General features: G+C 52.2%; 1 protein-coding gene across 2 annotated transcripts; it reads right to left on the bottom strand.

The window, feature by feature from the left end:
* Nucleotides 1-2,006: 2,006 nt before the first annotated feature.
* SYNDIG1 (synapse differentiation inducing 1) lies at nt 2,007-46,144 on the bottom strand (the record flags this gene model as incomplete). 2 transcript variants are annotated; one of them, XM_080716237.1, is made up of 3 exons in its annotated part: nt 2,007-2,165; nt 28,190-28,327; nt 45,665-46,144. In XM_080716237.1, the coding sequence occupies 3 exons, from the start codon at nt 46,142-46,144 to the stop codon at nt 2,007-2,009; spliced, it is 777 nt and encodes a 258-aa protein (XP_080572363.1). The 2 variants fall into 2 exon arrangements, with proteins under 2 accessions (XP_080572363.1, XP_080572364.1); XM_080716238.1 differs by lacking the exon at nt 28,190-28,327.
* Between the last annotated feature and the right edge of the window lie 14,804 nt (nt 46,145-60,948).

Here is a 60,948-nt window from a genome sequence, read left to right as displayed (position 1 = left end):
ATCCCCAGTACCACAAACACACAAAGGATGCACTGGATTCAAATCCAGGTTGGTTGGAGCCAAACTCACGTCCTCCGTGGCCAGGCCACTCAGGCTCCCACTGGGACGTTTGGTCTTGGAGTATAGTTTTGGATTATTAGGTGAATCGCAAATTTTCCCGGGAGGACAGCACTAACAGTTTTGGAGTATGAACTGCTCAGGGTCTAGGGGAGTGTCAGGCAACACAGAGCAAACTCGCAGGCCCGCTCCAGGATGGTGGCTCCCACTCCTGCGGCATGTCAGGCCACAGGCTGTGCCCTCAGGAACCAGGGAGGACTTCTGGGTTGGGAGAAGATTCCAGGAATCAGGGGTATTGTTTCTACAGTGCTGCAGGTAGAACCATTATCCTAGAGAGGAGGCTTCTGTGTCTTGTTAGGGGAAGAAGGAAGAAAACACACGAACAGTGTCATGGTGGAAATTAAATTTTTTTTTTTTTTTTTTTGCTGTTGTTGTACTGGGGATGGAGCCAGGGGCATTCTACCTCTTAGCTATACCCCAGACCTACTTTACTTATTTTATTTTAAAACAGGATCTCACTAAATTGCTGAAGGCTTCATTAAATTGCTGATGCTCGCATCGAATCTATGATCCTTCTGTCTCAGCTTCCCAAGTACCAGGATTACAAGTGTGCACCACCACACCTGGCTGCCATAGTGGAAATTTAAGCACTCAGGAATATAATGATTTTTGTCCTGGGAAAAGACCCTAATCTGTTTCAGTAGCCGAGTCCTGGGTAGCCCTGCACTTATTTATTTTTAATTAAAAATAGTTTTTTGTAGTACTGAGGATCGAGCCTATTTTAACTCCAAGCTACATACCTAGCCCTTTATTTTTAGGTGGCAGAGATTCTCACTGAGTTGCTGAGGCTGGCCTCAAACCTGCCATCCTCCTGTCTCAGTCTCTCATACGAGAATTGTAGACATGCATCGTGACACTTATTTGAACTTATTTGAAGAATAAATATGAACCCCAATCCATCTCCCATCACCAGAAAGAAAAGTTATAGGCCAAGAAGCTAAGAGATAAATTTGTTAGGCAATGAACACTCGTAAACAGTGGTGGGTGTTATGAAAAGGCCTGTGTTACTTATTTCCCAGCATTTGTCTGATAACCCAAGCAGCAGGAAGCAAGAGTTGCACTTTAAAAAATGACAAGAAAATAGCTCTTCACTGTGGGCAGAGCGCGGCCCACCCCTCCAGCGGCCAGGGCGAGCTTCCGCGCAGTGGTGTCTTAGCAGCAAGCTCTGCGTCCTATCTTGGTGGGGCTCTGGGAGCCTCCCGTCCACACCAGCGAGGCCAAGATTGTGTATGGCTGCAGGGAGCTGCTGCGTGGACACGCTCCAAGGGAGGTCTGGCGTGCCCAGGCCGGGCAGAGCGAAGGGAACGAGCAGGGCTTGGGGACAGATGTCTTGTCATTCTGGCTTGGCGTTCTCCTGGCGGGACATCCATAGAAGTGATGACTGGACACTCCCGGCCATTGTCTGTCTCGACTTCTCCTGAGCCCCAGTTTCTTCTGGCCGGGAAGTCCCGTCGACTGTGACTCAGAGCAACCAAGCAGGCCACCGACAGTGGAGGGGCTGGTCCCCTGCCCTCTGCCTAGTGCCCCGGATTCTGTAAAAATAAACACTTTTTCTCTTGTGTGTGTATTGCTAGTACAGTGCACCTGGGCTCCGGCAGCCTGCAGAGAGCCACATGGTTGTTAATCCCCCAGAATCCGTCCGCGATGGCCTCCTGGCTCGGGATCTTTGGAGCTTCCGTCTGGAAGAATTAGCAGTGCCCATCTGTCTGAAGCTCTACACAGTGCTGTGAAATTGAAACCAAGGAGTACAAACAAAAGGAATCCATGGGTAGAAAGTCCCAGTGCCATGGAGCCATCTGGCGATCACGTATACTGCACAGTGCCCACGGCGCGTCTGGCGCGCTTGGCGCCTCTCTGCGCCCGTCCCGCCCTGCGCGCCTGCGGGATGCTCATAGGTGGTTGTTTTTGGAGAGGTAGGCGATGAGGGCGACAGCCACACCCACGTAGATGCCCGTTCCTATGGTGATGGAGAGGACCGCCAGGAACAGGGCCCGCCGGGAGCTGGTGCTGGCCTGGTGGAAGTCCCCCTTGGCCACGGCCTTGTTGGTCTGCAGAGGAAGAGGAGAAAGGGTGTTACTGCGGGGAAGTCGGAATGAACAGGGTAGGGCTGGTCCTGCACCCGCCTCCCCCTCCTGGAGCTGGCCCCAGGAGGGCCCAAGATGCGGGAAGGGCCTGTGGGAGATGCACCGCCCGCCGCTGTTCTCTAGCCCGCAAGGAAGGAGTGTGGCTGTGTTTGCCGCAGAGGAGGCAGTCTGTTCTGTCTGGAGGAAATCAACAAGGCTTGGGGAGTTCAGTGAGCCCCACCAACGCGGTGCCTGGGCCTGGGGTCCTGCCGGGCGGGGACGGCGAGGCCCCGCTCCTCAGCCTCCTTCCTACCCAAGCGCCGCCTTTGCTCTCATCTGAATACACTATATCAGATGTAAAATTGTTAAAAATTTTTTAAATTAAAATAAGAACTATAATTTCCTTCCTCACTTTCATGGGGTTCCTTTTCTTATTTTCCTCTCTAGCTTCCACATCTGGGAGAAAACCCCCAGTCCTTGGTTTTTCTGAGCCTGGCTGACCTTGCTTAGCACGGCGTCTCCAGTTCCATCCATTTTTCTGCAAATGACATAATTTTGCTGTTCTTTATGGCTGAGTACAACTACATTGTGTGTATAGACCACATTATTCATTATAGACAATTATTTATTCATCTGTTGATAGGCATCTAGAATGGTTCCATAACTTGTCTGCTATGAATTGTGCCACAATAAACACAGTGTGCATGTATTGCTATATATTCTGACTTTAATGCTTTTGGAAAGATTCTGAGAAGTATAGCTGGGTCGTGTGCTGGTTCCAATCCTAGTCTTTCGAGAAACCGCTACTGAGCTCCGAGGGGATTGTACTAACAACCCCACCAACAGTTTGTATACACTTCCCTTTTTGATCTCTACAACCCAGTGGAGGCATGGGGAAGGGATCTAGAGTTCTTATTTCCAGGGAGGAAACAGGTGCTTGTGAGTCCGTCTCGGGCGCTTGGGACCTCAGTCTTCAAGTGGTTGGCTGTTACCTGGCCACGGCAGCATTCCTCTCTGGACCGTCCCGTCCCCCTGGATAGCTGGAGTCGCTAAGGCTCATCCATCGGGAACACAGTGCCATGTAATACCAACACCTGTACTTCTGAGCACTGAGTTACATGACAAGGTGCTGAGCACTGAGTTACATGACAAGGTGCTGAGCACTGAGTTACATGACAAGGTGCTGAACACTGAGTTACATGACAAGGTACTGGTTTAACTGGTGCAGGGTTTGTGGGTGTTATCTCTGGTTTGGTGTTTGGTGGCAGACCCCACAGATACATACCACCCCCTTCCTCCTTTGTCTCTGCCCACGGTTGAGACTAAACATGTCCCACCCGTAGCCTCCCCCTGCCCTGGGGGTGGGGCCTGGCTCGGGAGGTCTCATTGGCTGTCTCTGGAAAATTCCAGGAAGGTTCTGTTCTGATAGCACATGGGACTCGGTGGATGGCACAGCCCTCCTCCCTACCTGGACGTTTGGTGTGATGCCTGAACTGCTTTGGTCACGCACACTAAAACGCACCAGTGACGCGCCAGGGCCACGGAAGTCAGCCCGGAGGACTCACTCGGGAAGGGGTTTCCTCGACCACTATTCTTGACCCCGACTACGGAGGCCTGGGGTCTGCAGTGCGCTGAGAAGCCCCCGTCCACCACGTGGCCTCTTGGCCATGATGTCTGGAACTCAAGGGCTAGGCCTAACGTCTTCTCCTGGTTATTTTTTCTCCTGGTCGTGAAGCTGAGCTTGGGAGCTCACTGTGGACACACTTCTGATGGAGCAGGGTTCAGGGAGCGCCAACCGAGGGCCTCCCAGGACAAAACATTAATTAATCAAGTCGCAATTAGCCGGGATGCGTTTTATCTAGCAGCAGCCTGTAACATAATCGGCTGTAATTGCCCGTCTCCGTGCTCACTCCAGAGCTGCTCCTCAGAGGCAGGCGTGGCTTGGGGCCGTCATCCGCAGCAGGATCTGCTGTGAGCTTCCTGGAGGGAGGCGGGAGGGAAGCCAGGTGCAGGCTGGCCGGCCCCACGCCCCCACGGAGCTGCAGCGCCCGCTTCCAGCCGCAGCAGAGCCAGCAGCCTCCTGACGCCCGCGATGGCTGCTCGCTCTGCTCCAGGAGGCAGGGCCCTGTCTCCTAGTCCACCATGGTCTCCCTGGGGCCTGGGGGAGCGCCTGGGAGGGGACAGCCAGTGGATATTCTTTTCTTTTCTCTCCCTTTCTCTTCTCTCTCCCTCCCTCTCTTGCTCCCTCTTTCTCTTCTTTTCTTCCTTGGTCTCACTAGGTTACCGAGAGTCCCCTACTTTGCTAAGGCTGTCCTCAAAGCTTTGGTCCTCCCATCTCAGCCTCCCAAGTACTGGGTTGACAGCTGTGTACCACCATGCCTGGCTGGTCAGTAGCTATTTTTTCCCCCTTTGATATTGAGGATGGAACCCAGGGGCATTCTACCTCCAAGCTATACTCCCAGCCCTATTTTTTAATTCCTTATTTTGAAACAGGGTCTTACTGAATTGCAAAGGGCCTCTCTAAGTAGCTGAGGCTGTCCAAGAACTGCAATCCTCCTGTCTCAGCCTCCTGAATGCTGGGATTAAAAGTGTGCAGAATGTGGGGGCTCTTCAAGATCTCTTCCTCAATGCCCCCGTGTGGTGTGGCCCTCAGTGGCTGCTCCTGACTTTTCTGGGGGTACTTACGAGGGAGGTGGGGCGCCACCCATGCCTTGAGCTGAGCTCTGGCCCAATACTGTAGGTTCTGTACACACTCAGCTCCAGAGATCTCAGGGAAAGCTGCCCCTGTGTCTGAGAGTCATGCTTGTTTACTTTTATAGACCGCACTGGGGAACTCCCTCTGCATTTTTACTTCCATTTCTAGGGCGTCCGTTCCAGTGAGAGTCCCAGGGACTGTGCTGTCTGGGTGTCATGGAGGAACATCCCACACAGCAAACAGGCAAGGCCTAATTCAGGCCCGGCAGCGAGGCTGCCCAGTGTCAGTGTCTGTGAGACACACAGCGGAACGCTCCTGGGCTCCAAGCTCCCAGGGAGAGGCGTCCTTGACAGCACAGAGGAGATGCAATGGCCAAGGAGGTGATCGGACACCAGCTGTTCACGTCAGGGACCGGGCAACTGGCTACACACAGCTCAGCGCCCTTTGAGAGGGTGCGGCCGGGAGGAAAGGCTCCCTCGACTTCTGGACAGATGCGTCGGCTCTTCACACGTCTCACTGTGCAGAGGGTGAGGTCCTTGAGGTGGGTCCCGGGTCTGTAAACTCCTAAAACGGAAGCTGTGTAGGACTGTGAGCTATACCCCCCCCCCCCACGCAGGGAAACTGTTCATTAATTAACTAATTGGCTAATGGTTCTGGGGATTGAACGCAGTAGTGTTCTACCACCACCGAGCTACACTCCTAGCCCTTTTTACTCTTACTTCTTATTTTTAAATTTTAAAACAGGATCTAACTAAGTTACTGAGGCTGGCCTAAAACCTGCAATCCTCCTGTCTCAGCCTCCCAAGTATTGGGATTACAGGTGTGCACCAACACAGCCAGCTACATCTGGGCTTCTTGCTCCCCGCCGAAGTCCTTGGCTTATCTACAGGGTTCCCGTGTGTCTCTGTGCTGTCCTCTCTCCCTCTCCTCTCTCGGATTTACCTGCTCTGGAGGGAGTTCCAGCCTTAACATGTGCTCCAGGCTCCGCGTTCCGGGAGACAGGGCTCCACGTGGGCCTGCCTTTGGGTCCCTGCAAGTGGGGATAGGAAGTACTGCAAGGTAAGGGAACCGGCGTGCTGCTGAGAGCCGAGGTACGCTTTGGGGATCCACAGGGGACTGGGGGAGCCCCGGCACAGCTGGGCATGCCCTGTGCGCACCCCTCTGGCTCACAGTTGAAATGTCACCATTGTGATGGTGCAGAGAGGAAGGTCCTTGGGCCCTTCATCAGAAAAGTCAGCAAGAGGCACAGCTGAGGCCGCCCTGACCAGAGAGGCCCCGGATGGAGGAGAGAGCCAGCGTTTAGCAGGGCTGTTAGCACCGGGACTAGAAGGGATGTTAATTGGCTTTGGACACATTTCAAAGGACTTTTTTCCAGTGGGGTAGCCTCCCTTCCATCCTGTATGAACAGCTCTGCTTTGCGAGGAGGGTGGGTTCTGGCTGGCGAGAGAGCGTGGCTGCCAACAAGTCGGGACGCAGTCCTTCCTCCGCCAGCCAGGCCGTGGTCCCAGGAGAGCCCCGCGCGCCCACACGAGCCTCCGCAGCAGGTAGGAGGGAGCATAGTGAGCCCTGGGCAGCTGCCAAGCGAAGGTGAAGGCCCTGGTGGCCCCGTCTCATCCCCACCCCAGACCTCGCTGCTTATTCTTAAGGGGAAGGGGCGACGATCTCTGACTTTTGTAACTGCTCCCTGCCGTCCCTGGGTTCTCTAACAAGCTGAGCAAGAATCTCTGCATCTCTTCCCCCAGGGCTGGTCGGATCCTCTGACCACCCTCCCCTGCCTTCCCCGCCCACCTCTAATCAGGACAGGACACGCTCCGACTGTCCACCTGGGTGGCGAAGTCCCCAAGGCAAATGTTCCTTAGCGAGCTCAGCCCCTGCGGCAAGAGGGCCGGCTATCCCAGGCCAGCACCTCCCTCAGCTTTAGACTCAGTTTCTGGAAGAATTTTTTAGAATATATTTTTATTGGTGCATTCTAGTCTCACATTATAATGTAAATCAGTGTTGGCAACGTGCATGTACACGGCGCTTGGTGGGCATTCCCCGGGCCCCTCCTCTCGTCCCTTCCCCAGACAGGGTATTGAGATTGGTGTTGGCATGCTCACGTAGGCACATAATGGAAGTGCTTCCTCATTGGTCCTCCCTCCCCTCCCCTCCCCTAGTCCACCTCCCTGGCGCCACTGGTTTCTCCTCCACTATCTGAGGTCCCTCTGGTATCCTGATTACTACTCCCTAGCTCGAGCATATTAGAGAAAACACAGGACCCCTCACTTTCTGTGGCTGGCTAATCTCACTTAATGTAATCTTCTCTGAGGCCTTCCATTTTCCTGCAGATGATATTATTTTGTTCTCCTTGATTACTGGGTAGAACTCCATTGTGCGTGCGTCTCCTAATTTCCTAACCCATTCATCTGCTGATGGACGCCTAGGTTGGATCCATAATTTGGCTATTGTGAGTTGCGCTGTTCTGAACACAATATGCACGGATTACTATGGTGTTCTGATTTCGGTGCCTCTGGAAGGACACCCAGGAGCGGTATAGCTGGACTGGAAGGCTTTTGACAATGTGTTCATTTCCTCTGGCTGGAAAACAGTGTTGTCTGAGATGTTGGAAAAATTGCACCCTCCTCGGGGAAGGCTTCCTGCCTAGTTTTGCCTGCCGTCTCATTCCTAGGGATCAGACCAGCAGGGCTGATGTTCCCACACTCTGTGTCACTCACAGACACCTCGGTGCGGGAGCCTTGGCAGTAAATGTCACCGTCATTGCCACTGCCAGACGGACACTAGCTTTCTGGAATTTGTGACGGGTTTCCAGAAGAGGCTCACCGCCTTTTGACCAGCAGCTTCTCGAGATGGATGGCGCTGCGGGGACTTTACAGCTTGTTTCCCTCTATTACCAATCTCCTCTGGCTGGGTCACATTTCTTCGCATTATTGCAAAGGCTGTTTCGGTTATTTATATCATCTAACGATCACCGCGCGCTGACAAGGTACTGAGAGGTATGCCGGAGGAAGAGACAGACTCCATCTAATATTCCAAACGAGAACAGCATGGCCGCCCAGACCTTGCCTTGGAGCAGGAAGCCCCCCGCTCAAGCTGCAAGCCACAGCTGCTTCTCATGTTCCAGCTGTGCTTTTATGGCACCCCCTGCGCCCTGTTCGCAACTCCTCTATTTTAAGCAACTAAAAACCCATTTCTGCTGGGCATGGTGGCACATGCCCGTAATCTCAGTGCTTGGGAGGCTGAGCTAGGAGTTTCGCAGTTTGGAGGCAGCCTCAGCAGCATAGCAGGTCGCTTCAGAGACGAAGCCTCCGCTGGGCCATCTGGGCGGCGGGAGGCTCCTGTGAGGGTTTGCTGGGTGTATGCACACAGATAAATGGTGGCCCTGTGTCCTGGTGATGTGGGGTTCTCTCTACTCGGCTCCTGCTTGCCTCAGCCTGGCGAGGCAAGCAGGCCTGGGGTGATCGCATGCTGGTCCAGGAGTCGAGCTGAGCACTCACCTCATGGCCGGGTCTTTCCTCCTGTTGCCTGCTCCTCCACCCCTCTGTTCTCTGGAGCCCTGGGCTGCTTTTCCTTGCTAAGTGGCTTCAGCGGGAGCTGCAGCCACAGGAACAGACGGGCCGGCCCGTCAGCGGCCTGACGGGAAGCGCTGGCCGACTGCTGGAGACCCAGCATGTGCTCTCACGCATCCTGCTGCTGGGCCGCTGTTCCCGTTCACAGGTCTATAGCCAGGAGGTGCAGATGCTTTCAATGGAAATAACCACCACGAAAGTGCTGCACAAGCGTGTTTTGCCTGGAAACATGGCAAGGCCCTTGAAGACGGGTTGGCTGGACCCTGTCCTCACAGGAGGCTCCGCTCGTGGGCCAGGAGAGAGCACCCAGGGCGCCAACCCTCCCCTGCTGCCCTTTGGCCCCAGGAGGCACGGCTTGTCATTTTAATCTCAGTAACATTTCCTTTCCAAGTGCTTCCAAGGCAATTTGTTTTTGGGGCACTGGGGATTGAACCCAAGGCCATTCTACCCCCAAACCCTTTTTAAAAAGATTTTCATTTTGAAGTAGGGTCCCACTAAGCTGCAGATGCTGGCCTTAAACTTGTGATCCTCCTGTCTCAGCCTCCCAGACACTGGGATTACAGGTGTGTGCCACCACTCCTGGCTCATGACACTTTTTCTTTGGCATTTCAAAATATACAAAGCAGAGAAAGCTCACACCCACTGGGACTCTATCCCCCCGCCCCCCAGCACTGGGAATCAAAGCCAGGGCTTTGTCTTTGATGACAGGTCTATTTTTTTACTGTAAAATCTGGAGAGGAATCATGGGGCAAGAAACAGAAGTCTGTCTCACTTGACTAGCTGGAAGCTACATTTTCTAGGACTTACACGAAGCCGAATCGCTGCCGATAAAGTCAGCATGTGTCTGTCATGGTGGATACACCAGAGTGTGCATTTATCAAAGCCCATGGACTCACAGCACGGAGTGAACGGCGTACACAAACAGAACCGGTAGGAGGTCAGGGATGCCAGGTTGGGGTGCAGACTGTGGCTACGGAATGCCACTGCAGGATGGGAGCAGGGGTGGGTGCACACCTGTAACCCCAGGACTTGGGTTGCAGGGTTGATGCCAGCCTCAGCAACTTAGCAAGATCCTGTTTCAAGAGAAAAAGGGCTGAGGGTGTGGCTTGGAGATAGAACACCCCTGGTTTCAATTCCCAGACCCCCCCCCCGAAAAAAGAATGGGAGTAGGTTGGCTCTCATGAGGGTTCTGAACACGAGTGGGCCAATCCATGGATGTCATAAAGGCAGGCTCTCTCCCTTGGCTGAGCAACTGCCCTCCTCCGTGTGGCTTTGTCTTCCTGCAGCCCTAAAAGCAACGAGGTCAAGAGATCTCTGGAACCGGGAGCCAAGAGAAATCTTTTTTCCTTTGAGTTCATTCCCTCAGGTATTTTGTCACAGTGATACGAAGCTGACCAACACTCCATGTTACATGTTGCTGAAACAACCTCCTGTGCGGGGCGGAAGGTGTGGACCCGGGACGGGGGGTGAGTGCAGACGGTGGGCCCGAGGCAAAGGAGCCGCACACAGCCCTGCACTCCAGCGGGCGAGTGGCTTCCACGGAGACATGGGCCGGGGACTCCACGGCCACCGTGCCGCAACACGGAGCCAGCCTCGTCTCTGTGGGGGGGCCATGGGGACGCAAGGGAGGAAGCCCATGAGGATGTGTGGGTTGGAGCTGGAGGCGTCCGTTTGAACTCCCGTTTAGCTTAGCATACACTCAGCTAGATATAAATGTATGAATATTTAAAATAATTGTATACGAAGAAATATTTCTATATATTTAGCTGGGTGTGGTGGTGTAAGCTTGTACTTGGGAGGTCAAGATAGGTGGATGCAGGTTCAAGGGTAGCCTCAGCAGCTTTGTGAGCCCGTTTCAAATGAAAAAGTAGAGAATAGGGCTGGGGGTGTCGCTCAGAGATAAACTGCCCAGCGTGAGAGCGGGGGCAGGGGAGGGAGTGAGGCTAGGTTTTACCTTTCAGACCTTCCAGGGTACGGCTGTCCCCTCCCCTTAACACCCACTCGCTTACTCTTTGTGGATATGGTTGCAAAAGAAAATCAGAACAACTAACTATTAATTTTTAGGGAAAAGCAGATTAGATGATTACACATTCATATATCAGAATGCTACAAAATCATTATAAACATATGTACTGACATCTATGTACAGACAGCGAAATTATATCATGCAAAAAGCAAGTTGTGCTGGGTTTTGATGGTCTCTTGTTTGTAAATCAAAGCTGCCTGTGCTCTGGCGGGGGGGGACGTGGGGAGGGGTCCACTGTAATCCTTCTCCGTCTCCTCCTGTGGACTATGGGCACACACTACTCAGTATCATCTGAGGTGGCGGCGATGAGTCTGCAGAGTGGCCTGTGTCTCGGCTCAACTGGCGGGCGAAGGGACAGGAGGAGAGTGTGGTGGTGCCGGTGAACCGCAGGCGAGGGCCCGAGAGGAGCCCGTGGTGATGGAGTCCCAGACACGACACAGAGGGGCCTCTGGAGCTGGGATCCCTGAGCCCGTCCTCCCCTGGCACTGAAGAGTCCAGAACAGAAGTGACCCCATTTTGTGAGGACAAGATGCAGGCCTCTTTGCTGACCAGAAAATTCCCAAGTCTTGCTTAAATATCCCCTTCCCCCCCTGGCCAAAATGCCGCAGTGTCTAGCCTAAGATGTGCCCGACAAGCCCCTTACTTATCTTGTCCCTCTGCCTACAAAAAATTCCCATTGTCCTGCTTAACTCAGCTCTAAGCATACAACTAACGCCCCTCAGCAGCCCCCGACAATGGCTAAACCACCGCTCTCCCTTGCTCCATAAAATCTCCCTTTAAACAACCTGTACAACTTCTAGTCTATAAGTGGACGCGGGCTCCAACCTTTCCTGGAGACCTCCCCCTGCAGGTTTTATCCCAGTGAAGCCCGCACCGCAGAGCTGCGGTGTCTTCTTCCTCCCGGAACCTTCAGGCACCAGGGCTCCTAACAGACCTCGTGGCCAGGGGGAGCCTGACTTTGGCATCCAGCGGGGTCAAGCCTGTGGCTGCACTAGCTCCTAGGGGCGCGAGCACAGCTTGCCGGGCCCCTCTATGTGTCTGACGCGGCAGCCGGGCCAGGGCCCTGGAGTCTGCATCCTGAGTTCTTCTCGGTTGATGAGGAGACAGGAAAAGAGGCGTCTTACCGAACGTTGCCCCTTCCTTTGGCATGATAAACTAGAACCCAAAGGGCAACTTAAAAATCCCTTAATAAAGGGATCTGAACAATCCATCTCTGTGAACATGGACTTTGGCGATCTGGTGTGAGCATTTCCAAACCCGTGGGGCTCTGCCAGGCGCCGGGGAGCCAGGCGAGGTTACCACGGTGGGTCATCACTCGCAGGGTGGGCTCTAGGGTTGGGGGACGTGGGGTGGAGGCAGGCACCGGCGAGCGGCAGAGCACGGTGGGCGGCCCTCACTGGCACACAGACGGCGCAGGGCTGTGTCCCACGTTTGTGTTTGGTAACCCTGCCCTAGTGGGTGGCAAGGACATCCCAGGACTGGAAGTGAACTTTGGCCAGAGGAAGACACTCACAGGCCTCCTCACTGTGAACATGTACAATGGCGTTTGGCTTGCTGCAGGCCGCTGAGCCCGTCATGTTCACGGAAACCACCCGCCCATTGCTTCGGATTTTCCCGGGGTGATGAGGACCGGAACGGAACGGAACAGCCCTGGGCTGATGGCAAAGAGCATCCTGTGTGGCGGAGGCCCCCGGTGGCTGTACTGACTCAAGAGAAATGGGAAAATGTCAGGCAGTGTCCCGCAGGCTGGCTGAAAATTCCATTGCGTCTTTCAAGTTGTTTTGGCTTCTCACAAATTGATTCCAGAAGGAAGAACAGTATGTGTGGCCCCCATCTGGAAGCTGGTGTTTTCCATGACGGGTCCCCTCTGGGCACCAGGGGGCTCTGGAAGTCACCCCTTAAAACCCGCAGGAGATCCTCTGTCCCTGCTCACCCAGCAGCAGCCAGGTTACTCTCTCCTTGCCTGGACTCTTCACAAAACACAAGAGGCGACAAGTGTTGATGGAATCGCACAGCCCTGCGGCACAGTGGATAAAATCTCAGGGAAACATTCACAGTCCTCTCTGAGGCTATTTTGAAAGTAACACAAAAATGTTTGGAGAGATGTGTATGTATGCCAATAACCCTGATCTAGTTACCACACGCTGTGCACATGTATGCAAATGACACACCGTGTCCTATAAAATGTACAATTATTGCATGTTGTTAAAAACAAAAGTATATTTAACCAGTACTTGGGGGGCTGACAGGAGGATTGCAGGTTCAAGGCTAGTGTGTAGTGAGACCATACTTAAAAAAAGAAAAATAGGGCTTGGGGAGGTAGAATGCCCCTGAGTTCAATCTCCAGTACACACACACACACACACACACACACACACACACACACACACACACTAAAAAGTTTTACAGTGCGAAGTATTTCTTAATCAATGGAAAGAAAGCAAGAAAGTCCTGGAAAGGATGCAGCCTGCTCTCCTGAGATCGTCTGCTTATTTTTGCTGGTTTTATAATGAAATTGCATGCTAAGTCCAAGCAGCAAGGAATTCCACATGGCCGGAGAGGCTTGCGATGCCCTAACTTCAGGATCCAAACCCCCGCCCGCCTGCCTCTTGCCAATGGTCCCCACTCAAACAGCATCACTTTCAAAGGGAAGGACTCTCCCCACCTGGTCGGAGGGCCCCTGACCGAGGACAGCAACAGAGGCTGAGATGGGAGGGACGAGCTTAGCTGGACAGCAGTGACCTTCTGCTCACAGTTTTCAGTCCTAGTCAGTGTAACTAAGCAGTTTAAGCTCTTAGCAAAATGTTGGGTTTCAGAAATCATCAATCTGCTAGTTGGCTATTGTGAAAGCAAAACAAAGAAAGAAAGGAAAAAATGGAGAAAGAAAGGAAAGGAAATGCTGGAGTATATAGAAAGAGCCCAAATAGTTTTTGTTACAACCCTCTGGGGGACTTTGCAAATCAGACTGGCTTCACCGGCTGCGGTCCCCCGATGCTGACCAAGTCCAGTGCGTGGGAAAGCTTGCGAGGCCTTTTCCTGCAATGTTTCCAATGGATTCACATCCAGGGGAGACTCCTTACACCCATAATGCAGCTCAGCAGGCCTTATGACTCAAAGCTATGTCTCCAAGGTCTTGATATGTTTCTATAAACAAATAACATTGCTCCGTGTCTGAAATGTAAAAATCTCACCTTGTGTGACACTAAACTTTTGGTAAATGCGTTTGATAGTGAGCAACATTGGATTCGAGGCTGGCGGTCCCTGCGGCGTGTGGCCTGCGCTGGTGCTTTCTGGATTAGAGAAAGAGGCCACCACAGCTGCCAGTACTGGAGACGGTACCAGGTGAAGCCCTTCCCGGCCTCTGCCGCGGCCCTCCCTCACCCACCGCCTGCTTTCAGCTCCAGAACCCCAGCATCAGGGCTCTCGTTCCGGCTGAGCTTGGGGTGGGCAGCGCGTTTCCAGCCGTGGGCCCGGGACTGCTGGGAACTTCTGTGTCCTAACGTCGCCGTGTTTCTCTGGATGCCGGATGCCGCAGCCTCCTCGGTCCCCTGGTTTTCCTTTACTTGGCACAGATGAGATGAGGCTCAAGAGGAGTATCCACGCTCATCATGGCCCTAGGCAAACCAGCACCCTGGCGCTGAGCCTCTCTGCCCAGGAGCCTCGGGGGAAACTTCCTTCCTGACTTCACGCCGAAGCCAGCTCGCTCACCTCCCGGCCTGCGCCGCCCGTCTGCCCAGAGTGTCCTTCTTCACTGTTCTTGTGCCATTTCCCCAAAGCTGGTGTTTGCCTGATATCAATGTCGCCACTGGGAGTCGCTCCCTTCTCCATGGGGAAACTCCCAGTTTGGGGGACCTCGTGGGAGCGCGAAGGCAGGAAGGTGGGAAGCACAGCGTGGAGAGCCGGGGTGGGAAGGGCGTGCCAGGGGACGAGAGGTACAGTTGCTCCTGAAGGGCGGTGCCCTGGAGGGGAGGCAGCTGCAAGGGGTGGGGCTGCCAGTCAGGCTCACCTGCCGCGGGGTCACCTTAGGCAGTCTGCTGTCCTGGTTGTCTCCAGGCGAGGCCACGATGCGTGGACCCACACCCACTCTTGTGCAGCCTGTGGACATGGTGAAGACCCAGGTGTGAACAGGGCCATCTGTGAGGGTCAGAGAGCGTCCGGCCCTTTCCCCTGCGGCCACTGTGTTCCACACTCCTAGCAGCGTGGGCGAGCCCTGGTCCTCCGCAGCCCCGCCCCCTGCGGCGATGTCAGGGTATTTTCTCTTCTTCGCTGTTGCCCAAGTTGACCTCGAGATCCTAGGCTCACGCGATTCTCCTGCCTCAGTGTCTTGTAGCAGGGACTAAGGACCGGCACCAATGCAGTGGGCTCAGCGTTTCTAACCCTAGCCATCCATCCCTGCGGGCATGCCGTGCATCTCGTGTGGTTTGTGTCCACACTCCCTGGCTCCGCCCTCTGCGTCTTCCTCTCTGAATCAAATACTCGAGCCGAGCCGTTGTCTTTATCAAGGAGTGGCCAGTGCCAGCAAGGGTCGTCGCCAGTGCAAGCACCCTCATTTGGTGGAGGGAGCCCCTCCCGGGGGTCACAGGGCTGGCCCATGACCATTTGCGTTGGGGACCCAGCTATTGGCTGCAGGTGGCTGCGCACGGCCTCAAGGTACAGAAGTCCTGGGTACCGGCAGCGTCTGGCACTGAGGGGAGAGACACCGCGCCGACCCGTGTCTACCCAGCAGCTCCAGGCTCACCATCCCAGCTCCGGGAAGCCGCCTGCGCCCGCGCTCTGCCCGCCCTCCCCGGCCGGGTGCTTTACAGGTTGGCACACCTGCCTTCTGTGTGTTTCTCTTGGCTGGCAGCACCCTGAGGTTCGCTCTGTAAATCCTGCCCAACTCTGAGGTCTCAGTGCTTCCTGCTGGGCGGACGGGCAGAGCTCTAACGTCGGTCCCTGTGGCTTGCACGCAGGGTGCAGGCAGCGGGAGCCGCCTCCCCTTGGCGTGTTTACACTGTGTTGACACCGCAAAGCTGTCAACCTGGCAGAACCTGAGCAAGTGGATGCCTCTCTCCTGCCTTCTCACTTTCCTGCTGTTTCCTTTTCTTCCCCAGCCCTCCTCCCTCCTCTCCCCCCCTCCCCTCCTCCCCTCTCTTTCTTTTGCATGTATTGTCATTTAAACAGTCACATCACCCTCTGAAAGGCCCAGATGTCAAAGGCACCGTCTTTAACTCTCTGGCCTAGGAACTTGTGTTGGGCCTCTTCTGTTCCAGCACCCAGCCAGGGTCCCCACCCAGGGAGGCGCAGGCCCGGAGGATGTGTTCCAGGTGGAGTGGCTCTGCCTGGCCGGGGCATGGCGCGTGCTAGCAGGCTGGAGCGGCTTTTGCTGTCACAGGCTCCCGCACAGCGTCTCAGCCCAGGATCCAGCGCCCCGTCGTGCTGCAGCCATCTGCACAGAGTTTGACATGGTTGGGAGCGTCCAGCCCCATCTGTGCCTTGGGCCGTGCTGAGTCTGTGTCTGTGGAAGTTCTCTGAGGGTGGCGAGGGTTCCTTCTCGGCTCGGTGGGCAGAATGATCTTGCGGACTCCCTTTGCTGCGGCACTGTCTCTGTGAAGCAGAAGTTGGCCTCCAGGGCCGCCCTGGCCTGCGGAGTGCTCTAGGCACAGGCTTGCCCTGGGGGCAGGCAGGAGCTGCCCTCCTGCAGACTGCTGAGCCCTCCAGATCATCTTCCTGCCGCCTCCGAGCTACATCCCTAGGCCTATTTTTTATTCTTTATTTTGAAACAGGGTCTCACTGAGTTGCAGAGGGCCTCACTAAGTAGCTGAGGCTGGCCTCGAACCATGATCCTCTGGTCTCAGCCTCCCGAATGCTGGATGACAAGCGTGCCCACCACGCCCGGCTCAGATTGTATCTTTCCTTCCCCTTTTTCTACCTTTATTATTTTCCTTTTGCCTGAAAAATGTCTTTAATATCACTTATAGAATCAAGTCTGCTGACAATAAATTCCCTTGGCTGCCTTCAGAGACAGCCTTCCTTTGACTTTGGAGGCTGTTTTCCCTGGCTATGATTCTAAGTTGGCAGAGGTTTGCCTTATTTATGCACCTCTGCAAGTCTCTAAAGTTGCGCTCACTGCCTCCCTCACTGTGTGGCTTATGAGAAGGCGGCTGTCATTCTGTGTAGCTGAAGCGTCCCTGCCTCGAGCCTTTGAAGATATCTGTCTTTGAGATTTGAGATTTTCTCTGTTCATGTGTCCACAACTCACATACGATACTCTGTTTCTGTGGCTGCTGCCCGTCTTTGTTTTTGTTCTAACTCTGCCTGACATTCTCCTCTGCTTGACGCTCTCCTGTCTCCTCAGAGCATTTAGGTGTCTGACCTACACTTGGGGACCTGCTCAGCCACCGTTTTTCGGAGTGCTTCCTCCTGTGGTGTTCCAGTCGCTCGGCTGCCCCACGGCTCTCGCCCTTTCTGCTCTGTCCTGGTCGTTCCTCTCCGGTCCTTGTGTGTGATTCCTGGTCATTCCCTGTGACCTGTCCCCACGTGCCTGGGTCACGTCCCTGCAGGAGTGCGACAAGGTCAGTCCGCGCCCCGCGCCGTGAAGACCTCCCTCTGGGCCACCAGTTCCCCGGCAGTGGTGTTGGCTTACACCTTCTTCTTCCCTTTTCCACCTCTCTGCTGACCTTGCCCAGGTCCGCTGCGCTCCACCTGTCAGAGCCTTTAGCAGGCGCCTTCTGGTTGTTGGAATCCCTACTCCATACCCCTGACGCCTGAGTCGCTTTGCGTTTGGGTCTGCACGCTGTCGTCTCCCCTTGGTCTTTGCCTCTTGGCACGCCTTGGGGCATTCTGTTGAATGCCAGGCATCTGGAACAGGGTGGGAGATGTGGAGCTAAATGCACCTGTGTGTGAGAGCCTGTTCGAATGCAGCCCGGCTCGGAGCACCTTCGCTAGTTACTGTCATTAGGGACCGGTAGCTTCTGATTTCTCTAAAGCTTTATTTCCCCTTCCTTCACACAGAGGACTCCAGGCTCTCCGGTTCCAGTCTCTGCTTATTAGAGGAGCACTCGTGTCCGGGAGTGTGCTTCTTCTCCTTTTGGTAGAACTTGGGTGCTGCCCTGCACCTTCTCATCAAGTCTCACTCTTGGGGGCCGCGGTGGCCTTGGGCACTCCAGAAAGAAGGGTGACTCCAAACATCTTCCTGTCCCTTCTCAAGGGCGGTTTTCTCCATCAGAACTGAGCCGAAGGAAGAGCACCAGTGCATTGGACTCTGTCCTGGGAGAGTGCTGGCACTTTTACCTTCTCTTGGAGTAGCATTTGTGGTGCTCAGGATCAAACCCAGGGCCTCGTGCATGGTAAGAATGTGTCCGACAGGAGCTACACCCTCGGCCCCAGAATAGCATTTAAAAAAATTAATCAATCAATGAGTTTATTTATTTTTGGTATTGGGGATTGAAGTTTCTACCTCCAAGCTACACCCCTAACCCCCTTTTAATTTTTAATCTTGAAACAGTCTCACTAAGTTGCTGAAGGTCTCGATAAATTGTTGAGGCTGGCCTTGAACCTGGGATCTCCTTTTGCAGCCTCCCAAGTACAGGGATTACAGGCATGTACCACCATGCCGGGTTAGCCAGAATCACACTTTTAAATGTAGCAAATAAAACAGAGGTTTAACGTAGGAGCCAAGCATACTGAACAAGAGCTCTGAAAATATAAAAAATCATCACTAGATAGCATTTGGGTTCGTGTTTCCAAAGCAGAGATGGCCGCAAACAAGATTTTAGGATCCCTTTGGCATCGCCTTGGGTGTGGTGACACCTGTGGTCTCTGCCGGTGACAAAGTCTAAACAAGCCTGGCCATTGTCACGTCGGTGATGGGAAGAGTGGGGACTCCAGTCAGTGGTTAGCAAGAACTCCTGCAGCTCATTTCCCAGAAGGCTGCGGCTGTTCTAAGTGACTGCCAGGACCTTCCTCCAGAGAAGGGAGGAGGAGCCTGATTCTCTGAGCTGAGGAAGGATGTTCAGGGCTCTGAGGAAAGCTAAAGGACGACGCTGACTTCCTCTATGGCACCTGTTTCAGAAACGGCAGCAAGGGGTAGACTGAGGACCTGAGCTTTCTCTGCAAATGTGCTTACAAGAGGCTACCTGGCTAGGACCGGGCGTGGGACCTGGCTAGGAGGGGAGCTGGTGCAGCGCGGGTCTACGAGGGAAGGGAGGGAAGGAAGTGGGCTGGCATGGGGCCCTTGTGGTCTCTCGCTCCTGCAAAACCCCACTGGCCCCTCGGAAGTGTCGGGCACGAGGGAGAAGTGGCCTCTCGCATCAACCAGAGTGCGGGAAGGAGACGGGGAGGAGGCAGAAGCCCGGTCTGAAGAGCTGGCCTGGCTCCAAGCCCGCCCACTCCATCACCAACATGGGCATTTCTGCAGGGGCGTCTGCAGCATCGGCGCACGTATTGGAGGGGAGCATTCCAGACGGGTCTAGGGCGTCAGGAGCTTAGAAGGAGCAGCATCCAGGACAGACGGGCCGTGGAGAGGGAGAGGAGCTGTGTGGACCAAGTGCACGGAGGTTCAGACAAGAAAACCACCAGCCTACTCATGTCTTAAGGCATTTTGATAAACAGTTATTAATTTCAACACTTAGCCGCCATTTATTAAAGTAGGCCACTGAAAGAACTTGAAACGTAAGCCAGGTAATTGCAAAGTAATAGAAGTGCTCGAAAATAATGATGTAGCGTTGGGACGATTTGGCAATTGAGATGTTAGACGCTTTCTCCACACCTGGTCCAGACTAGAAAGCACATCAGAACTTCGTTGATTTCGTCCCCCAGCTTGCAAAGTACGTTGATTTATACATAATAAACACTCTAAATATATCCCGAGCATTTGAACAGTCAAATCAAGCTTGCCAAGGATAGTACTCTAACCATCGTCATGGCTTACTTATGTCCCAACAAGTCCCCAGGGTTCTGAGCTGGGAGTTGGCTCATGTCTCCCATTCAAGTGGCCTTTCTTGGTCTCCTGTATCTTATTACATTTTCCTCATCTTCAAGATCTAATGGGACACCTTGTGTCGGTCACTCTAGATGTTAAGTTAGGACCATCAAGCCCGTCCCTCATGGATTGTATTTTCCAATGCCAGTCTTCTAACTTCTTGTCTTCTCACATCCCAGAGGCCCAGGAAGGCTGAGGAGTTCACCTAGCACTTCACAGCTGGGAGCAGATGTGCCCCCATCCCAACCCGGGCCCCTAGATCTTCTGTCTGGGCAACAGCGACACGTGAAGGCTGACAGCTTCTCTCTGCTTTGGGGACAGCAGCTTGGGGAATTGGGGAGACACCGTGGGAAGGTGGTGGCTGGAACAGTAGTTGAATGGTTCCAGGAAGGGGCCAGTCATGAGGACTCAGCGTCGTGGAGTGCAGGGACGGGAGGGAGGATGGGGATGACTCGGGCCGGGGCTGGAGGCCTCATCTGTGAGTGAAAATCAGTGACATCGGCAGGGACACAGGGACATCCAGTGCCCTGAGCAGCACCAGCTTCAGCCGGTCCTCGGGAAGGGTGCCGGCTCCTTGACTTGAAGGAGCTGGTTGAACCCTCTCCTGCAGGAGCTCTGGAGGAGTCTGGAACCTTCTCTAGAAGACACAGGGGCCTAAGGAAGCTCCACTCTGTCCTGTGGGCACATCTCCCCCTCCCACAGGAGCAACAGGCACACGGTTTGCAAGAACACCCCCGTGCACCTGAGCAGAGCACAGTGCCAGTCCAGAGGAAGCCGCCCGGTGGCTCATCACTCCTCAGCGAACACTAGTGATCTTCTGATTCCACATGAATAATAGATTATGCCTGCTGTGCGCATTACTTATGAGATGCAACTCCAATCACTGAGAACTGGGAGGGTGAGCGTAATCAGCAGCGCACCGGCCTGAGCTAGGACCCTGCAAGGAGTCAGCCGGGTAGGACAGGCGCGCCGGCTGATTAGCGCTCGGCTCCCTCCTCTGTGAGCTGTGCACACAGACTTGCTCCTGAGACCCAATGCGGGGCAATCCCACGTCCCTACGCCGACACGGGGGCTCTGGGGTGAAGATTTGCCACATAGAAGGTGGCAAATTCATTTTCTTTTTCTCTTTCTTTCTTTTTTTTATTTTTTGAAGTACTGGGGATAGAACCCAGGGGCATTCGACCTCCAAGCAATACCCTCAGGCCTACTTTTTATTCTTTATTTTGAAAAAGGGTCTCACTGAGTTGCAAAGGGCCTCACTAAGTAGCTGAGGCTGTCCGTGAACCACGATCCTCCTGTCTCAGCCTCCTGAATGCTGGGTTTACAAGTGTGGGCCACCACGCCCGGCTCCTAATATTTTTTTAAATTCTTTATTTTGAAACAAGGTCTCATTAAGTTGCAGAGGGCCTCACTTAGTAGCTGAGGCTGGCCGGGAACCGCGATCCTCCTGTCTCAGCCTCCCCTGAACTGGGATTAAAGGCGTGGTCCGCGGCACCTGGCTTCTTTCCTGATCTCTGCCTCACTCTCTTTTTCAGGTCCCACCGGTTCGTCTGCAATGCTGAGACCAGGTCTGAAGAAGTCACAGCTCACACCGAGGTGCACAACCTAGTCATTAAGCAAACTGACCTAGTCTCAACTCACAGACTAGGGTTGGGGAATAAAATGGGCCTAGACTCGCAATGCACCTTCCCCGTATGCCTCAGCTGGTTTCTCCGACAGTTACCTGTGGGTCTGAGCCACGATGTCCACAGCGATGGCCTTGTGCGGGCTGGAGGCGTCCCTTGCCATCCGGCGGTGGCTTCTACTGCCTGTAATTACTGCCTTGCCCAGAAGGGTGGTAGGCCTGTGGTGTCCTCCAGGGGCCTTGTCTTGCACAGTGGTTCCTGTTCCTGAGGTCATCTGCTTCAGTGGGAGGTGTTCTGAACTTTCAGCGCCCAGGAAGCTGCTCCTGCTGGAAGAGGACCCTCGGGTGGTACACAGATCTTTGCTCTCGGGTCTTATTTAGAAGACTGCATTGCCGAGGGTCTGGATAGCTTCTGTGTTGTTTGTGGCAGGCATAAATATTTGAGAAGACTGATAGGTCAGTGTTCTAAAACAGAACATTTGAAAGAATGAAATCTTTAAAGACACCCGAGTCTGGGATCTTGCAGCTAAATGCCACTGTGCTAATTATCTGATATCCATCCCATTTGGTGAATTAACTTTCGCAGAGTCAGCGGCTTACGAGCTCTCCCTTGTAGCCAGAGGCATCCGTCCTGCGGGCCACCCCGTTCAGGAGGCGGGGAGCCCCTCCATCCACCATCATAGCCATGTCCCCTGATGCTGCTTGAGGCCACCTGAGCTTGGCACGGGCGGGGAGCCCCTCCATCCACCATCATAGCCATGTCCCCTGATGCTGCTTGAGGCCACCTGAGCTTGGCACGGGCGGGGAGCCCCTCCATCCACCATCATAGCCATGTCCCCTGATGCTGCTTGAGGCTACCTGAGCTTGGCACGGGCGGGGAGCCCCTCCATCCACCATCATAGCCATGTCCCCTGATGCTGCTTGAGGCCACCTGAGCTTGGCACGGGCTGTCCTTGTCTCTGCACCAGAGACACTTGTGATGTTTCAGTGCCTGTGGGACCAGCCAGGGCTCCTGGCTCAAAACATGCCCTAGGCCCTGGCCAGGCTAGACTTCCATTCACAGAGAGGGCCACAGGTAGCAGCCTAAAGCCAAGGGTGCCGGCCCAGGCCAGGGGCGCCCGGCACTGCACCTTCGTGGTCCCCAGGACCCTCGCGGGGCTCTCAGTCTCCAGACAGATGTAAAAGAAATGGGTAAACACCTCTGCGTCTTACAGGCTTGCCACACCTTAGCGAACAGCTCCAGCTACACCGTCTGCAGGAACACGATCACACATTGCAAGTGTACTTAGAGGTGAGCCCAAAGGGAAGAAAGTAAAGGTAGCACCTCGTGATTCCAACTCTGGATTACAAACACGCGGCTGGGTGCAGCCTCCGCTCTTGCCAGTCAACACGTGCGCCTCCTCAGCGACAGCGGATAATCGCAAAACCCAAGTGCTAGTTATGGAGACAAGGCGTCATCTGTGAACAAAAGTCGCCCCTGACGCTGCAGAGGGCGAAACGGACATGATGCATTTGCTCACTCATTCACCAAAGTTAGAATCAATGACTTCACTGCAGTGCGGGAAGAAATACATCACAAGTCTGATCTGTCTTGGCTGCATCAGATCATTAATATTTATGGAATAAATATTAATATTTATGTGGAATTGTTTAAATGCAGAAGTTGCAAAACAGCTCTGGAGCTACACGCAGCATATTAACTCTGCGTGTGGAGACAGAGATAGAGGTGGCGGGGTGGGAGAGAGGGCTTGCCGAGGAATACCGAGCTGCAGGGCGTTCCCCGGCGAGTTGAAACGCAGCCCTCTGCTGTGTGCGGCCGTCTGGCTGGCAAGCTCTCCTGATCCACTGTCTGCCAAGCCATGGCTATTCTGTGTCTGGCCGGGGTCGGGAGGCTGGTGCTTCCTTTGCTGTCCTGACCTTTGTTTCTGTCTCTGGTTGTGGGAGGCAGAGGGCTCCCAGGTCCTCACCCACTCTGTCTCTTGGTGAGTTTCCTTCCTACGTGGCCCATCACACCTGCCTCTCCATGCCTCTTGGGGTTGGGGTCCTTCCCAGGTTTTTCTCTCTGACCTCAGCAGATTCCAGGGCTCTAGCTGGGTGACCACGAACCACCTGCCTGTCCCCTTGCGTGAGCCATGGCCGCGGGCAAAGACTGAGACCTTGAGCTAATTCTGCGGCAGCTGGGCCAACAGATGTGTACCCCCACGGATTCAACTTCCTGTAAACCTGGGTCATTTAGTTAACTTGAGACCAAAAGGAAATGGCAGGGTACACAGGGAATTGCCTCCAAGACTCGATGACTACAAACACCACTGTCCGGGGGCCAGAATGCTCAGGGGACCCCTTATGTGATGCCACGTACTAAGCACACAGCTGGAAAAAAATTCTAAGAGTCTGCCTGTGGTCAGGTTTTGAGAGGTGAATGTGAAATTCTGGTTTGTTTTGGTGGGAGCAATCGTTAGAAAGATGGACGGGGATAGTTTCTGGAAACGCCCAGCACCTTGCTCAGGGAGTCTGGGGAGTCCCAGGTCAGAGGTCAGGCCAGTGGAAGGGTTTCTGCTGGGACGGGGGCAAGCTGTCCTGGGCTCCCCAGGTGGTTTCTCTCCATCATCTCCAGGGAGCCCGAGGGTGCAGAGCTCAGAAGTGCAGCGACCCCAGGGCGCCGGAGCGATGGTCCTGCTCACTTCCCGGGAGGATGCTTTCTGGTCTAAGGTGGGTCCATTTTCAAACAGGCTGTTTCCATGCACTGCTTTGTGACGCCTCTTGATGTTCCATTTTCAGCGTGAGACTCTCGTTTCCAGTGCACTAAATGTCAGCCAGGCGCAGTGGTGCAGCCCGGCGTCCCGGTAACTTGGCAGGCTGAGACGAGTGGTCGCAAGTTCGAGGTCAGCCTCAGCAATTTGGTGAGGCTCTGTTTCAAAACAAAAAGTAAAATGGGCTGGAGGTGTATCTCAGAGGCAAAATGTCCTGGGCTCCATCCTCAGAATCGATGTGAGTGGACAGAGTCCAGTGTGCTAGTCCTGCCCCTGGTCCTCGGTCAGTCTTCCCCGTTTGCGGCATGAAGTTGACTGGTGGCCTGACTTCCTCCCGAGACGCCCACTCAGGTCAGCTCTGCCCCTCTCAGTCTGTCAGTGATGCGGGCAGGAGCCAGAAGGGCGGGAATCCACACCTCCCACGGGCAGCCTCAGCCTGTGACTGACTGGGGCAGCTGTGGAACGTAGGTCGGCTGTGCCTCCCGAGGTGCTCAGTGGCCTGTGCTCGACGCCCACAGCCCTGCAGAGACCACAGCTAGGCTAGAGTCCTTGGTAGCCAGATCTGATCCTAGCCACGGCCAAGCTCACCACAGCTAGGCTAGAGTCCTTGGTAGCCAGATCTGATCCTAGCCACGGCCAAGCTCTCCCAAGTTGGCCTCACACGGCACTGCATCTCTACGCCACGTTTCACCTGTAGGGAAGGTCTGAGCAGGTCAGAGGCATGTTGGTCTGCTGAGACGCTTGACGGGACGGCCGAGAGGAGGGTTAATTTGGCTCCTGGTTCCAGAGCTGCGGCCACAGCCAGCGTCTCCAAGGCAGCTGTCACCGGGCACTGAGCGGTGGAGAAGGCTGGCCTCAACTCAGTGGTGGCAGGAAGCAGAGTGGCCAGAAGTGGCCACCGAGTCCCCAGGCCACACCCTCTGACCTCCCTCCTCCGCCACGCCCAGCTAAGTTACCACGGCCAACCCATTCAAACGACGCACCCCGCAGTGGGTTTACCCACGGTGAGAGCGGGGCCCAATTCAGTGATCTCCATCGGAACGCCTTTCCATTGCCGACACATGAGCTCCAGGCCACGGTCTACAGTCAGGCCACGCAGTGCGTGTGCAGGTCTCTGCGTCAGCGCAGAGCGCCCAGTGCCTACTGTGTGCCTGCACGGTGCCACCCGTGCGTGGGGTCCTTCACATTACTTAAGCCGGGCTGTTTTGCTGCTCTGCTCTGGAGTGAGGACCACATGGTTCTGTCCCATAAACACCATCAGCCTTGTTAGCGCTGCACTAACCCTAACCCCAGCCCTAACCCTAACCCTAGCCCAACCCTTTTGCAAAGACAGTGCAGGTTTCACTAGTGCCGGAAGGCGTGGGAATTTAAGCAATGGGCCATCCAAACCCCTCAACCAACACTTGTATTTTCTAAATTAAATTGCCATTGTAAAAGGGATATATTCGCCATCTAAGCAATTAAGGAAAGAGAAACACAGATTTCTGCTTCTGGTAACGTCAGACTAATAATCCTTCTGCAGAAGAAAGCTAAAAAGCACCTCGAGGAGCTATTTAAGATATTTTAATGAGCATCAAAGAAATAAGATGAGGGGTGGCCAGGCGAGAGCGGGAGGAGGGCGAGAGCTCGTGGGTGGACCAGGCGCACACCAGTCGCTCCTGTGGCACTGGCTGACTTTCAGGCTTTTCCTCGGGTCCTCGTGGCTGGGCCCGTGGCTTTAGCAGGACCCGGCATGCTCCTGGCAGATCTGCTGATCGCTCCATCTGAGCCTCTTCCTCGGGAGCATTTGCAACTGTCTTTCTGTGTGCTTAGCACTCCTGGGCCTTCCATAATTGTGCTTCTGTTTAGGCCTCCGGTCTGCACCAGTCAGCTCTGCCAGGGGCGGCGTTGCCTGCGGCATCCTGGGCACCAGGCGGGCCCCGCACAGCCTAGGTGTTCAGGAGACTCCGTGTGGCGGATTCCAAGGAACCGTCGCCAGCTCTGCTGGCCCCTGCGGCCGTTCCCGGTACAGTAAGGGGATCCCTTGCTGGTGCTGTTCATAAAGTTCATAGCCTGGTTCCAAATACGCTTTGCTCATTTGATTATTGTCATAACGTTAAAAGAAAGAAACACTTTATGAAATGGAATTAAATCAAGACATAATAAATGCCCGAATTCAGAACACTCGACTCGCCAGCTCGGCACGGTAACCCCCGCCTGCCCGGCCACCTCCCGACCTGAGGCTCCCGGGGAGGCGCCCGCGCCCTTGCTTCCACCGCCCAGGATGCAGTGCGGGCCGTGAAGGCATCCTCGGACTGGGTCCCTTTGCCGCCACACGCTCAGGGTGGGCGCGAGATGTCGATGTAGGAGCAAGTGCCGCGGTTCTGTTCTCACTCGCAAACAGGTAAATGTCAAGGTTCTGCTGCAGATCACTTGGCGTGAAGGGTTAGAGGCTCACACTTGCCTCAGGTGTCCACGGCGCTGCCTGTGTGATTTCTACAACATGTTGAATACTTAACCCCTCGTTTCTAAGTTCACATTTCAAAATTATTGTGGAGGGAAGGGAAGATGAGGGCGGGCATTCCCAGGTCATGGCAGCAACTCAGCCATCTCGGAACGTCACCCTTCGGAGCGTCAGCCCCTAGATGATCTGTGCCCACAGGATTGTGCACCTGCGCCCCTCTCCCATCTATAAGCGGACTCAAAGAGCTTGCCTGACGGGGCTGGGTCAGCGATGCCCATGGTGGGGCAGAAAGAAGTTGTGGGTCCTGTGCCCTGTTCATTGCTGTTTATAAAACCAGGGATGCCCTCCCTCCCTTCCTTCCTTCCCCTTCCTTCCTTCCTTCCTTCCTTCCTTCCTTCCTTCCCTCTGTGGTACCAGGGATTGAGCTCAGGGGACCTTCTACCTTTGAGCTATATCCTCAGGCCTATTTTAATTTTTATTTTGAAACAGGGTCTTGTTAAGTTGCTGAGGGCCTCCATAAGTTAATGGGCTGGCCTTGAACCTGTGGTCCTCCTGTCTCGACCTCCCTCCTGAGTGCTGGGATTATGGACCTGGGACACCACTAATTCTCTCCACTTACTGGCTTCATCAACCCACCAGGGTCGGTTGTGTTTTGCTGTTTTCCTGGAATGGCCTTGCACTTGTCTTTGACTTCACTGAAGTTATTTTGATAATAAGCAGACAGCATAATTGTTAGTGGATACTAACAATTGAAGTGGGACCGGGGATTAAAAGAAACCCCAAAGCCACACGGGGATGTGGAAGCTCTCCTGAGAACATCACGGGTCCGTGGCTTCTTGACCGGCCCCGACAGCTGTGCCGTGGTTCCCTCCAGCCCCCACAGCTCAGCAGTGGAGCACTTTGGCAGGAGCCTCCCAGGAGGGCTCTGGGCTTCTCCTTCCAGCGTCTGGGTGCAGACTCCCAGCTGGCCTCACCCAGGAAGTGCTCAAGTATCTCTCCTATTTCACGCCACGCCCCTCCCCTTGGCAGCTCCCTGCGAGGGCTGCCCGCGATTCTGTGCCGTGTGTGTGTGTGTGTGTGTGTGTGTGTGGTAGGCTGGGTGCACAGCAGCCCGCAGTGCTGTGCACAGGGCCCCGTGGCAGGCTGGGTCTGCAGCAAAGCCCAGTGTTGCCCCAGCTGCTGGTGGTAAAGGGCAGCTCCCTGGGAAAGGGGCTCAGCGTGGCAGCTCCTAACTGCAAGGGACCTGCACCCACGCCTGGGGACGGGAGCTCAACTGCAGAGTTGTAGGAACACCAACACCTCTGTCTGGGCGGAAGAGAATCCCCTCTCCAGGCCTAGGGCGAGGGAGGCCGGGCCCTGGGCCCTGGAGCGCGGTTTCCTGCTGTAGCAGTGCAGGCAACCCCTGACCTCTGCACAAACATTCCAGCTTCACCTCCAAGATATGCGATCGGAGCGCTGGACAGAACTGCATTTCATGTTCACTGTACCTGGATAATAAAACCCCCTTGGCCACAGAAGGTATTAAATGTCATGAATCATCAGACTCAAGTCTAAGAGGCTCTTACCGGGTTAAAAATAAAATTACTTTTGGAGAAACTGAATCTAAACAGCAGTGTCTGGGACTGATGTGATGGGCTTGGAACAGCGCTCCCCAGCAGCGCAGCCTACCCCTACCCAGGGCCACAGGGTGTGGACCCCGCAGGCCGGGCGCACTGAATGCCCCGCTCCTGCCCGCTCTGGCCCTCTGGAGGAACACCCACCCATGGCCCCACTCCTCCAGCTGTTAGGAAAGGGGCCGCCAGGCAGGTGGGAAAAGGGAAGCACATCGGAAGCTCTCTTCTCTCCGCACCGAGCAGACGCTGGACTCGGCCCAGAAAGGGGAGAACTGTTGGAGCCGGGGCCTGCGGCAGCCCTGTGCAGCCTTGACAAGATCCCAGCCTTACCTCGTGGGATAGGTAGAAGGCAGCGATGCCCAGCGGCCAGAAGCAGCAGAGCATGGAGAAGACGCTGAGCCCCAGGTGGTCCCGTGGGGGCATCATGAGGAGGTTGTCCTCGCTCTCTGTGTCGCTGGAGTAGTCGCTCTGCAGAGAAGGGAGGGATCGGAGGTCAGACCAGCAGGCCCCAGGCTGCCCAAGCGTGCCCGCTGGGATGGGCCTCCCCGGCTGGGATGGGCCTCCCCAGCTGCAGGCGCTAATCATGGTGCCCGCCAGCATCAGTGCCAATCCAGGGGCCGGCCGAGGAATGCTGACTGCAGCAGGGGGCCAGATCCCAAGTACGGGACTTGGGGGCATCGGACAGTAGGTAAAACCCACGGAAACCAATCGCAGGGCCCAGCTTAGCGTGGTTCCAGTTAGGGTTTTAAAAATTTTATACTACGTTTACCAGGGTGTTAAATCCATTTTTGCCTTAAGACATTTCAACTTACAATGAGGTTTACCAAGAGGTAACTCTGCTCTAAGTCCAGCAGCGCCGTTTTCAAAGACCTTTGGAATCTTAGTGCCAGGACACCGGGCTGAAGGGAACTCTCTCTGAGGAGGGCACCGGGGACTTTCAGAAGGCGCTGCCACGTGGAGTTCTCTTTTTATTCTGAGACTTCTTGCTAGTCACCGGACACGACAGGGCCATATGGACAGCGGGTGCTCTCCCTGAGTCTCCTTAGGCTTCCTTTGTCTCTGAACCAAGCTGGGATGTGGAGTCCTGATGTCCACTCACACACTCAGGCTCCCTCCTGAGGAAGCTTGGCTGCTTTGTGAGAAGCCGTCTTTAGACGCACCTCCTGCAGCGCCGTGGCCCGGGTACATGGTAGGGCTCAGCAAGGCCTGATTGCAGATCTACCAGGGGTTCTGAAGTGGGGAAGCTGGCTGGGTATCGGGATTTTTAACAAAGCAGCTCAAAGATCCCCGGGATGCACCAGGTGGGGACCACGCTTCCCAGCCGCTGGAAGCTGAGTAGTCCATCGAGCATGCAGGGCTGAGCGCTATGTCGTCATGGCTGAGCCTCCCAACAGGGCCCTGTTGCCTGCCTAGGACAAGGGCCTGGTGTCAGCGGCGCTGCTGTAGGGAAGGGCCACCTCCGCAGGAGGGGTCAGTGGTATAGCCCGTGACAGCCACCTGTGCCTGAAGGCGGGGAGCAGCCCTTCCTCCAGCCCTGGGCCAGACCTGGCCTTCAGCAGCTCCATGTCCCCGTCGTGATGGGGCTGAGAGGGGCCTGCGAGAGCAGCACACTGGGCACATCGGTTGGGCTTTTAGTGGTTAGGATCCTTGTTTCTTCTTAGTTTACAAAGATCTCCCTGGGCCTGAGCTCACCGCTCTCACCCAGACCCGGAGAAGACCACCATTTGATTGTCAGTCCCACTCACCAGGGTCACTGGAACGTGGCTGAATGCCGGCACTGAGTGTCTGAGCCCACCTCCCAACCTGTTCTGTGCTGAGGACCTTCTAAGCTCTATTCTTTGTTTGGAAACTCTTTTCCAGCTCGCGTCCCTGTGTCCCCACCACAACACCCAGTGCTTGAGAGGCTCAGCTAGGAGGATCGCAGTTTTGAAGCCAGCACCTGGTTATGTAAGGAGACCCTGTCTCAAAGGGAAAAAATCAGAAAGGGCTGGGGGGTGGCTTAGTGGTAGAATACTCTTGGGTTTAATCCCCGGTATCACAAGTTAAATACAGAAGTAAATAAACTCTGCTAGCAGCTGGTTCTCAGCCTTGCTGCGTCTCCTACGGATCCTTGGGAAATGACGGTGTGCAGCTCAGATGTGGCTGCTGGACGACCCTGGGGACAGCAGCTCCTCACGGGTCTGGCCCCCGGTCCTCTCCCCTCTCGCGGCCAGGTGTGCCGCGCCCAGCCCAGGCCTCTGTACCTGCTGCTGCCCTCTGCTGCACACTCCCCTACACGGAGGCTGGCTTCCTCGCCTCATCAGGAGCTTCTGCTCAAGTCTGCGTTGCGCTGGCGCCTTCTCTGCACACTGGGAAGACTGTGTCTGTCTCCCATACCGTACCCGTCTCCCCTACCTGCCTGGCACCCCCGTACTCCTGGCTAGGCCACTGCCTGATCCAATTTCTAAGCATCAGAAGGGCAGAGGTCGGCCTGTTTTGTTCACAGCTGTATCTGAAGTACCCAGAGAAGAACCTGGTGCATAGTAGGACCCAGTGCACCTTTGCTGAATGAATAAAGGATGCACCTGCGGCCTTAGGCAACAGGAACAACACCCGGCAAAGCGGCGGAGCCCCAGAGCCCACACGGGGTCCTGGGGACCAGCAGCTGCACTCCCTTGGCTCACCTTGCCCGTCAAGATGCTGCCTTCGGCCCTGCTGCCTGGCTCTTCCCCTGTCCTGTCATGAGATGTCCCCCGGGCTCTCCAGGGCCAGCTCTGAGGGCTGGCTTTAGGTCCTAGAGGGCAAACCCTGGGATGCCCCTGTACAGCGGCGCCCTGTGTCCACTGGTGCCAGACAACAAACTCTCCGGCAGTCGAAGGGGGCTGGGACGCATCGCCAGGCTCTGGGGGCCCGGGTCCATGCACACACAGCTGCCGTCAAGGGGGCACTTCTGGCAGTGTTATTTGTCCTGGGCAAAGGGCAATGTAAGCTCTAGCCCGAGAAGCAGCTTGTTAGCATCCAACGATGCTTGTGGTCTTCAGGGTCCTTAATGGTCTGGAAGCAGGAGCTAAAAAAAGTGAACTGAGCTGGGATCCAGCCCTGTGTGTCTCCTCTCCTGGGGCCCAGGCCCCAGGAGAAAGCTGGGGGCAATGGCAGGGCAGAATACGATGATATCACGAGACAGTTACTCGAGATTCCCACGTGGATCACGACACGCGGCTTCTCGCCAGCCATAGGGGTTGCAGCAATGGCTGCATTCGGATAAGAAGCTTCTCTACAGCCACCGTCAGACTCCTGCTCTGCTTCCAGTGCTCACGTGACCCGTGAAGGACGTGTGAGCAAGGCGTTCCCGCGACCCATCTGGACCCTAGAAGCAGATCCTGGGTAAGGGGATCTGTGGAGTGGTCTTCTTGGAAGGCTGCCATGCTCAGGCGAGCCCCCAGCTCCTCCAGAGTCAGGGGCGAAACTTAGGTCCACCGTGGTGGTTAGCGTGGGGCCTTTGGGAGGTGGTCGGGACTAGATAAGTCCTCTTTCTGTCAGTGCGGAACACCGGAGACAGCTAACTTATAGAGAAGAAAGCTCACTTTAGTGGAGATCTGGAGGTGGCAGTCCTTGGACGGCTGGCCTTGTGCTTGGTCTGTGGCAGCCAGTGCATTGTGGTAGGAACACACGGCTGGGCAAACACACTCATGCTAGAGCCGGGGGCCATGGACAGGGAAGCGGGCTAGGCACCCCCCTCCCGGGCACGTCCCCAGTGGCGCCAGGGCATCCCAGCAGGACCAGAGCCTCCCAGAAGCACCACTGTGGGATGCAGCCTTTCCCGTGGCCTTTGGTGGATACTTGACATTCAAACACCAGCGCATGGCGGCCCTTGGTTTAGTGACGTGACAGGGTCTCTGGTCAGAGCATCACGCCCAGCACAGGGGAGCGGTGTGCGCCAAGGGCTCTGATGATGGTTAGCACGGCACATGCAGACCAAGGAAAGCGAGGCGGGACCGAGGTGCCCCCAGCCAGGGCCTGCCGGGTGCCAATGCTTCTCCCTGCCTGAGACCGCGGGTGTGCCCACAGCTAGCCCAGGGACCAGGATATGCAGGCTGTGGCCTTTCACGATCCACCCATGGGCCGGCTTCGCAACCGAGTGCTGGCTTCCCTCTGCCTGTCCAGTTTCTAAATGTGTGTCCCTGCTTCACTCGAGCTCACCGGCGGGTGGGGCTCTGCACAGGAGGCCCCTGTTCCCTGCCTGAGGGAAGGTCTGTCCATCTCAGATTTTCTTACCCTTGTGTTCGTCCTGTTCCTCACTGTTCTCAGATGTAAAGTCCACACAGCTCTGGCACCCTGCCTGGATGTGAACAGGTGAGGACAGGAGGAGCGGGGTGGCCATCTCGGGGCGGCCCTCGGCACTACAGATGGCCTGGCTCCCCTCTCAGAGCCCTGAACTCGAGTTCTGGTGGAAATGGTGCCCGGCACCCCGTGTCCCTAGAGCAAGGAGCGTGGAAACAACATTAGGACGCCGTCTCTGGCCGTCAAGTTGTCACAGTTAAAAAGCACAAGCAACCGTGCTGTTGGCAAGACTGTGAGGGAACGGGGGTTGGGGGGACAGGCCCCTCCCATCTGAGCAGGCGCCAGGAGGCCAGGTTGGCATCAGGAAGCTGAGTTGCACACTTCTGGGTGGGGAGGGACTCAACAATCCCAGGTCTAGGAATGAATCCTGACGATTCATCTCCAGAAGTATAAAAATACATCTGCACAAGAATTATTCACTGCAGCATCAGAGTAATCACAAAATATGGCAAACAGCTTCAGTGTTCACTCCACGAAGAGTGATGAAATAGACGGCACGTCCCACAATGGGACAGAACCAGCTTACAAAAGCAGGGGGCGTCAGCGGGAGCGGCAGGGCTGGGCAGGGAGGTGCCGTGCCGCACGTGGGCAGGAAGACACAGGCTCTGTCACGCTCAGTGAAGGGCTGCCCGATGGCGGTGCTGTGCGCAGCCTCCCCGTGACACCGTCACCACCACTCAATACTGTCCGCACAGCGTCGACACGGCCAAGGGGCACATTTCTCAGGATGGGTCCCTGCCGTTCACAGGTACATGCATACATGTGTGTGTGTGCACATGCATGTTGGCATATGGACATGTCTATAAATACGTGCATGTATGTCTCAATCTGCTGAGAAACTGTGACCCCAGGTACCTGTGGCCACGCCTCGCCTGCACCCCAGTTTTCTAAATACCATCATTCAGTGAAATGAACCAGGGCTCCTTAGAGGAACAGCTGACAGAGGGCTGGGCTGGCAAGGACGAGACACACCGGGCAGCTTGTTGGATGAGGACATGATCATAAAAGTGACTAAGGAGGGCACGCTACCGCCGAAGGACACAGAGTCATCCTGATTAGTGATCAAGGTGGGCGCGCTACCACTGAGGGACACGGAGTCATCCTGAAGGGCCCTGCGTGTAACAAATATGCACTAAGTACTGAGTCGATGGTCCAACCTGAAGTAAAGTTCCTGGGTAAGGAAATGAGTGCAGAATGGAAAACTCTTCCCCACCGTGGGATGGATGCATACTGGTAAACGTAGAAGGAAGCGCGGGTCGGACGCTTGTCAAAGACGCTGACGTGAGCCAGTGGGTGAGGTGGCGGCAGGGTCATCCTGGGTTCTCACTCTACCTCCAGACAAGACCCTCAGTTACAGAGCAACGTTGTCACACTCAGGAGCTCGGCAGACACCCAACAAGCGTCTCAGCCCCTTGCCAGCACTGGGGCCACTGTGGCCGCGGGCTCCTGACTGGGTGCGCTGGATGGATGGGCATTTCTGCCCAAATGCAGTCACTGCATCCAGTCATAAGGAATCTCAGGCAAGCCAGAGTTGACGGAGGCCCATGAAAAAACTGACCTGTGTTCTGCAGGAAGTCAAGGCCGTGAATGACAGGGAGAGACCGCGGGACTTTCTCAGACTAAAGAATCAAACTGCAAAGTGGACCCTGGGCTGGATTTCCTCTCCTCTTACTAGAAAGCACCAGAGCTGGGCACGGTGGCCCACCTCTGTCATCTCAGAACTTGAGAGACAGGAGGATTGCAGGTGGGGGGCCAGCCTCAGCAGCTTGGTGAGACCCTGTTTCAAAACAAAACAAAACAAAACAAAACAAAACAAAACAGCAGCCTTCCAAAAACCAACCAACCACAACAACAACAAAAGAGCCAGATACAGTGTCACACACCTGTAATCCCAGGATTTGAGAAGCTGAGAGAAGCCGGGTGTGGTGGCACACGCTTGTAATCCCTGCGCTTGGGAGGCTGAGACAGGAGGATCGCACAGGTTCGAAGCCAGCCTCAGCTACTTAGTGAGGCTCTCAGCAACTTAGACCCTGTTTCCAAAATAAAATATAAATGGGTCTGGGAGTATAGCCCGGAGGTAGAAAGCACCAGAAAAAAAAAAGAGAGAGAGAAGCTGAGAGAAGAGGATTGTGTGTTTGAGATCAGCCTCTGCAACTTAGTGACACTGTCAGCAACCGGAGGTAAAGTGCCTCTGGGGTTCACTCCCCAGTACTAAAATTAAAAAAAGAAAAAATATTGAAAGGACTGCAAAAATTTGAATAAAGTCTGCAGATTAGACAATGTTGTTGGAACAATGTTAATTTCCTCTTATAGCTGAATTTCTTTTAAGAAAATATATACAGTTCATTCAGGGGTAAAGAAACATCATTTCTGTAATTTATCTGCAAATGGCTCAGAAAAAAGTATCAGTAGAATGATGAAGCCAGTGTGGAGAGAGACTTAAGTTTGAAGGAACTGGAGAGGTGAACACAGAAATTCTCCATTTCCTTCCAACTTTTCTATAAGTCTGAAATTATCTAAAAAATAAAAAAAACCTCTTTCACAAGTGTTTCATTTCAGCAGGGAAAATTGCTTTTTAAATGTAGTTCTCTTCTTTTGGGGATTAAGCATTGTCTACGATCTTTTCCTTTCTTTTTTTTTCAGTTGAGTTCTAATGGAAATACTGTGAACATTACTGGAAAAACTGCAACAGCATTGAGTCCCCTTTTTATGACACATGAATAATTCATTCAGCATCCGCGTCTGCAGCCATCGCTTGGCGTGGGGAAGCTGCTCTGCAGCCTTTGGTAGGGCTCACCTGCCCACAGGGACGCGCCTCAGCCTCTCCAGGCGACTGAGCCGGCTTCCAGACCCCTGCTGGGCCAGGACCCCGTGGGCCAACTTCTCAAAGAGCAAAGGTCCTGGCATCCCCGCAGGACGGCTTGTCCACACACAGGGCTGCTACTCACAGGATGCACACCCCGGCAGCCCCGCAGCCCCGCCTCCAGGAGCCACAGAGAAATCACAGCAGAAACCTGAGTGAGGGGCTGCTGGAGGCCTGGCGCCGTGTCAGCCCCTGGGAACACCAGGCATCCAGAGGGGCTGACAACACCGGCCATCGCTGCCCAGTGGCCCAACACCCAGGCTCCGGAGGCGGCAGGATGAGGTCCGCCGCTGCGGGACAGGCGGGTGAACACCACAGTGTCCCTCTCGGCACGAGGCCAGCGGCCATCTGTGCCCCAGAGCCTGCCCAACCAGGACCACAGTGGTCTGGTTCCACACCAGCAAGAGAGTCGGGCCCTCGCCTGAGTAGCCTCTCCTCTGCCCAGTCTCCGCTGTGGCCAGTGGCGGCAGCTCTGTGGGGTTGGGAGCTTCGGGGCTGCATTGTCTATCTCCAGAGCAAGAAGAGAAGCCCCCTGCCTGACACATGGGAGCAGGGGCTTCCAGACATCCCCGCCCAGGCTCTCCTCACCCCTTTCAGCTGGCCCACGGCCCCCAGCGCATCCTCCACACCAACAGCTGGCTCTGTGCAGGTCTTGATAGTGGGCCTCTGGGCTCGAGAGGTGGGACCCAAAGCCTTGTGAAATCACTAACTCACTCCTGTCTTCAGTATTCTGACATGTTCTGTTTTATTAAAAGAATAGCATGTATTTGAGTCATATTTTAGTCACAATTTAAAGACTACAGAAAGAATACTGGATTCATTAACAATGACTTCATATATGTAGGCACACGTGTAAATTATTTCAGAGTGTATATAATACATGTGTACTTTGATATCTGTACATATATACACACTTTTAAATAATATATACATACTTTGAAATAGCATATATGGATATATATACACTCTGAAATAATTTTAGACTCACATAAAAAATATTCAAAAATAGAAGAGTTCCTGTAGAAATTGCAAAGATAGAACAGTGCTCCCACGTCGCCTTGCTTGTCTCTTACATAACCACAGTACAATGCTCTAAACCGGGAGAGGGACCTGGGACGCGCCTCCGACGGGAGCCTGCCGAGCCCACACTGCCGCTCCCAGGCCTGCCAGTTGGCGGCGCGGCTCTATGGGCCTGCTCACGTGGAGGTTCCTGGGTTCCTGGAGCCGCGGCCGCCGTCCAGACAGGCAGCGCTCCTCTTCCGCAATGTTGGGAGTGCAACCGGGTCAGCCGCCGTGGAGATCAGGGCGGCAATTCCAAAGAAGCTGGGAATGGGCCACCACATGATCTGGCTGAACCACTCCTGGGTTTCTTTCCAAAGGGTCCAAATCAGAAGACTACAGTAAAATAGCTGATCCCTGTGCACGGCAGCACGACCACGATAGCCAAGCCATGGAACCGACCTAGGTCTCCATCAACAGACGAATGGATCACAGGATTATGGGAAACACACACAGTGGAATTCCACTCAGCAATAAAGAACAAGATTATGTCATTTGCAAGAAAACGGAAGGACCTGGAGAACATCATGTTAAGTGAGATGAGCTAGTCACAGAGTGAAGGGCCCTGTGTTTTCTCTAATATGTGTATTTAGGGAGTAATTGGGATACAGGAGACTGCAGACAATGCAGGAGAGACCTCAGCGGAGCCAGGGAGGTGGACTACGAGAAGGGGAGAGGGAGACTGAGGTCCACCAATGGACACACTGGCATCGACTGTGTGTACATGTGTGAATATACCGACGTCAATCTCAGGACTCCGTTGGGAAGGGCACTCTACGGGGAGGTGGGGCACCAAGTGCTGTGTACATGGATGTCACTGTCAACATGTGATGTGAGACTAATGCACCAAGGAAAGCACATTTTATATATATGTATGTGTCAAGATGTGCCATGTTCCCTCACCTCCCCGTCTACCCCACTGCCTCATGACCACGCCCTCTTAACCCTGCCAGCCATAAACCCTCGTCTATTGCCCCAGTGCTGTCTTTTGAGATCGCCATAGGAATGGAAAATACAGTGTGCAATCTTTTAAGCCTGACCTCTTCCTCTTAGCTAAACATCCCTGAGGTACATCCTGGTGTCTGTGTGTATCAAAAGCTCATTCATTTTTTTTTTTTTTTTTGGCGGGTCTGGGGATGGAACTCAGAGGCATTTGACCTCCGAGCTACACCCCCTGCCCTATTTTTTATTCTTTATTTTGAAACAGGGTCTAACCGAGTTGCGGAGGGCCTCACTAAGTAGCTGAGGCTGTCCGCGAACTGCGACCCTCCGGTCTCAGCCTCCCAAATGCTGGGATTACAAGCTTGCGCCCCCATGCCAGGCTAAAAGTTCATTCTTTTTTTTTTTTAAATTCGGAGTAAAGGAGTACCACAATGTGTTTATCCACTCATCCATGAAGGGCATTTGTGTTTCTTCTAGTAATTCATTATTAAAAACCAAGACCATGGGTATATTTGCATAGTGTGTGTGTGTGCATGCACACAGGGTTTTATTTCCTTAAATACTCACCTATATCGAGATTGCTGAGCTGTAGGTGTCTAACTTTCTAAGCAACTCAAAGTGTTTTACAGGACGACTCTACCCTTTTGAATTTGCCCCACGATATGTGAGAGTTTCGCATCACAGCGCACGAGGGCTGTATTAGCGTGGCACCCTTGCCGGCACTTGGCACTGTCAGCCTTTTTGGATTTTGGCCACCTGTGAAGTGTGCAGTACTATCTGATGAGCTTAGTCTGTGCTTCCTGATGGCTAATGACGCCGAACATCTTCTGTGTGAGCTCATTCGCCATCTGATCAAGTGTCTGTTTCTGATCAAGTGTCTGTTCAAATCATTCACCCATTTTTAAGTTGGATTGTTCGACTCCTAACATTGTAGTTCAGACTTTTAATATATTCTGTGTACGAGCTCTTGTCAGATCTGCACTTGGCAAACACTTTCCTCCCGTTCTGTAGCGTGTCTCTCCATCATCCGACAGCGCACTTTGCTGGGTTAGGGTTACGGTTAGGGTTAGAGTTAGGGTTAGGGTTAGGGTTAGGGTTAGGGTTAGGGGTTAGGGTTAGGGTTAGGGTTAGTGGTTAGGGTTAGTGGTTTCCTAACTTGGATGAGTTAGGCTGATCTAGTTCTTTGTTATGAGTGCTTATGGGACTGTACCTAGAAACTCTTCATCTAACTCTGAGTTACAGAGATTTTCTGTTTTCTTCTAGAAGGTTTATAGTTACACACTTTTTTTTTTTTATCCTGGAGGTTGAATCTAGGGTTGTTCTACCACTGAGCTGCACCCCTAGCCCTTTTTATTTTGAAACAGGGTCTAAGCTCTGTGCACTGGCCTTGAACCTGTGCTCCTCCTGTCTCAGCTCCCAAGTGCTGGGATTACATGTGGACATCCCCACACTGGGTGATAAATGGTATTTTGAAAACAAAAAGGTTAGGGTCAGATTAATCCAGAAGTCACTGAGCTGTGCTCACAAAGGTGAGTTTATGTATTCATTTATTTTTCCATCTTTTCCTTCTGAGACTTGTCGTTAGAAAATCTAACTTTTTTTTTTTTTTTTTTTTTGAGTGGTACTGGGTTTCCTGGAAGCCCTTCTATCTCCGGGCTACACTCCCAGACCTATTTTATATTTTTATTTGGAAGCAGGGTCTCTTAAGCCAGCGGGGCTGACTTCGAACCTGCGTGATCCTCCTGTCTCTGCCTTCCAAGCATGGAGGTTACAAGCGTGCGCCACCACGCCTGGCAGAAAGTCTAACTTTTAAAAACCCAGAGAGCTGCATGATCTGGCACCTGTTCTAGTTTCTTCCTCTATAAAATAGTTCATGATGTACCCCAAACCAGCTGTGTTCTTTTCTTCTGTTTTTAGGAGATACTGGGAAATGGTTTGTGGAGAAAATAATAAGCTAAAATATAAGTCAAGGACTGGGAGTGTAGCTCAGTGGTAGAGAGCTTGCCTAGCTGTGCAAGTCGGGTTCATCCATGGATTTTTTTTAATTTATTTTTTATTGGTGCAATGTATTCATACATCATAGTGGTATAAAGAGAATACTTTTGTAGACATACATGCACATCTCGCCCAGTTAGCCCCTACCACGATCCCCACCCCATTCCCTCCCCATCCCTCCTTCCCACGCTTGGCTTACTGGTTGACATCTAGTATTATAGCAATTTATACAATATTAACATTGATAATCTCACATAACAGTTTCATTTGTCTGGTACCAAACTTTTGATGACTTAAAGATAACATTTCAATATTTCTTTTTGCTTTCTTTCTTACCAGAGAATATTTTTTTCTTTTTTTTTTTAGGTGAAACTATCATACATTTATTTATTTATTTTTCAGAAAAAATCTATCCTGATATGGAATATGGACTCTAGATACCCAAAACAGTCTCAAAGAAGAACAAAGCTAGAAGATGTATATTTTCTGATTTCAAACCATATAAAGCTACAATAATTGAAACAGTGTAGTACTGTTCTAAAGGCAGATATATAAACCATTGGAGCTAAATAAAAGCCTAGAGATAAATTCTTCCATATCATCCATGGATTTTGAGAATGTGTTTTATAATTGCTCCTCAGCACAAATGGAAAATATCTGAACTGTGTCATACATGAAGACCATGTGTCTCATTACCAACACGCTTCCATCACCAACACCCCACATTCAAAGAATCTGTTTCTTCCATGTACACCTAATGTTTATAATGTTTTTCTCTTATTATTTCAAAATATGATAAATAGAGATGATGTTTTATTAACATTGGTCAAATTGATTGGTATTCCCAAGGTCTCAAAGCTAGCCACTGAAGAAATATGTTTTATACACATATTGGAGATTTTACTTATCAAGGTCCTGAAGGAGTGGCAGGCCTAGGGAGAGATGATTTAATCAACCATTGAGAAAACAACATTATGGAACTCCAAAGGATCCTTCTAATCTGTACTAGATTTTGTTTAAATGAGTGTTACTTGAGTCAGGAGGACTTCAGTCAAGTTGGGGGAAATTTAATAAAATTTTTTTTTAGAATAAAAATTTTATTAATATTTGTTCTAAGCCAAGTTTGAAAGAAATTCATCGAAGTTATGGGCCTCCTTTTCATTGTTATTCCAACAACACTCGTCAAGATCACCCTGTTTAAAAGTATATAACTCATAATAAAATCCAGATTTTATTATGCTAATTATAGTCTCACGATGACAAGAGATGCCAGTTCTCCGTCAAATGCTCTCCTGATGGAGGCAGCCACAGAAATGGCAGATCTCTGCCCGTTCATTATTTCTATTAGTGGCAAAAATCCAGAGATCTGGCCAGTACAAGTCTGAACAATTACAAAGGCTCTTCTTTTTCTCAGCATTTGGTCTGATGTGCCCATCCCTTTGCTTAGCAAAAAGTGCTCCAGAGATGGTGAAGAATGAATGATGCCCTTGGAGTGTCAGGAGAGATGGATTTATGCTGGGACATCGCTCCTTCTCATCAAACGTCTGTATTATATACTCTGGTGCCTTTTCATCACACCCACAGATGAGAATATCTAAGGCGATAGTGTAAAGATATTTATTTTTATTCTTTGAAAAACATGCCTGAAGTTGCATGTTTAATGAGCTACACTAGATTCAAAAACTTAAAGCACTTAGATGCCATACTATCATCCTAACCATGTTTGTATTTTGCAAAACTTTAAAATTTCTCTTTGGAAATTGTAAGCATTTGACATGTCCTTGAATACTAATTTCCTAAAAGCAAATTTAACTTTTAGATGATCCAGTTATCTAGGCAATGCAGTCTGGGGAACAGAAAGCGAGACGTGGTCACAGGGTGTAAAAGGAGCAGTGAGCTGCCACAGATCCAAGAAAGACAGGTGTCTACACATTGCTGTGGTGTCGACAGCCCCAAGGGAAGAAAACAAGATAGTAACTTTCTAATGCCATAGCAACAGTTTGTAATATTTAAAAGGATTGCTAATTTGATTTAAATTCTTAACCGAACCGTAAGTAATCTTTGAGCAGCCGAACACATTCTTGGTCCATATCTGGTGCACAGGGAAACATCCAGCCCTTCAGATAGTGTCCTGGCGAGACAGGACGAAGGCAAGTCCTTCCCCCAGAAACAACCAAGCAGAAGTATGAAGGCAGCCATACCAGGGACAGCAATATGGGAAAGATGCTTGTCTATGAAAGACAACTGAACTTTGAGTAAGAACGGCGGGTGTTTGTGCTGCCTTGCTGTGGCCTGCTGCAAGCCTACCGCCAGCCTGCTCCATGAGGTGTTTCTACCAGGGCGGGGCTGGCTGTGGAGACCAGGGCCTCCCTGCAAGGCAGGGCTGAATTGACTGCAGCAGGTAGAGACCATGCTCAGCTATGGATAGGCAAAGCTCTGGGCTCTCCTAGCCCAAGGAGAGTCTTGGTTGGGCCATTGGCCAACTGGAGGGTAAGCTGGGAATTCAACAGGTGCTCCCGGGGATGAGGGGACTATAGACAGGCTTGGTTAGCGCTCCTCTTGGCTCTGGATGACATGGTGGTAACACACAGCAGAGGCAGGAGGGAGCTAGATGGGGGTGAATCCTGCAGGCTGGAAACCAGCCGGGCCCGGAGAGCATCCACCAAGCCAGGCACGGGCCCGAGGCAGGTGGTGGGAACCTTGTCTGTTCAAGGTCCCTGGGCTCAGTCTCTAACCAATAGTTAACTGGCTGACCTCTACGCTATGCAGACCCAGGGGTCAATCCCAGGAAGTTAAGCTTGACAGTAAGAGTTAAAATAATAAAACAAAAGGCAAAACTGAAGAGACATCAGTGGCCAAAGACTAGAGAGGAGAAATAGTATGCAGATTTAGTCCAGGCAAGCAACTAAAAAAAAAACAAAAAACCCAACCAACAATAATTTTTTCTTTAAAAAAAAGCAAAATACCCGTAATTACCTCAGAGGTGAAAAATCACAATCTCAAGTTGCTACAACATATTATATAATTTAGTTTTCAAACTGTCTAATTAGTTTTCAATCCCTCCCCCAAAATGTGCCAATTTTAATACCAAACAAAACAGCATGGTATGTACACATGCGTGTATGATCACACACACACACACACACACACACACACACACACACACACACACACACCAGTCAAAAGAAACAGTCTCTAAGTGGTAGGAAAGAAGTTAATTGAAGCTGTTACAAATATATTCATAGCCTAAAGGAAACCATATTTAAGAATTAAAGGCAGCCATGATGATAGTGATTCAACACGGAATCACTAAGTGCACAGGAACCATTAAGAACTATCTGGATGAAGATCTTGGAATTGAAAGTGCAACCTGGAATAAAAATTCACAAGAAAAGCTCGACAGCAGATTTCCCATTACACATGTGAAAGGAAAGTAAATTCTCTCACCTGAAGAATAGAGAAAACACCGCTAAAGGAAAATGAACGAGCCGTGAGCACCTCGGAACATCACCAAGCACACCCACCGGGCGCAGCGGGAGCCTGAGAAGGAGAGAAGGGGGGCACGTGGAAGGGATGATGTCCGAACCTTCCCAGATACGCAGGAAAACAACCCAGAAGCAAGGAGCTCAACAGACCCCAGCTAGGAAAAGTGCAAAAGAGCAACAGCAAGACACATCCACGCAGACTGCTGGGTGACGAAGAGAAAGTCTTGATAGCTGTAAGAGCGGAAAACAAGTATCCAGACAGGGAAATATCAGCGGGGTTTATGCCCAACGCTTCACGCGGAGCAAGGAGCCTGGAAGACAGCGCCGACACAGTCACAGTCCAAGGACCTGGGAAGCAAGCACAGCGTAGCCATCCCAGCCCCACCGAGGGCAAGGTAAGTACAAATGGGAGAGTTTGTCCCTGGCATACCTGTCATATAAGAAACAGCAGAAGAAGCCTTCAGGCTGAAAGCTAGTCGCACCAGATGGTCACTTGAATCACAGGAAGACATGGTGAACGCTGGAATCAGGAATTATGAAACTAGATGGTGCCATGTGGATGTATTTTTATTTTTCTTGTCATATTTCTTCAAAGACATACTAGTATACGTCAATAATTATATTAGTACTGTAGGTTTTATGGCACATACACAAAATATAAACATGAAAATATGAACAAAAGGTGGAGGGAAAATGGAGCTACATTGGAGCACAGGTCTACATTTTACTGAAATAAAGTTGGCAGTAATATGAAATAATTGGATTAAGATGATTACTATAGTCTGCAGAGAAACTACTAAGAAAATAACTTTTAAAAAGTTAAAATATTAACAAATTGAAATGGTGTCCCCAAAATATCTAACCCGCAAATTGTGCTAAGAAGAAACAGAGAAATAATGGCGCCCACAAAATACAGACACACATTGAAGATGAAGATGAAAATGATGGCTGTGACGCCACCACGTCCAGATTAGGCTCGCCGCACACGAGTGGCCACGGCTAGAAAAAGCCAGGAGCTGTAGGACTGGGTTAAAAAGACAAAATTCAGCTGTGTGCTTTTTTTTTTTTTTTTTAACAAGTGGCACACTTTAAATTCAGAAAAGTAGTAGAAAAGTCTATGTCACAGAATATGATGAGGACTGGAGTGACAGAGGCTGACAGCTTGAGCAGGAGAAGCAGGCAGTTCCACACACGAGTGAGCGTTTCCAGTGCTCCATTCTCAGCGGGACCAACAAGGGCAAGGGCAGCAGCACAGTGCCACACATCGGGATGTGTGGGTGCGGGGGCCCAGAGAATGCTGCAGGCCACACGGCCCTCTTCTTCCCAGCACAAGGCCTGTTCTCCAGAACACACTGTACATGTTAGGACAGATATCAAATCCCAGTCAATTTAAAGAGAAATTACACAAACTAAGTTTTTACCCACAGTGACACTGATCAGGAATAAATGATAAGAAAAATGTGGGAAAATATCAGAATATTTGGAAATTCAAAAACATATTTACAGATAACTCGTTAGTAAAATAAAAGTCACAATATTTTTTTTTCTGGATGGAGAAATAAACTAAATAAAAAGACGGTATATCGCCGGGCGTGGTGGCGCAGGCTTGTAATCCCCGCGCTTTGGGAGGCAGAGACAGGAAGATCGCGCAGGTTCGAAGCCAGCCGCGCTGGCTTAAGAGACCCTGTTTCCAAATTAAAAAAAAATATAAAATAGGTCTGGGAGTGTAGCCCGGAGGTAGAAGGGCCTCCAGAAACCCCAGTACCACACACACACACACACACACACACACACACACACACACACACACACATCAAAATTTATAGGACAGAGTTAAGAGCATTTGAGAGAAAGTTACCATTTTTTTAAAATTTGAGATTGAAAGGAGCAATCTCAAATACACAGCACTAGCTCCAGTCTAAAGAAATTAGTCAAAGAGGAAGAAATGTAAGTCCTTCCCCCCAAAAAAAATAAAACACCAGAGGAAAGAATACTGTACACATCTGAGTGAAAAGAAAAACTGAAAGTCAGGGGGAAAATAAATCAGTGGAACCAGAAGTCAGCTATCTGAAAGGCTAACACAACTGATAAGTGTTTAGGGAGACTGACCAAGAAGAAATAGAAAACTCAAATGGTCAAGTGAGGCGTGAGAGAGGAGACAGGTGCCAACCCAGAGAGAGTAAAGGGTTCCGATGGGGTACCGCCACCAACTTCATGCCACCAAGTGAGAAACAGGTGAGACAGACACTGACTAAAAGTGGGACAAAGAAAAATGTCTTTAAAGTGATAGATTTAAACCCATAAAGAAACAGAATCAGATCAGTAATTGAAATTTTTCCTACAAAGAAGAGTCCGGCAACTGCTGCAGCTTGTTGGGGTCCAGGTGACTTCACTAGTGACTTCTAACACATGTTTTAAAAAGAATCATCCCAGTAGAAGATTTTCCAGGAAACAGAAGAGGAAATGGTTCCTCACTCACGGACAGAGACACAAAGACCCTTAAAAAGCTGGGCGGGTGGCGCATGCCCGCAATCTCAGCACTTGAAGGCTGACGCAGGAGGAGCGCGGGTTTGAGGCCAGCTGCACAACTTACAAGGCCCTCAGCAACTTAGTGAGACCCTATTTCAAAATAAGAAATAAAATAGGCCTGGGCTTATAACTCGGAGACAGAATGCCTCCGAGTTTGATCCCTAGTAACACAAGAAGAAGAAGAGGGAGGAGGAGGAGGAGGAGGAGGAGGAGGAGGAGGAGGAGGAGGAGGAGGAGGACATCTACAAAAAGAACTCCCCCTCTCGGGTCCCGCGATGTGCTCTGCAGCCTCCTGTCCTCTGGGACCTGTGACCCCTCTCACCTGGCTTACATTTGCCAGTGACTTCTCTCTCACACAGCCGAGTCCCCACCTGACCCACCAGTGCTGGCGTCTGCCGCACTGGCGTCCAGCCCAGGGCCACTCCCTGGGTCCTCGCTGATGGGCATCACGGCTGAGGCCCGCTCACTCTTACTCCATCAATACTTCAGAGCCAAGGAGCACCAGCTCCTCTACGTTCCCATTCCGGCTTCACTCCCCAACTCTGCGGGGCCCTCGTGGGTCCCCAAGCCCCACCTCCCCGCTCCAGAAGCCCGACCAGCGCATCCTCTGACCTCCAGCTCCTGCAGTTCTTCCTCCTCCTCCACGTCGTAGGACAGGGTGTGGATTTTGATGTCGTCAGCCGAGAGATCGACGAACTTCCCGTCGGGGTGCTCCAGGCTGTCTTTGGTGGGCGACCGGTCCTCGATGAAGGTGGTCTCGCAGCAGTCGGCAGCCAGGCCGTCCCCCCAGGAGCGCAGCACGCCATCTGAGTAGAGGATGACGTTGGAGCGGTAGTGGGAGCCCACCGACTGCCGCAGCGCGTTGGGGTCCAGCAGCTGCTGTGTCGGCTCGCTCCTGCCGCCGTCCAGGCCGCCGGGTGCGGTGCCGGCGATTACCCGGTGGCTCTGGTACTGGGGCGCGGGGTAGACAGACACCAGGCCATCCCTGCTCTCGGCCATGAAGTTTCTGGTGTTGATCAAGCCGTTGCGCTTGCTGGTGTCACTGATCTTGGCCTGCACCTGCACACTCTTCTGCTCCAAGAGACCATCCATGGTCCCTCCCTCCCCGCTGGGTGTCGGGCTGGTGGGCTGGGCTCTCAGGTCACACTAGTCACACAGGATCCATTTCTCCTAGAGGAGGAAAGAGAGACGAGGTGACAATCGTGTCCGGAAAGCGCTCCTGCCGCAGACCCACGCTGTTTCAGGCCGCACTAGTCCACCCGTAGGCACAGAGGTGTGGGAGTGAGACAAACACCCAGGCCTGCCGGCTCTGTGGATGGCGACAGGGCTCTCTCCAGGAAGCCAGCTGGCTACCTGCGCCTCTGTGCGGCTGCTTCCAAGTGGGGACGCTGCAGGCACAGGATCAGGAGCGGCCCGCAGCACCGGCTGCTGGCACACACCTGAGTCCACGGGTAGATGCATTGCTCAGCAGCGCCCTGTCCACAGGGAGGGAGCCTGCAAATCTCTAACGCAGATAGCTCTTCCCAGGTGCACGCAGAAAAGCGTTCACCCGAAGGAGAAGGGGCTTAGAATCCCATTCCCTGCAGACTTAGAGGAAAAATGAGAGGAAGACCCACACATTAGTGCTGTACACAGGCAGCCCCCCACTCGGAAAACAGCCGCCGGTACAGCCACTAAAACGCATCAAGACGTACGCGTGCGTGAGCTGTCTCCACGTGGCCCGGACCGCACCGGGAACTTCCCTCTCAGAGTGGCTTGGTTCTTAAAACATCTACACTCGGGTGCCGTGAAGGAGTTCTGCAAATTGTTTTCTCTCTAAATTGTCTTCCTATCTAGGTTTGCAAGTGGTGAAAAAGAAAGAGACAGAGAGAAGAGGAGGGGAAGGAAGAGGAGGAGGAAGAGGACGAAGGAGGAAGAGAATGAGGAGGAGGAGGAGGGGGAGGAGCTAGAGTTGAGGACTTAGGGAAAAATAAAGAATGAATTTCTTCAGGCTTCCCTCCTTGCAAGTTAAAAATAATTATGCAGGCAAGCAGTTCACCTTGGACACTTCCATAATTTACGACTTTTCTTAATTATAATTGTTTATTTGGTGGTGGATACAGTGATCTAAAATCGCAGACTGGTCTAAGGAAAAGAGGCAGAGAGGACACCTTTGAAACTAATTGAAAAATATGGTTAGTTCAAACTCCAGTTTCTGCTCCAAGAGACAAGGAGTCAGAAGCACTGTCGACGTGCCCCTGTGCACGGTTTAGGAAGGTCAGCAGTCACCACGGCCTCTGTCGATATGGCGTCGAAGCATCTATTTTTGCAGGCGCATTTGCAACCTGAGAGCCAAAACCATTAATGAAACTATTCGAACAAAGACGTGTGGGTGCCTGCGACACGCCGCCAAGTGTGTTTGGGAGACCTCCATGCCACAGTCTTCCCAGCTGGCACCGAGGCGCGCTGGGACATCTGGTCACACTCGGCACCGCTCCTTTCTGTTTTCACAGGAAGGCTGCTGGCTTGCTGTCCAAGTGTCCTATATTCCGTGTGACCCATTCGTTGGAGGTACCAGCGTGTCTGGAATAACCCCAAAGCCAGGCCAGTCTCAGAATGAACTGCTTCTCCCCAGATGGGCTGTCAACACCCTGCGGGCCGTGTGCATTCGGATTCCTCTGCTGCGGCAAGCCACGTGCTCGGCCGCACACAGCTGCTGTCTGTTCTCTTGCATCTCTGTTCCTTAAGATGCCCACGTGTGCGTCTCTGCCAACGTGACAGCGGCCGGCCAGGCGACCTCTGCCTCCTGCCGCCCAGAGCTCCTGGGGTCGCCCAGGCTTTCCTGTGGTTTGAATGTCAATTCTCCCCCTGAATCTCATGCAGAAATAGAATCCCACTGAGATAGTTAAGGGGGTGGGGCTTGCTCTGACTCTGGTGTTTAGAGGTGGGGCCTCTGGGGTGACAAGGGTCCATAAGGCCCTGGAGTGGTGGCTTTCTAAGAGAGAACACTCACAGTCCCCGTTTCCTGCGTCTGCCATCCTGTGCCGCCCCAGGACGCTGTCAGCGAGAGGGCCACACTGTGACGCTGGGGCGGGACCCTGAGCCCAAAGACCACCTTTCTTGATAACGCGCCTGGTTTTCAGTAGTGTCCCATTAGGAAGAGAATCTGGGCTTGCTTTGTGGGGAACACGCCCGAGACATGGGGCAGCTGTCCTGCAAGCCCTTGGGGCATTAGCACTTGCAGTGTGGACGAGGAAACCAGGAGCGTCCACGCACATGTGTGGACTCCCGACCTTAGGTCCCCACCCTAGATGCTGTGGTCTGGACATGGAGAAGGGGCCGTGTTCGCCTTCACATTTTCAAACAGAAGCCGTGTCCAGACACGCAAGGCCAGCGCTGGCAGAGAGAAGGGCAACATGCCGGTGTGAAGGCATCTCACAACCCAGACAAAGATCAGGCTGCAAGATGGTTAATTCTCCCTGCGAATTCCAAGGAGAGAATCATTTATCAGTGCTAATTGATCAATCAGCATTCAGGTTCCATAGTGTGCCCTCAGAACGTGGACGGCCCAAGCCTCCTTCTTAAATTAGCTCTTCGGGACCCAATTTGGTTTCTGGGCCTCTAAAGCACAGGAGAAAACTCAGCTTGCCAAAGCATGGCTGAAATAATCAATGTCCCCGTGGCCTGTGGGATTTAGCTTGATGGCATCGTTTAGATTTACAAAGTCCAAAATATAACAATGATCGATCAAAATGAAAATAGAAAAAAGTTTATATTAGTTTTTCTTTTTTGAGCTTTCAATAATTCTAGATATAAAAAAATCTGCCTTTCTGACTCTACCTGTCCCCCAGCCAAACACACACATATCTCTCTAATATTAAAAGGTCTGAACTGTTGGACTGATTTTTTTTGGGGGGGGAGGGAATTGGGAACTGAACCTAGGGACATTCTACCTCTGAGTTGCACCCTCAACACTTTCATTTTTTAAAAAATTGAAACAGAGTCTCACTAAGCTGTTGAGGGTTTCTCTAAGTTGCCAAGGCTGGCCTTGAACCTGAGATCCTCCTCTCTCAGCCTCTCAAATAATGGATTACAGATGTGTGGCACCACACTTGGGCCTGGACTGATTTGTTTATTTGGGGGTGGACAGAAATTTACAGACAATGCCTACAACTCTACTTTATATGCCAAAGATTTTGTGTCTAACAGTCATATTTAATACAAAAACCTCTGGAGCGGCTTCTCTGAGTAGAGGCCAGATGGGGAAACGTATGCGTGCAACTGAAGAAGAAAATTAAACTAACTGCAGAGCAGTTGAGCCCAGCATTGGGGTGTGTGGCCGGCAGGGATGGCGCCCACGGCTTTAATCCCTCTCCTACAGCTCAGTCGGGCAGAGTGAGCAGGACACCAGGTGCTTGTCCTCCCTAAGCCCCTGCCTGCTAGAAGCCTCTTGTATAAATAGCATCCGTCCCCCGCTAAGTGAACAGCTCTGTGTTTCTGCCAGCCCCGAGTGTTGGGAGCGCAGGGTCGCCTGCAGATCTTGTTAGAACCGTTGGGATCTGCCTCCGGGACCAACAGAGCTCAGCCGGCAGCCGGCACCGCTGAGGGTGAGCGAGGCACAGGGAGCTGGTCGGTCCCTAGATCTGTGGAAATGGTGAATTGCGACGGCCACGTGCTGGGCCCCTTCTGGTGGCCTGGGGCTCCTGGCTCGCAGAGCCAGCCCAGACTGCAGCCTACGAGTGGAGACGCATGGCAACTCTGAAGCAGGCTGCAGGACGAGTCTAAATCCTGTTCATTGGTGGTCGGAGGATTGCGGCCGCCGCAACGGGATTCTGGAGCTAAGAAGACCAGCAGGTGCAGGCCAGCGCCTCCCAAGGTCCTGCCAGCTGGGGGAGTCCCCACTTCCCCTTCTGTAAGTCTTTGTAAAGGTTTTGAGCAACACACAACGCTGTGCATAGTTATGGGGTGTAGTATGATGTTTTAATACGTGTGTATGTATGGATCACATCAGGGTAATTTCCCCCTCTATTTCTTTTCTTTTTTCTTTCTTTTTTTTTTTTTTGCAGTATTGGGAATGGAACCCAGGGGCATCCTACCTCCGAGCTACAGCACCGGTCCTATTTCTTAGTCTTTATTTTTTGAAAGAGGGTCTCACTGAGTTGCGAAGGGCCTCGCTAAGTGGCTGAGGCTGTCCGGGTGCTGTGATCCTCCAGTCTCCCAAATGCTGGGATTACAAGCGTGCCCACTACGCCCGGCTTCTATTTCATTTTAAGGGAGGTATGGAGAACGGGGCGTCTTTGGTAACAACACTGGGACAGGAGAGGAGGGACGGAGAAAGAGGCGGAAAGGGGAGGCTGGGCAGCGCAAGGGGATGGGGTTTGGGTTTGAGTTCTACAGGCCGCTCTAGCTTGTCCCTCCCCACGACCCCCTCTCTCCCAGGCCTGTGGCTCCCAAGTTTTGGGGAAATCTGTAAATCTTACAGGTAACTGCAAACTGGCTCACTAATGAAAATTGCCAAGTGCACTGTTAGCCCACCAATAACCAGATCAGTTAAAGAAGACACATTTTAAGGAACCTCTCATTTAGGGTTTTCAAACATTATCTACCAGACACTGGAGACCACATCAGCCTAAAGTTCCTGAGAACAGCCAGACTGATGTCACCTCACAATCCTTCCATGCCCACCTGCACCAAGCTCCCTTAAGTGAGGGGTGGGGAACCCTGAAACATCTCACTCCAGAGGAAGCCCGCACTCTCTGTGGCTGCTTGAATAAATCTCTGCACCTCCCTGATAGCGCCAAAGTTCCTTACCATCATGCATGCGCGTATGTCAAATGACCGCGCTGGTCCTCAGTTCTGACCCCTTCTCCCTCCAGGACATCCGGGGGGCTCTTCCAGGACTCCTCCTCTGCCAGCACTGCTATGCCCTCCATTGCCACCCACCACCATCGCCTCTGTGACTGGACGTGGATTCCAGCAGGAAGTCCCCTTGCCCGCTGACTGGGAAGAAAGCCTTTAGATTCCCTTGGCGAAGCTCTTGCTTGGAGGGCGTCGAGGGCTCCTCTTTGGGGCTTTCCACCTGCACGGCGCAGGCTCACGCTATCAGGGGGCCAGTTAGTGTCCTGTGTTTCGGCTGTGAACCCACTGTCCGATTCTTGTCGGAAGCAAATGTTCTCTAGAAGAATGTTTATTAAAGACAGACCTCAGAAAATCTCCATAGATAATATGAGAAGGAGCCTTGGTTTGGAATTAAGGGGTGAGTGATAAATATCTGCTGTGGCTTGAATGCATGTGCCTGTCCTCAGAGTCCATATGTTGCAACTTAAACCCCACAGAGCGGTACTAAGAGGCGGGTGCTTAGAGGAGACCAGTACCCTTAGAAAGGGGCTGGAGGAAGTGAAGTCGCCCTCTTTGCCCTTCTGCCTCAGCCACATGACTGAGGTGCAGGCAAAGCCATACTTACAAGTAAATAAATAGCCTTACATGCATGTATTAGGGGAAAAGATAAAAAATAATAAGCCAACATTCATATTACTAAGTCAACCTAAATGATATAAAGGCAAACAGTGGGATTTAAAATCAGCCATGAAGAACAAAATCACACCATTTGCAGGGAAATGGCTGAGACTAGAGAATGCAATGCTGGGAGAATAGCCAGGCTCAGAAAGCCACGGCTGCATGCCTCCACTCACATGTGGAAGCTACAGAGGACAGGAGGGAAGGGGTTCCAGATAGACCAGGAGACACCAGGAGAGACCAGGAGGACCGCGCCGGGAGACCATGGGGAGGAGGGCCAGGGAGCCAGGCTTGAGGAGGGAAGAGCTCACTTGCGGTGTGTCCCTGAGGGTTCCACCCTCCTCCCGACCCTCCCACTGTGCAGAGGGAGGAGGGGAGCCGGGTGGGATGGGGAAGCACACCGAGGGCTGTGTGCGTGTGGATGCATCACCTCCAATCTCACTATGAAGCAGAGTTACTATGCGCCAGAGAAAGTATAGACAAAGGAAGACACGACAGGTGGCTTAAAGGTAAGGTCAAACCCTAGAGATGTCCAAAGCAGAGCCAGGCACAGAGGCCGGGCAAAGCCAGACCCATCCTGGTGAGGGGAGCCACGCGGGGGCTCGGGTGGGGGCCGGGCACGCACTCAGCGTTCCTCTCTCTCAGTAAAATGTTAGTGAGAGGAAGGGAAGATAGCACAAGGGAGAAGCCCTTCACAGACTCCTACGAGCTCCACGTGGTAGGTGAGGAGCTCAGCTGGTGGCCGACTGACCCTGCGGCCTAGAACCCCAGGGGGGCAGGCGGCAGCCTGGGGAGACACGCGTGGCGCATGCCACACTGTGCATCAGGACACACACGCCACACAGACCCCGGCGATCCTCAGAGAAACACTTTGAGACCAAGTCTCCACCACGCGGCCTCCAGAGAGGCAGCAGAGACAGCAAGACGCAGGACCCACCGCACAGTCTGCGCGGGGAACTCACACGCTCAGGCCTGGGAGAAACCAGACAGAAGCAAGCCGGTGGAGGGCCGGGGAGACCGCGACACAGCCAGGGCGGGGAGGCCACTGAGCCAGAGAGGCCTCCGTGCCCTTCCTCAGCCGCTCTAGAGGGAACACTCCCCAGAAAGAGTGCGCAGGTCCCGCGGGCTGGAGGCGAGGCCGAGCCCGCTCCCCGGTTGTTTCAAGCACAACCGTCATCGTCAAAGACAGAGTCCCCTTGATACACACATGGGAATCTTCCAGCCAGGCACGGTGACGCACAGCTTGTAATCCCAGTACTTGGAAGGCTGAGCCAGCCTCAACAACCTGGCGAAACCCTGCCTCAAGATAAAATAATAAAACGGTTGGGGTGTGGCTCAGAGGCAGCATGCCCTGGGCTCAGTCCCCAGTAATAACAGCAGGGCCTCTCCCCTCCTCTAGCACAGGGGTTTTGATAGCGGAAGCCACTGCACAGCCAATATTATTTTATCATCACAACTTGGGTTTGTAATCATAATATTTATACATCGCAATGATAAATGTGCACTCATTAGCATTTGGAACCTACATAATCTAATTAAAACGCAGATTTTAAAGTGTAAGTCCTGAAGAAGCTGCCTTTACCACTATCGGCAGCAGCTGGCTGGGAAGCACTGGGTATGTCAAAGCACTGTGACATCTTTGTGAGGATTGCTCTGCACGGTGTTCAGTCTCCCCATAGGTGGGGACCCCCCACTTATGTGTGTGGAAATCGAGCCATGAAGAACTGAAATACTTTGCTCATGGCCTTTCACCAGCACGATTTCACAGAAATATAAAAAAATAAGCTTTTCCCCAGAGCATTTTTTTTTTTTTTTTTGGTGGTACTGGGGTTCCTGGAAGCCCTTCTACCTCCAGGCTACACTCCCAGACCTATTTTATACTTTTTTTAAAATTTGGAAACAGGGTCTCTTAAGCCAGTGAGTCTGGCTTCGAACCTGCGCGATCCTCCTGTCTCCGCCTCCCAAGCGTGGGGATTACAAGCGTGCACCACCACGCCCAGCGGAGCATGTTTTTATATGCTCATATTTTTATTTACTGGTAAATATAAATGTTTTTTTTTTGCAGTACTGGGGATTGAGAGACATTCTACCTCCAAGCCAAACCCTCGGCCATATTTTTAATTTTTAATTTAACACTGCTTTGCCTATTGGTGTCTCCAATATCTTCTGAAGTCCTCTTTCAGTGATTTTGTGTACATACCCAGCAGTAAAAAGGCCAGATCACATGCTGATTTGAAACAGGGTCTCACCAAATTGTGGAGGGCTTCACTAAGTAGCTGAGATTGGCTGTGAACCTGGGGTCCTCCTGTCTCAGCCTCCCAAGTACTGGGATTACAAACATGCGCCACTACACCTAGCTTATAAATGAATATTGACTGCATAAAACAGTAATAAGGAAGCATTTTAGGGATTAAATATATGTTTATTATGTATACATTTATGTTCGTATATCTTATATATATATCACAAATAGAACACATAATACTTATGTTTAAATTTATACTATTTAGTGGCTGTGACTTAACACTCACAGCTACTAAGCTGGATGATTCTAAGGGAAAGTGAGGACCAAGCAGGAGGAGTGAGAGAGGCAGAGACCCCCCCCCACCCCTGTGTGGACCCCAGCCGCTGCTGCACACGGGGCACAGGAGAGGACGGGAGTAACAGAAGGAGCCCAAGGGCGCTCCCTCACCTTGGGACGGCGGAGGGCGGATGGGATGGGACTGGCGTGCGGGGCCAACCTCCCTGAAGCCAGGCAATGCTGCTCTTTCAAAGGAGGGAGCCCACTGGACCAAATCCAAAGTGCCCGGATCAAGAAACACCCAGAGAAGCAGAGCTGTGCAGGGCAGGTCACCGTCTGAAGAGACAGGGAGCGGGAGGCGCCTGCGGGGATAGTTGGGCGTAGTAGGTAGACAGAGAGACGCTAGAACCAAGGCGGGGCTTTCTCAAGTCTATTTGTGTATACTGTTCAATTTTTAAAATATGCATTTATTATTCCAAACACACAACAAATTTAAAAAACCACTTCATCTTGGAGAAATTTGAGTCCTGTTCACACCTGGTGGGACGTAATATGGAGAATCCCCTGTGGAGAACAATGTGGAGGTTCCTCAGAAAGGACACAGGATCAGCATGTGATCTGGCCTTTTTACTGCTGGGTATGTACACAAAATCCCTGAAAGGAGGACTCCAGAAGACCCCGGGGACAACAACAGCCTTAGCCACAGCAGTCAAAAGGTGAGAATGACCAGTGTCCATACACAGAGAAAATGTGGTCTGGACCACAATGGAATGCTGCTGGCCTTAAAAAGGAAAGGGAATTCTTATATGTGCTACCACACAGATGATCTTGAAAACATTGTGCTTAGGGAAACGAGCCAAACACTTGTGATTCTACTTGGACCAGGTGGCTAGAGTAACCACATTCAAAGAAACAGGAGAGCGGAGGTTTTCAGGGCTGAGGGTTGGGGGATAGAAGTTGTTGCTTAATGGACTCAAGATTTTAGGTTGGGAAGATGAAAAGTTCTAGAGATTGGGAAGAAATAGTACTTAGATGGTTGCACACAATTTGTGCTTAATGTCACTGAATCGCACACTTAAAATGACTAAAATGGTGAATGTTATGTCATTCACCCACAATTAAAAAATGTTTAAGGCCGGGCGTGGTGGCGCACGCTTGTAATCCCCGCGCTTGGGAGGCAGAGACAGGAGGATCGCGCAGGTTCGAAGCCAGCCGCGCGCGCTGGTTTAGGAGACCCTGTTTCCAAAATGAAAATGTAAAAAATAGGTCTGGGAGTGTAGCCCGGTAGAAGGTAGAAGGGCTTCCAGGAACCCCAGTACCACCAAAAAAAAAAAAAATAATAATAATAAAAAAAATAAATAAAATAAAAAGACTAAAAAATAGGACTTGGGGTATAGCTTGGAGGTACAATGCCCCTGGGTTCCATCCCCAGTACTGCAAAAAATAACAACAACAACAACAACAAAACATGTTTAAGAAAAAAGAAGTAAAGGCATTCATTGGCCTATGTTATGGTCAGGTACAGAATGTCTCCTGGAGGGCTTACTAACTGATGCAGTCAAGTCCTGAGGCTGTGTGACTCATCAGTGCACAGGCCATGGTAACGGGTTGCCTGGGTGGTAACCTGGGCCAGCGGATGTGGCCAGAGAAGGTGAGTCGCTGGGGTGGCCGTGGGGATGACACTTCTGTCTCTAGATCTCCTTGCTTGCTGGCTCTCCTGCTTCTGGTCTCCATGATGTGAGAGTGGAGAGTGGTGCGCGCTCTCTCCCTCTGCCTCTCTCTCTCTCCCCGCTTCTCGCTGCCATGCCTGAGCCTCACACTGTCTGAACTCAGAATCGACCCATCTGTGAGCTGCAGACCTTCCTTTGTCTAAGTTGCGCGGTCAGCCCTTTTGGACTGCAGCAGTGATAAGGTGGGCCAAGACAGAATACAAGCCTAATGTATGGTCCCTTTGAACTTACTAGGATTTGTATAAATTAGCTCTTTAATACTTTTTGGAAAACACAAGAACCTTAAAACGTACAAATTCTGATAATACTCTCCCAGTTTAGTATTATTGTGTCCGTATTGTAAATGACCTGCGAGGCGCTGCTTGGTGATAGAGCGCTCGCCTGGCATGCACAGTGCCTGGCATTCCAGCCCCAGGACTGAAAAAAGAAAATTATGAACAAACATCATAAATTTAAATATATTATGAACATTGTGTGTAATATTTGTGATATATAAGATGTACATACATAAATGTATACACAGCAAACATATTTATAAGCCCTAAAATGCGTTAGCGTTACTGTTTTATGCAGCCAATGTTCATTTATATTTACCGCAAACATATTTTATACGCTCAGGGAAAATAGCATATTTCTTCAAGTGTTAGAAGCCATGGATTGTGGGATACCACCTTATTTGAAATTTCTGAAAAGTTAAGATGTGAAAATAATGCACGTCTTAGAACTGGAGAAGTTCGATATTCAAGAAAAATAAGAAGGGATGAGCCAGATGCAGCCTCTGACCCAGAAAACTCCTTCGCCTCACGGTTCCTAAATGGGTCACATTGCAGCGATGACAGTCTGCGTCTTTGTGGTGTGGCGAGGGGGGTGTGGGTGGGGGACAGAGCAACAGGGAGAGGAGAGAAAGCAAGAAATCCACGGCGCACAGAGGCTTCCCACTAGAGCCGGGCTTTCACGAGGCATATAAATTACCACGAGATCAAAGAGGCTGGTGGCTGCTGCTCTCTGTATCAACACAGAGATGCGGAGTTCAGACCTGGGCTGTGGATTGGCTGTTGCTAGGATCCGCTTCGTAGAAAGAGTACAAAGAAAGCTGCAAAAACCCTGTTTTTCTTTTCTTTCTTTCTTTTAGTACCGGGGATTGAGCCCAGGCTCAGAGCATTCTGTCTCTGAGCCCTTTTTATTTTTTTTTATTTGAAACAGGGCCTTGTTGAGTTGCTGAGGGCCTAAGTTGCTGATACTGGCCTCAAAACGGTAATCCTCCTGCCTCAGCCTCCCAGGTACTGGGATCATAGGTTTGTGCCACCACATCAAGCTCAGAATCCAGAGCTTACTTTGCTAAGTTCACAGAAACACATGCAGACATGAAGAGGTCGTCAGTAGCATCACCAATGACCTCTTAAAAGATACAGAACTTGGGGTGTTGCTCAGTGGTTCTGGGTTCAATTCCTAGCACTGACAAGCAAACAAACAATAAAAAGAACCCTAGGATGCCACAGAAGGTCTCACAAGTAACTAGAAATGCAGTAATTTGCCTTTTCCTGGCAGGGGTTTTTATTAAACCTCAGATTTATTAACATGAACCCAAAGCATAAACATTCTTATCCACTCAAAGTTTTTCAATACAAACCCCACAGTTTCTTTGTTACAAAGGTTCAGAAATGAACACAGTCTCTCTGGACTGTGTTCTCTCTCCAGTTACTCAACATCATCTGCGTCCAGTCTGCTGCCGGACCCGGCAGGAAAGCAGAGGGTGCCGGGGTCTGAGAAGCCCCCTGCGTTCTCTGAAGCCGAGCTGCGCTGTCAGGGGTCCACACGGCCCCTGCGCGGCCAGCTCCAGTCCACCCCTGCAGCCGCCCGCCTCTGCCCGCCTGTGCTGGGGGCCAAGGACTTAGCCAAGGTCAAGGGACTTAGGCCAGACACACGTTCCCAGCGGCCTGCTGGGCCCGCCTCAGCCCACCCGGGCCCGCATCTGAGACCCTGGCACAGGGACAGGGTTTTAGAAGACCAGGGAGTGGGGGAGAAGGTCCTTCTGCAGGTGCTGGGCTGTGCTGCCAAGGTCCCACTCTGCCAGCAAACACACATCATTTCTTCCCTAGGTGAATTTCTCGCTGTTCCGTGGACTGTCCTCCAGACCCAGAAGGGCCGAGAGGTGTGTGGGGCAGACACGGTGAAGATGAGTCACCGCTCTGGCTGGTGACTCAGCTCCTCAGAAAGCCGGGGCGGTGCCCACCGGCAGCCAGCACGGTCACCTGCTGCCTGCAGCTTCCCAGAATCCAGCTTTCCTTTGAAAAGAGAAAGGGCTTCTCTTGGACAAGAACATCTCCCTGCGTGTTTGTGAAGCCCCAAGAAGTGAGAAAATGGAGAGTCAGACATGCTGATGATAGAATCCCAACAGGACAGGACAGCCCCCTGGAGAGGGGCCGATGGGCGATGGCTAGATTCCTCCTTCCTCTCCAGAGCAGAGATCATGGAGCTTCTCCATAGGATCCTCCCCAGAGCTGCCCCTCCCCTGATTTCTCCTGAGAACTGTTTGGCACATGCCTGGACCCTGAATAACTTTTTCCTGACTATGAAGGACGCTCCCAAGATTCCTCACGGCCCGTGCACCGGCTGTCGCAGCGATAGGTGTGATCCTGGTGGGCTCCAGGGAAATGGGCCTCAGAGTCGTAAGACATTGGTGCTATATACTGCTGGGTCACAGAGGCCAACGAGGGGGAGAAACTGAAGACTGGCCAGAGACCATTAGCTCTAACACCGGTTTCTAGACTCTCAGTCTTGCTGAAACCTGGTCCAACCAGATCTTTAAATTTCTCAGAAGAGATTGGCTTTAAACGCTAAGTACCAGACTAAGTGCTTTGACGACCCTTTTGAGCTGAATTCTTCTTTAAAGGCAGAGCTGAGGGCATGAAGGAGCAAGAGAAACCTCCGGGGGCTAGAATAGAAGAGGGGCCTGAAGTACAGGGTCCTCAGCCCAAGATGCTCCCGCCGCCTCCGTGGGGAGAGTAGTCCGTCACGGTGACCCGGGATTGGGTTTTAGTGGTCCTGTAGACAGAGGAGACGGGACTTGGGTGTCCTCAAGGTGGGACTGGGAACCGAACCCCCACAAATATAGGAATCTGGAAGGATGACCCATTCATGAAAATGCTAACTACAATCAGGTGCCTCTCCCTGAGGGCCGAGAGGGTGAACCCGAGTGGGGGCTCTTGGCTCGGCCCTGGGAAAACCGCTACGCTGGAAACATCACGTCACGTGGATGTGGGGTTCGAGATTTCAGTATCTGCACAGTGGGAAACCCCAAACACCAGTGATGCATGGGAAGTGGTTTTGAGTGCCAGCCCTGTAACCCCAGTACTTGGGAAGCCAAGGCAGGAGCGTTGCAGGTTAGAGGACAGAGTGTGCTAACCTAGAGGAACGCTGTTTCTGAATAAAAGGTAAAAAAGATCAGGGTTGTAGGGCAGAGTGAGCACACCCCCGGGTTCAATCCCCAGCATGGCAGAAAAGAAAATGGAGTCTAGTGAGTGATTCCCAGGGCACCCGCCATACAGGATGACCACAGAAGATCCTCGGCGATAAGTTCCACTTAAAGTTACCCTGAGGAGAAAACTTCAAAATTGACCAAGAAACAGTCTATTCTGAGCCTGAGTCACAGATAAAGGAGCTTTCCAAGAACTTCAGATCATGGATACATGAGTCTCTTAAGAGACCCAAAGTATATGAGATGGAACTAAACCCAGATGGGTAAAAATACACTACCCAAAGAGACAAAGCCCACCAGAGTCTCCTCAGTTAAACACTGAATTTTAACTGTGGTTACGAGTTAATGAGCAATCTGGGCAGATCTGCTGAGGGAGCTAACGAGCTGGGGTGTGGAGTGCAGACCGCCGGCGAGGACTCCAGGCCAAAACAAGACGTGGCGGGAAGGCAGAGGGAGGCCGCCCCTCTGACGACTAGCACAAGTTCTGGGGTAACAGACTGGGAATTCCAGGATGAGAGAACGCTGGTCACGGGGAAGAAGTGGTGACCCAAGAGATTTAGCAGAACCCGTGGAGGATGCGAACTTGCAGACTCAGCTACACATGGGACCAGGTAGAGGGAAGCTCTCCAGACCTGTACACCCCACAGCAACCCCGCGTCGGAACCACGGGGAGACGCTCACCTTGCCTGTAGGAAAGGAGCAAGCTGAGAGTTGATTTCTCAACAGTAGCAGGGCTTGAATAAAACATATCACAGCCCATCAGCGGTCCTGTGAGACACTCAGGGATTCCCAGGAGAACAAGGCCCCTTGGGGTTAAGGAATTAAAACCTCTTGGGGGGGGGATCAAACAGCCAAGCTACTTCTCAGTCACATGGGGTTAACAGACACATCAGAAAACCGAGAGTTAAGAAGAGGACGTCTCCGAGGCTATGGATTAAGAGAATACACCCAGAGACCAGCGGCTGCGGAGTCAGCTCAGCCATCTGTGACCATGTGGTCAGCAGAAATATAAAAAAGCCAGAGAAGGTAATCCCAAACCCGCTGAGACAGAACAACAGTCGGCCTGTCCTAAAAAAGAAAGCTGGGGACTCCCCAGACGATAAGGGCACATCCCAGGGGCAGGGGGCAAACATGTGCTTAGAAGTCAGCACAGTATCCACAGTTTACCTATAGCATAGTAAAAATCTCACCCACAGTGGGACAAGTGACCCATGGAGAAACCTGAAGAGGAAGAGCCCAGGGGCCACTGAAGCCCACCTCCACTAGTGAGGCTCAAGAGACCCAGCTCCCGCCCACCCAGAAGACGCCATGAAAGCTATACGCCCCGTGCTTTGCTTGAGCCGGCCTGATACTCTTGGTCATGCTGCCTTCCCTCCTGCAAGCGCAGAAGCCCCACGTCAAATCTTGCTGTGCTTAGAATCTTCTTGATCTACCTTTGTTTCCACCATCTCTGGACCCAAGGACCCAGATTCAGGTAAACAATAACCTTAAGAAACCATGAAAAAAAAATCAAGTTTACTAAGACAATACTTTCAACCTAGAATTCTATACCCAGTTAAGCTATCATTCACAAATGAGAACATCTGTCCAGTGACGGAATGAACCACTAACGGACCTTCATCAGAACTAAAGGACACGTTCCAGACAAAGGAGACTGATCACAGGAAGTACG

This window comes from Muscardinus avellanarius, assembly GCF_963383645.1.
Source record: "Muscardinus avellanarius genome assembly, chromosome: 19".
Taxonomy (NCBI): domain Eukaryota; kingdom Metazoa; phylum Chordata; class Mammalia; order Rodentia; family Gliridae; genus Muscardinus; species Muscardinus avellanarius.
The sequence above is the reverse complement of the archived record's forward strand: the minus strand, read 5'-3'. Positions and strand labels throughout refer to the sequence as shown.